At 35.7% G+C, this 72,089-nt stretch overlaps 1 protein-coding gene and 1 long non-coding RNA gene across 6 annotated transcripts; one reads left to right on the forward strand and one right to left on the reverse strand.

The window, feature by feature from the left end:
* The first annotated feature begins 3,767 nt into the window (after positions 1-3,767).
* LOC120304779 (TLR adapter interacting with SLC15A4 on the lysosome-like) lies at positions 3,768-12,850 on the forward strand. Of its 5 annotated transcripts, none has more exons than XM_039335726.1 (4): positions 3,768-5,690; positions 6,680-6,788; positions 11,019-11,155; positions 11,763-12,850. In XM_039335726.1, the coding sequence occupies exons 3-4, from the start codon at positions 11,121-11,123 to the stop codon at positions 12,637-12,639; spliced, it is 912 nt and encodes a 303-aa protein (XP_039191660.1). In that variant the 5' UTR covers positions 3,768-5,690; positions 6,680-6,788; positions 11,019-11,120; the 3' UTR covers positions 12,640-12,850. The 5 variants fall into 5 exon arrangements, with proteins under 5 accessions (XP_039191660.1, XP_039191661.1, XP_039191659.1 ...); XM_039335727.1 differs by having other exon boundaries at positions 11,093-11,155; XM_039335725.1 differs by having other exon boundaries at positions 3,768-6,788.
* Positions 7,547-11,786, reverse strand: LOC120304781. Its single transcript, XR_005555828.1, has 2 exons — positions 11,688-11,786; positions 7,547-7,869 (listed from the first exon to the last, which is right to left on the reverse strand). It is a non-coding gene; the product is annotated as an uncharacterized LOC120304781 (long non-coding RNA).
* Positions 12,851-72,089: the final 59,239 nt, after the last annotated feature.

Raw genomic sequence — 72,089 nt, forward strand, 5'->3', positions numbered from 1 at the left:
GACTTACTAAAATAATTAAGCCTATTATCTTTTTCTCTTCTTTCATGGGGGTATGAATGATACAACAAAAACCTGAAAACAATATCAGGAAAATATGAAAGCCAAAGAGATGGGAGCACAGGTGGGGTTTCACCTGTACTTCCAATGGAAGGACAACTTTCAGTGAGGGAACAGATTTTTAGAAGTAAATAACTTATTTAAAGAATGGTGCATCAAGAGAATTCCTAGACTTTAGGTCTTAGATTCCTAGACCACAATCTAAATTACCTACATGAAGGGCTTCTAGCAGAGGAGGGACTACACTTCATAAGAATTGGGAAGAATGTTTTTGGAAAATAATTGGTTCGGCTTAACCAAAGAGCTTTACACTAAATGTGGAAGGGGAAGGAGACCTATTTTTAGGACCTAATCCCATGCATAAACTCAAGACGACCAATTAAGTAGTGTGAAAGAAAAGGAACTCAGATATAAAACAGGAGATGTAGGAAACAAATTCAGGATCAGTCAAAAAGGACACAGATGTCCACATACTAATGTTCAAAGTATGAGGAACAAATGGCAATCTTGATATCCTAGTACATGAGGCAGATATGACATTGTTGCCATTATCAAAACTTGATGGGATGGAACTCATGACTGGAACGTACTGTTAGGAGGATTTAAATTTTTTAAAGGAAACAGACCTAACAAAAGAAGATGTGGAATTTCCTAATAATCTCACCTCTATAGAAATGAAAAAAAAGAAAGAAAACCAAGGAAGAAAACTTTATTGAATGCATTTGGAAAAAGGAATGACATTGCCGTAGGCATATACTACAGAACACCCAATCAAGTAGAAGAAATAGATGAAGTTTTTGCTAATCAATTAGTTAATATGTGCAGGGAATGCATTCCAGTAATAATGTGGGATTTTACCCTGACATCAACTGGAAGACAAACCAAGTGAGAGATCAAACAAAATCCTGATGAACCGGACAACTTTTTTATCCAAAAGGTAGGGATTACTAATAGGGATTAAATGTAAGAAAGGGTTAAAGTTGTAGGAACTTTGAGGGAAAGTGACCATGTCACTTTTAATTCAACACAATGCAGGCACAAGTAATGGAATAAAGTGAAATTAGTGTCTTACACTTTAAGAGAGATGACTTCAACAAACTTAGAACTTAGAAGGTATTCCATGGATGAAAATCTCTTTTTTTTTACAAATTTTATTTATAATACAGTTAAAAAAAACAAACATTGGATTTAACATGACATTCCAGTATATACATTCTTATCAGATTATTCCACTTTTTACAATCAATTCTTCAACTCTACATATACATCTAAGTTTTATATACAATACTTATTCTAAAATAACATATACTTCTATCTTAACATTCATCTTTAATCCCAACCGTCCTCTTCGAATTCTTCCAGCGGTAAAATTTATCCCAGGTTTCATAATAAACTGATCCACATTTGTCTTTTAATATCATTGTGAGCCTGTCCATTTCCGCACATGCTAATATTTTATGTATTAACTCTTCCTCTGTGGGAATTTCCTTGCTCTTCCATTTTCGCGCAAAAGCAAGCCTAGCTGCAGTCATGATGTGTAGCAGCAGGTAGATTGTTCCCTTGTCGTATTTTTCTGTCATTATTCCCAACAAGAAGAGTTCAGGTTTTAACTCTAAGTCCAGTGTTAATATATCCCTCAACCAGTTTTGTGTCCTGTTCCAATACTCACGAGTCTTTGGGCATTCCCACCACATATGGTAATATGATCGTATTGCTGTTTTACATTTCCAGCATAGGGGTGAGATGTTTGAACCCATTTTGGCTAGTCTTACGGGTAGAAAATGCCATCTATAAAACATCTTGTAAAGATTTTCCTTATATGAAGTAGCTAAGGTGAGTTTCCTATTTCTTTCCCATAGTTCTTGCCAAATATGCAGGTCGATACTGAAACCAAAACCATGGATGAAAATCTTAAAGAGGGAAACAACTCAAGATACTTGGGAAACTCTGAAAATGAGATTATAAAAGCCTAGTTTAACACAACGATATTATTGAGAAAAAGAAATAAAAGACTCCAGTTGAAGCCAGCATGGTTGCACAAAAAAACCCTCTCAGTTTATTAAACTGAGAGACAAAATGACAAGTATAAAAATAGAGGGACACATAACTAAAACAGAATACTACAAATAGCCTGAATTTGTAAAAATGAATTCAAGAAAGCTAAGGCTCAGAATGAACTAAGATTTGCAACAAATGCTAAAAATGATTTAAAAAGTTTCTTTCAATATGTAAAAAACAACAAAAAATCAAGGAAACAATTGGTCCATTAATGGGAGAAGATGGCTAATAGGTGATGGGTAGAAGTGAGAAAGCAGAACTGCTTAATTCATTCTTTGTATCACCAGGATCAGATGGATTCATTCTGGAGTTCTGAAGAAGCTGTGATCGTGGAACCACTGAACCAAATCTTTCAAAGTTCCTGGAGCACTGAGGAACTACTGGAGAACAGGAAAACAACTGATGTGTTACCAGTCTTCAAAAAGTGGAAAAAATGTATCCAGAAAACTACAGACCAATTAGCCTGACATCAATATATAGGAAAAACCTGGAAAAGATAATCAAGCAATGGATCTCTGAGCACATAGAAACAAGCAAATCTAATACTAAAAATCACTGTGGGTTTGTTAAAAAAATATCATGCCAGAAAAAGCTAATTGCCTTTGACAAGGTGACTACATTAGTGGATCAGGGAAATACTGGGAACATAGTTTACTTAGACTTCAGTTAGGCATTTGACAAAGTAGACCACAGCCTATGTCTTGGTAAGATAGAAAAATGTGGGATAGACAGCATCACCAACAGATGAATTTGGTGACAGAATTTAGAAAATAGACTAAAGATCTTGACAGACTTGAACATGGGTCCTATGCAACAAAATGAAGTTCAATGGCGAGAAAAGTAAGGTCTTTTATAAAAAACAAATGCCACAAATGCACAGGTGCAGAATAGTGGTATCTAGCTCAACAGCAGTGATTGTGAGGGGGTGTTCTAGAGAACAACCACTTAAATATGAGCCAGCAGTGTTCTGCAGCTGCCAAAGAAGCAATGCAGTCCTAGGCTGTACCAAGAAAGGGATAGTACATGAAGTAATAGTATCACTTTACATTGCATTGATAAGAGCATACTTGGAATACTGCATCCAGTTCTGACCACCATTATATAAAAGGTGTTGAGACTCTAGAAAGAGTGCAGAAAAGAGCAACAAAGGTGATTAGGGAACTAGAGGCTAAAACATACGAAGAACAAAGAATTGGGTATGTCTGGTTTAATAAAAAAAGAACTAAGAGTGATATAATAGCATGTTCCAATATCTACAGCAGGGGTGTCAAACTGCCGGCCCACGGGCCAGATGCATCACACAGAAGCCACACCCACCCCATTGCCGGCAATGGCAAAACTGTCCCGATACATTGCATGACATCACGTGATGTCGTGAGTTTGACATGTCTGATCTACAGTAAAGGGCTGCCACAAAGAAGAGGAAGTCAAACTATTTTTCAAAGCACCTGTAGGCAGGACAAGAAGCAATAGATAGAAACTAATCAAGGAGAAAACTAACCTAGAACTAAAGAGAAATTTCCTGATAGAACAATTAGTTTCCACTGATTAATTGTTTTGTCAGGAAATTTCTCCTTAGTTTTAGGTTGCCTCCAGACGGTGTGGGTGCTCCAACAATGAAGGTTTTCAAGAAGAGATTGGACAACCAAGTCTGAAATGGAACTATAATTTTCCTGCTTGAGCAGAGAGTTGGATTAGAAGATCTCCAAGGTTCCTTCTCATTCTGTTATTCTTTTATTTATAATGAAACATTTTAATTTGTGAAATTGTTTTATAAAACATAATTGCTAAAGCTACGTTTTATCTGACATATAAAATAAACCTTAATTAACCTTAATAAAGTAGTACATTTCTTGATCCAATTAAATCATTTACTTTTATTTAGGGAGAGGCTTCTACAAGTTTTTTATTTTAATGGTCATGGGATTGGAATGTTTAAAAATTCCTCACTAATAGCTTGGTTGATAGCTAAGTTTAAAAATTTGCTTAGGAGGACAACTTAAGTTAATAAACCTATTCTGTCAGTAGAAGCTTATATCTGAATAAACAGAACTTCAAAGGTCCTCTTCTTCACTGGCAACAAAACGTCTGGAAAAAATTTAATTGTCCATTGCAGTTCATTAGCAATAATCAAATACATACTTTGAGCAACTGATGTGTATAGCAGAATGGCTCTTACATAAGAGTTCAGTTGGGAACATTTCTCCCTGAGGGAAAATGGAATGAATTGTCATTGGCCAGTGCCTTAGTCTGGGAGAAAATGTTGAGTGAATAATAATAAGAATGGATAGATACAGATTCTAACAGAAGTCAAGGCAAAAGGCTACATTCAGTTGAATGTACATGCTAGTTGCCATTCAAGAATTCCCTCCACTATATTTTAAATAAAAATGAAAACCATGCCAATTAAGACTTTCAATATGATAATGTAACACATATATTTTAAGCTGGAAAACAAGTAGCTTTATTTATTCATTTAGTCAGTCATCTTATAAGGTACCATAATAACATAAGCAACTAGGTTAATGTGTAACATACTAAAATTATCAAATAGTGGCAAACAACAACACTCTATTACTCTACTGGAGAAAGAAAGATTGAAACTGGAGGAATAATATCACAATATCATTGCATATGTTGAAACCTCTATGTTGAGCAACAGCAGAGTTCAGCTATACAAACTTCAGCCAGGATGATACTATCCCACAGTAACTATTACGTTTTTTGACTTATATGCAGATTCTTTGACCAATTCAAATAACAGACTCAATATAATGATTATATGACCTCGTCCCAATTTTGAAAAACACTGAAAAGAAGCAACTGTGCAGTTATTTTTTTCATATTATCTGAATATGCTATAAAATTGGGATATTTTGTTTGGCTTCTATCAGAAAGCTGTTGCTGGTCCCTCAGAGGAAGATAAATTATTTTTTACTTATTTATTTATCAATCACAGTGATTCTGCATAAATCTAATCATGAATTGACTATTTCACATGACATTTATAAATAATGTTATTCAAAGTATGAAATTTAAAAAATTTAAAAAATGCAATAGCAGTTTCATCTAGTCATACCTGACATTTTTTATTTTAAGCCAACATTCTTTAAATGATGCTTTCTGTTGTGCCATCCTACAGAGTTTCTTGTTCCTAATCACTGGGGGTTAGAAATTTTAGTCAAGTTGTAAATACTTACCACACAACAATAAACTATTTTAATAACATACAGTTCCACAAAAAGGTTTCATATGAAAATGAAAAGAGGAAGAAAGAATTATACAGACTGACACAAGAGAGGGATTTGTACATTTCCTTTTTTAATACATTCAGGGGATTTCCATTTCACGAGCAATGCAGTCAGGAATTGGGTAGGGGAGGGGGGACAGGCATGTCAAAGAAATCTTTGCCCACATTAACGGAAACAAAAGTATTGCATATATGTGTGTGTGTGTCATATATGTAGATATATATATATATATATATGACATCCAAAGTGTTATACCACATTTCTGTTCATCATTATACAACTGGGAACTGATCTTGCCTTAAAGGAGAAGTTTAATTTTTATAGGTAAGTGAGGACTATTTATTTATTATATTTTTACAAATAAGGCAGTGAACATATCCAACACATCTTTCTTCGCCTATTTTCCAACAACAAAAACTCTGTGAGATGAGTTGGGCTGTGGGTGACTGGCCCAAGGTTACCCAACTGGCTTTCATGGCTAAAGCAGAACTTGAACTCACGGTCTCTTGCTTTCTAGCCTGGTGCCTTAACCACTAGACCAATCCTTCCACTGCAAATCCTGGTTTCTGCATAATTTAAATAAACAAATCCTAAATTTGTAAGGATTTTAAATACAGTCTAAAATAAAATAATTCAAGGAAATTAGTGACACATTCATGCATTGCATTAAGAAATGGATGCCAAAATGAAAAATCACATAATGATAACATGACTATGCCAAAAATGTGTTAACTGAACAAGTATGTGCAAAGACAAAACCAGCACAATGTGCTACATTTATATATAGCATAATAGGTTAAACGCATTTATTATCTGCTGCTAAAATATGCAGCAGATTATGCAGCAGAAATATGTAGCAGACACTACCTTCACTGTCTTTAGATGACAGTGACACTATAATTTTATCGTGAGACAACTAATGACAATTAATGACAATGCTAGACTCATTTTTATGGAATTTTCAGCTGGGATAGATTACTGAGACCTTTGTAGTAGCCTAGATAGATGATCTAAATTAGAAATTAGATGTGGGCAGTGCATTCCTGCTAGTTTTCCAGAGCCCCTTAATAGCTTTTGGTGCCATTGTTTCAGCATCTTTTTGGCAGTGTATTCTTGTCAGACCATGTTCTAAAGAAAATGCTGTGCAGTTATATTTGTTACGTAGGCTGTTGATCTTTGGTCCTACAATAATTTATCTTGTCACCATATTGTTTAATATGTATGTTAAACATTTTTGGAAACATCATGTGAGATATTGGCATTGCATGTCATCAGTATATTGATGACACCTAACATATTTGATTTTCTGAAAGACTCTCAAGACTTGGTTATGCTGTCAGGACATGGCCTTCCTGAAAAGCAGAGATTTGTCTCAGTGGTTCCATTAGTGAGGAAGCCATTTTTATCCTCCCTTTGCCTATGGTTAGTATTTTTATTTGTATGATTGTGGTTGTTTAGATTTTAATCTGTTTTTATATTGGCTGTTTTATCTATTGCTGTTTGCTGCCCAGGGTTGTCTTTGGGCTATATAAATTTGATAATGCATAAATAAAAGTCTTACTATCCAAATCAACATCTTGAACATTACTTAAACTCACTAATCAGGTGGATATAAACAAACTATAATTAAATTTAGACAAGACTGCCATTGATGAGTAAGAAAGCAGACTAGAACACTGAGGTTCAGCCAGTAGTGGGATTCAGCCAGTTCGCACTAGTTCAGCAGTACCAGTAGCTAATTTTTTGTTGCCCAGGCTCAGAATGGACTTCCGGAAGCAGCATCCACACAGAGAACCGGTTGTTCATGTATTTGAATCCCACCACTGGGTTTAACCTGTTTTGAATGGGTTTGCATCTGAATGAAAATGTAGATCCATATTTAGAGGGTTTTCTTTAAGGCTCAGTTGTTAATGAATTTATATATCACTTTTGTCTGAGCTTAATAATTTCACAGCAAGTTATCCATGCCTTGGTCACATTCTGTCTAGACTATTGCAACATGCTTGAGTGATAAGATAACTTGATTTTTTAAAGTTCATTTCACACAAACTTTATTGGAAATGGGATGTTTCTTTATGTATCATTTATTCCCTATTCAGTCATCCTAGTGTAGGAACTCACTAGCTATAAAGGTGCAGCTTTAGACAATGAATATAAATGTTTGGATATGCTTTCTGTGCAGAACATTCACCTTTTGACTATTGGACAAAATACAGCTGAAGTCTATCATGGCTGGTAGTTAAATATTCATTGTAGCCATTTATTTAATGGTTATTCAGTAAGAGCCAGGACTGTTTTTCAGTTTTATTTACTAGTAAAATAAAGTGAATGCCATTTTTCTGAAACCAATTGTTTTCTTCTCCAATAGCCTTGCATTTTATTTAGGATTTCCTTTAGGAAAGGCACACATATAGTGATATAAAGAAATAGTTGAAGCATAACATTCAGTTGCCAACAACAGGTCTGCTGAGATTTGTCTTCGGGTTCATCAGAAATCTGTAAGCTAAAAGAGATACATTCTTGAACAATATATTGTAAAAGTCTCTGCTGCTGAACTTGGTGACCCCTCTGGTCTCTTGATGTTTGCCTATAACGGGGTGTCAAACTCACAATGTCATGTGACATGTCGTGACGTATCATGACTTTTTTGCCATTGCCGGCAATAGAGTGGGTGCGGTTTCACTATGATGCATCCAGCCCGCGGGCCGGCAGTTTGATATCCCTGGCCTATAAACAGGCAATATGATATGATTGTGAAAGATATAACAGGATTCAACTTTTCCATCTCTCTTGTAACTTACTTGCATGTGCTTTTTTATTTTGCTCTTCTCTTTCCTTTTATATTTAAGCTCTTTACTGACTTCCATGGAAACATTTCAAATTTCCAAATTGGGCTTAAAAGATTATTTCCAGAACTTTGGAGAGCTGCTTCCAGTAAGGGTGCAAGCCTGCTTAAAATAACTCAGTGTTCTGTTACTCATCTGCTTTTAATGCTTCTCTTTCCCCTGCTCCAGATAATTATTCTTACTGCAGCAACTTCAATTTAGCCCTGACTTGATAGCCACTTTGCAAAGGCTTGTTAAAAAAAAAAAAGCATGATCCTACTGGATTACCAGTAGGTCACATATCTTATCTGTCAAGTGGATGTGCTGTTGCTGTTTTAAATCAGATGAATAAAAAAATAATAGTTTCCTTTCCACTGATTAATTGTTCTAACTGTCAAAAAGTTTCTCCTTAGTTCTAGGTTGCTTCTCTCCTTGATTACTTTCCATCCTTTGCTTCTTGTTCTGCCTTCAGGCGCTTTGGAGAATAGCTTGACTCCCTCTTCTTTGTGGCAGCCCCTGAGATATTGGAACACTGCTATCATGCCCCCCCCCCTCGTCCTTCTCTTCATTAAACTAGACATGCCCAATTCCAGCAACCATTCTTTATATGTTTTAGCCTCCAATCCCCTGATCATCTTTGTTGCTCTTCTCTGTACTCTTTCTAGAGTCTCAATATCTTTCTTACATCATGGTGACCAAAACTGGATGCAGTATTCCAAGTGTGGCCTTATCAAGGCATTGTAAAGTGGTATTAATACTTCATGTGATTAGCATATAAATATACCTTGTCACATTTGTACTGCTTTGCAAGAGCTGTGACTATTAAACCATCTATTCTTTATTGCTTAAAACAGTGATCCACCACCTTTGTAGCTTGGCAGCCTTGCTAGAGGGGGGGAGAAAGAAATGGGCTATATGAGCAGTGGGCTGGTAGGCTGGTGCACAGTTCAACACATGTGAGTGGCAGACTGGCATGCACATGTATGTGCACACAACTCAACTTGCACAAATTGAGCTGCACAAGCGTGTGCGTACATGCCAGCCTGACAGTTGCATCCCAGTTGCAAATAGGTTGTGGCCCAGAGGTTGGGGACGCATGGCTTAAAGGATCATTAAAACTGTCTATTTTGCATTTCAGTGCAAAATTGGACCAGAGATTTTTGTTAAAGCCCTTCAAAACATCTTAATAAAATCAAATGACCCAATAGCCCAAGAAGAAAAAAAAGGTCATGTACAATGAAAAGACTGCAACAGTCAACTATGTAGGACAAAAAGACCAGCCAAGTGCACCAAAATATCAAGTAGCTCCAGAAGACATGACAAAAACTTGTTAATCTCATAACATGAGGACAGACTCAAACACAGTTTCAACAGAGAAACTATTAGCTTCTTAGACCAAGCCAAATTAAAAAAAAATGCTAGGGAATTGCATTAATAGAGGGATAGAATCAAGATCACGTGAAGTATTAATAGCACTTTACAACGCCTTGGTAAGGCCACTTGGAATACTTCATCCAGTTTTGGTCACCATGATGTAAAAAAGATGTTGAGACTCTAGAAAGAGTACTGAGAAGAGCAACAAAGATGATTAGGAGACTGGAGGCTAAAACATATAAGAAACGGTTGCTGGAATTGGGTACGTCTAGTTTAATGAAGAGAAGGACTAGGGGTGACATGATAGCAGTGTTCCAATATCTCAGGAGCTGCCACAAAGAAGAGGGAGTCAAGCTATTCTCCAAAGCACCTGAAGGCAGGACAAGAAGCAATGGATGGAAAGTAATCAAGGAGAGAAGCAACCTAGAACTAAGGAGAAACTTTTTGACAGTTAGAACAATTAATCAGTGGAACAACCTGTCTCCAGAAGTTGTGAATGCTGCAACATTGGAAGTTTTTAAGAAGAGACTGTACTGCCATTTGTCTGAAATGGTATAGGGTTTCCTGTCTGAGCAGAGGGTTGGACTGAATGACCTCCAAACCTTCCAAAATAGTAATAGTAATAATAATAATAATAATAATAATAATAATAATAATAATAATAGTAGTAGTAGTAGTAATTGTTGTTTGTTGTTGTTGTTGTTGTTGTTGTTGTTGTTATTATTATTATTATTATTATTATTATTATTATTATTATTATTTCCTGGAAGCTTAAATTCAGACAAATCAGTCACCAGTAAATACATAGACATAAACCATAATTACAAATAATTTAAAAGAGACAATAAAAAACCTAGGATGCAAATAAAAAGATTACAACATATCCCCCTTCATCAGCCCACATTCCAGTGGTGGGATTCAGTCAGTTCGCACCACTTCAGCAGAACCGGTAGCTAATTTTTTGTTGCCCAGGCCCAGAATGGACTTCCGGAAGCTGCATCCACACAGAGAACCATTTATTCACATATTTGAATCCCATCAGTACCACATTCAGATAATGGACCAGCACCAGGCAAACAATTGTGCAGAAAATAATACCCTGATCAAAGAAATCACCAAGGAGAAATTACATCTGTACCAAAACTGACAGGGCAAGCTACTGCATATAGACAGGCAGCAAATCACATACTCACTGATATGTCAGCTAGTTGGGCTATAGATATTCTTTTCTTTTACAACTTATTTTAGGTGCATAATTACTATTAAAGAAACACTTGATTAATTTATGTTTTCTATGTTTGGGTCAAATTATTGCAAAGTATTTATTATTTTTCAAATAATTTTAAGAACCTTTACTAATATTTTAAACGTAACTTTTAAATGTTAACTAAACTATTACTGTTCAGATGTGCTAATAATTATATATTGCTTAAAAAATACATTTTCCCCCCAGAAATTATTGTCTTTCAAAGCAGCCTATATTCAAATATAAGCAATTCAAAATAGAGGAAAAACCCTTTTTTGCAGATTCAAAATTAGAAAAACAGAATATGGAATGGAAAAAAAGGAAGATAAAACAATTTTATTAAGGTAAAAAAAATATGATTTGCATCATATCATTCTTAGGTATTTGGTATTCTTTTGCTGGGGTTTTTTGAAATGCTATTTTTGGCCCTTATTTCTTTTTATTAGGCCAAAGTCTGTGATTAAAATTACTGTAGCTGATAATTGTAGCACAGTAATGCTACCCTTGTACTTTCCAAATTAGCAAAAGTAGAAGTCTTTGTCTAGTGTGAGTGGCTCAGCAAATTCCCCACAGCTGTTCCTTGTCTCATTAATGGAAAGGACCAGATTGGTCTTCCATTGTCATGGTCTTCATACTGAGAAACAAAGAGTGTGGCTACCCTAATAGAATTTGGCTCTTGATTTATCAATAAACTCTTACATGTATACACCGGTAATATGTTACTTGGCTGGAATGGCTGTTTTATCTTAAGTTTCATAAGCTTTGAAACAGGGATTATGATTAATTAAGAATGAATTTAGATACCATACTTATTTCAAGGTCAGCACATTATATTTGATCAAATACCATGCCAAATATTTCAGCCAGTAAACTCACAGTCAGCTCTGATTTCTTATTAGTAATATTTTGCATGTTCTGATAATCTTTTTTTCTTCTCCCCTCTCACCAAAGAATGTTGTCTGAAGGATATCTTTGTAAAATCCCTTATCATGAGCTCTTGAATTACACGCTCTATGGAACAGAAACAGAAGAGGCAATACATGAATTGAAGTCATTAAATGGTGTCACTTATGAATCAACAGACAACATGCAAAGTAGAAGTTTATTTTGCAATTATAGATCCATGGACACATTTATGATCTCTGTTTCTTCCAAAAAACACAAAAATAATAAACAAAAGAAAGACACATTGAAACAAACTATTCAGTATCCAATATTTGAAAGGCAAACATCTGAACCTGTGGAAATCTGTGTGGGATCATCCATAAGCAAAGACACTTACCTTGTTCCTTCTTCTTGTAAAAGCATTTGTAAGAACTACAATGACCTGCATATCGCTGGTGATCAAGTGCTGCCAATGAATTCAATTAAAAGAGATGCTATTTATGACAGTGGGATATGCCCATTCTTGGAATCGTCAGAGATTCCATTGGCAATAGATTCAATTCCAATATTGCCTGTTGAGGTCCCGCGGAAACCGTCCCAAAGGAATTCATCATGCTGCATCATGGCCAGCATCATGCACCATCAGCAGCCTCTCTCAAATTCAATTCTGAATAATTATTTGGAAGAGAAAGTGCTAGAGCTTTATAAACAATATATCATGGATGTGATGGGCAGCAGCATATCTCCCACTCAAATCTTGACTTCAGAGTTCATAATGACAAATGTAGATCAAATCAGCATGAAACTATCCCAAGAGATGAACATGAAGACCACCGAAGCCAAAGATATGGTTATTAACTGTCTTCTGCAATTAGCTAGTGGAAAGGTGTCAAGTGAAATGAGCACTCCCAGTCTCCACATTTCCCAGTTCAGCACTAAATAAAGTTCACTCTATCTTGAAAGGTAGAAATCAGTTTAATTTCTGAGTTATAAAACTACTAAATATTGGTCACTCCCAAACCTAGTGAAAGCTTCCTTTTGTGTATGGGAGCATCATTTGGCTGTACAGATAATTTATATAATGTAAATCCATTATGTCTAATAACAATAAAGATAACTATGAATTTTTCTCTTAATAAATCATTTTTAAATGATATGTTTCATTTCCTGTCTTTTTTTCCTCTTTGTCAGAACACTATATTTCAGTTTTCAACATACTTGGAAATATATTTTCATACTTCTTACCTCTGATTTGCCATACTAAATTCTCCTAGAAGCTATTTATAGATTAAAAAAATGATCCACAATTCTAATATGTCAGCTTATAGAACAGTTTAAGAATGTATAGATCAGTGGTTCTCAACCTTTTTAATGCCGTGACCCCGAACCGGTCGTAAGTCAAGGACTACCCAACTGGTCGTAAGTCGAGGACTACCCAACCGGTCATAGGTCGAGGACTTTCCCTGCCCGGAAGTGCCACGCATGCGTGGTGCTGCCCCCTGCGCCGGCCGAGGCATAGCTAGCAAGGGGCAGCGACGGCGCAGGTCGACCAATGGCTGGGCCACCAGCTGGCCCAGCCCAAGGGAGGTAAGGCACCCGCCGGGCCCCACACACATCAACAACCCTCCCTGAGCCCGCCGGCTTCCCACCTCCCACCCCTGGCCCTCTTTTACTTACATTTTTAGTAGTTGCTCAGCAGGGAGGGGTAGAAACTTCCAGACAGCTCACCTTCGCTGCAGACAATTTGCAGCACCGTTTGCAAAATGGGACTTTTGGCGGGCTCAGCAGGGCAGAGACAGCCTGGACAATTCCTATTCAAGAGAGTCTATTCTATTGGTTTTCAAAAGCCAATAGAATAAAAGGGAGTAGCACAGCTAAGGAAAAGGGGAAAACAATGGCGGACTGCGATTTTTGGCGACCCCCGTGAAATGGTTGTTTGACCCCAAATGGGGTCGCAACCCACAGGTTAAGAACCACTGGTATAGATAGACCTTGGTTTATGATAATTCACCCAGTGACCATTCAAAGTTATGACAGTGCTAAATGTCACTTGATCAAAATTTGGAAGCCTAGAAGATTACCTGCACTTAAAGCTGCAGGAATACCACTACCCAGTGCTTTTTTAAAAAGACATTTTATTGGTTTTTTAACATTCTTAAACAAAAAATACTCAAGACCCACTGTGATGGTTAGGTGGTCAAACATTCAAAAGTGAAAATATATATAAACAACACAACTCAATAAATTTCACTATCCCCCCTCTATTCCCCTCAGTTAACATAATATATTTAAATATTCCATTTCTATTTTAAATTTCTATCACTATTAAACCTCTTATAACTTTATCACTTTACAAATACAATAGTTTAAATTTAAATCAAAAAATTATCGATTCTAATTCTTAATCTCTCACATCCCTCATTTTATACCAAACTCATTTATTTCTTGTTAGAGAATTTTAATTTCTCTATTGGTGAAAAATAAATCAGAAGCTCTCACAGTTGACTGCATTGAGCTGATTCAAATAACTTTATATTTATATAAAAATATTTACAATACTATTCTTCTTTACAGCAACATAGCTTAATGAAGACTTCTTACAGAGACAGACCAGAGACAAACCTGAGACTGGAAATCCAGCTCCTAACTCAATACTCTTTTTGCACAGACTCAGTAGCACTTTCTTCACATTGGCTGACTGAGTTACCACATGACTCTTCCTGCTCATGAATATTCCAACACTCCTCCCTTCATGACAGGAAGAGACATCAGACCTATTGACTTAATACATTCTTTAATTGTGAAAAACCTTGTGCCACTAACCTGGCCTTATACTGTATATCATTATTTGGCAATACCTTTTTCTTATATACCCACTTACAACCACAGCTTTGGTTCCCTGTGGCAAAGTCACTGATTTAAATACTTCATGGTCTCCCATGGATTTCATCTCTTTATCCATGGCCTCCTTCCATCTTTCTTGTTCAGCTTTTGGTAATGCCAACACCTCTTTATAACATTTTGGCTCATATCACACATTGCAAACCTTTACCTTGCTGGCAGAATACCTGTCAGGCGGAATTCCTTTATTACATCACTCTGACCTACGTGGTATTAACTGCTCCTGTGTCTCAAGTCTTTCTGGCTTCATGTCTTGTTCAGCTTCTCCTCCCTGAACATTGACATCTTCAATAATTTTTCCATCATTAGATGAGTTATTGTCACTAAACAGATCACCGTCATTAAGTGAGACATACCCAGAATTTGCATTAATTCTGTCCCAATTTTGTTCTGCAAAATTAGCAGACCTTGAAATTACAATTCTTTTACTTCCATCGCTAAAGTGATATCCTTTTGACCCTGGCTCATAGCCCACAAACCTGAGCTTTCTTGCCTTTTGCTGTCCCTTTCTTCTGATTGCTTTTGGAATATGTACCCAAAAATTCTCAAATGTGCCAGTGATGGCTTTCTCCCAAATAGAATGGCATATGGAGTATTATTAATGGAGGAACTCCACAGCCTGTTAACTATATAATTGGCAGTCAATATGGCTTCTCCCCAATATGACCTGCTCAAACCAGAATCCTCCAATAACGAATCTTTCATTGTTTGCAAAACACCATTCCTTCTTTCAGCTACACCATTCTCTGCTGCTGTGTAAGGATTTGTACGTCTGTGTCTTATCCCCAACTGCCCCCACCATTGTTGGAATTTAGTTGACATAAATTCAGTACCTCTGTCAGTTTGCAACTGACACACTTGTTGTCTGTACCTTCTCTCTACAAAACTTACCCATTGTTTGAATTGTTGTAGCACCTCTGTCTTTGCTCTAAGCAAGTAGCAAAATGAATACCTGCTATAATCATCAACAATTACCAGTGCATATTTTGCTCCTCCCAAACTGGCTTGCATAGGTCCCACCAGATCTGCATGGACCAGCTCTAGAACTCTTTTTGTTTGTCTTGTGCTACATGTTACTAACTGGGAATGCCTTTGACTTTGATGCTTTGCATACTGCACAGTCCAAATATGTTTTGCATCCCTTCAAATTTAGCCCTTCTGCAAAATCTTGCATTTGCTGCAAAACTTTAAAGCTTGCATGGCCAAGTCTTCTATGTAGAACACATGAATCATGCTCTGCAACATTCTTAAATATATGGGAACATTGAACCTTTTGTCCCTGCAATACATATAGATTATCTTCCTTTATGCCTTCTGCACAAATATTCCCATTCCTTTTGATGAGACACTTCCCATTTACAAAAATGACCTCAAAACCTTGTTTGTCTAAATTAGACACACTTAACAAATTATGTTCCATCTCAGGTACACAAAGTACATTGGTAAACTTTGATTCCAAATATGGAATTTTTACATCGCCTCTTCCAATGACTTTTGCTTTGTGGCCATTTGCCAAAGCCACAGCTTCTTGTGCTACTGGAACAAACCTGAAAAATAATTCAGAATCATTAACAATTGTTTGACTTGCCCCACTATCTATTAGCCACTTGTCTCTGTTGTTGCTATAGCAAACTTTTGCAACACCAAAATGTTCTTTTTGCAAAACAGTCCTTTTTCCTTGCACAAGTGTGTTTTTCTGCAAATTGTTCCTCTGCAAACAGTTTCTTTGCAGATGGTTGTTTGCTCCACAAATGTAGCAAGTCTTTTCCCACTGAGCAGCTCTTTGCTTGCAAAATCTCTCCTTTGTTGCAATTTGGTCTGGGTCCGATCTGTGGCTGCTTCTAAAATGGCGCTTTATTTCTTCATTAAGCAAACATGCCTTTAAAGCCTCAAAATTTAAGTCTTGCTCTTCTTTACATTCAAATATTGCAGAAACTGTGTCCCAGATTTTATCTAAACTGTTCAACACCAATACAACCTTCTGGGACTCAGGGAATTTAATCCCACGTTGTTCTAAGTCCAAAAATAAACTTTGCATTTTATTTAAATGCTGTTCCACAGATTCACCTGGTTGCAAACAGGCCCTGTAAAGTTTTCTTGACAACTGCACTATATTGCATGCAAAAATATTCACGTGCACAGCTCTCAACTTCAACCAAATTTCCTTTGCAGTCTTTAAATTTGCAACATTTAGAAATTGTTCATCATCTAAATTCAAGATGAGATAAGCCATTGCTTGATCATGACTTTTCTGATCAACAGCTGCAAATACTTGTGGCGGATTTTCTACAATATACCACAGCTCTTTAGCTTTCAGCAAATATTCCATTTTTGCAGCCCATATAATGTAATTCTTCTGGCCCAAATGAGCCACACAGCTTTCCTTAAATTCCATTGCAGCCATTCTGCTAATTCTGCCTTGTTCTTACACTTTCTAAACACAGGCAATTTCTTCCAGCTTTAAATTACAATGCAGTCCTTAATAAGCTCTGGGCCCATAACCTGTTAGAGAATTTTAATTTCTCTATTGGTGAAAAATAAATCAGAAGCTCTCACAGTTGACTGCATTTAGCTGATTCAAATAACTTTATATTTATATAAAAATATTTACAATACCATTCTTCTTTACAGCAACATAGCTTAATGAAGACTTCTTACAGAGACAGACCAGAGACAAACCTTGAGACTGGAAATCCAGCTCCTAACTCAATACTCTTTTGCACAGACTCAGTAGCACTTTCTTCACATTGGCTGACTGAGTTACCACATGACTCTTCCTGTTCATGAATATTCCAATATTTCTTCTTCCACTATACAATAGATATCTTAACAGCAATAAAATATTGATCAGCCCTATATATATGTAATCCCAAAGTTAATCCATCTCTTTAAAATAACAAAATAATACTAAACCTTGATTCATTCATATTCATTAAACAAAGTTCAAATTTTCTCCAGCTTATCATGCCTTATCATGTCTTTGTTGTCATACAAAAATCTATCCTAGTAATTTAAAACATTCCATAAATTATTAAAAGCATCTCAATCTAAGCAGTCATCATTTTTGCAATTCCAGTATATAATAAATTTCATATATTTCCCAAATGCTACCTAGGTACAATCCAATACATTCTTAATCTATTTAAAATATCTACTCTAATAATCATGCTCCTATATGCATATATATATAGTTGCTTCTAACTCTGAATCTTAGTCCTTAAAACAATCCATAAATCCAGTATTGCCTTTTATTCCATTACACAATTTTAAATTTCTCTTTTAACTCTAATTCTAGGTTTTTTCCTGTACCAAGTAGGTTTCCATAAACATGCTTCCCTTTCAATCAATAAGTCTATTTTTGTTGCTTGGAATGGCCTTTGAAGAAATAAAAGTCCCATCCTCTGCATCAGACGTCTGTTTTTCTCCTCTTTAAAATATCGTTGCTTTATAATTTCAAATCTCAGTCCTTGCTTCTTCTGTTCTTCAAAGTTACAGATGAAAGGCTTGTAAGGTAAAATAAGCTCCTCTTTTATCTCAGTTGGTTCCTCTTCTAATGTAATTTGGTTTGTAGAATAGTCAAGTGTAGTCTGGTCATCATTTGCATGTTTGAAGTGAAGTTTCTAGATCTTAGTTCTGAAGTGGATTCTTTCAGTATAGTACAAATTTCTGAGTGGCCTCATATATCTTTTCCAATATAAGCTTATAATTTAATTGTGAATTCAAATTCTCCATTTTGATAGTAGTTAGTAATAGTTTTTTGTTTATTTATTTGTTTTGTTTGTGGAGGCTGTATTTGGTAAGAGTTAATCTATATCCACCCCCACAATTCCCACAGCTCAGTTTATCTTTTTCCGAAAAAAAAAAAAAAAACAGCATGAAGGTCAGGTCTGGTTTTACTTCAAAGAAATAACCAAAAGATGCAATATTAAATTTTCACCAATAGATGTCCTCAGTAAGTTGAAGAAGAATCTTTTCCAAACAACATTGCTTTGTTTCTATCTTTAAAAGTATAGTGTGAAAGAAGAAATAATCTTCCAACACCAAATAGTACAGTCCTTAGCAGAACAAAAAAGAGAGAAATTTCTGTATCCCAAAAAGTATGAAAATAAAATTTAATCTTATGAAATGCTTTCTTTCCCAAAAATATCAAAGCTGCTTTCTCTAGCCAGGGAATTAATTCCAATGAAGCTCTTACAGGCAGAAAACAAAGTCAAGTAGAGAGAGCAACAAGGAAAAATCTCACCCAGATTCACCACGGGGGCTCTTAATGCTTAGATGTTCTTGACTTGCGGTCTGAAGCAGCAGGGTGATTGGCCATTTTACTGGCCGATCTTCTTCTCTATCAGCCCTCAGGGATCTCCCGGACAGCTGGAGGAGCCGCTGCTCCTCCTCAGCTGAGCCAAAGCCTCTTCGACGGAAGTCGCACCCTCCAGGGCGACTTTCGACCCATATAAGAGTCGACCGGCGGAGGGAAGGCTAGCCGTCAAGGAGACGAGTTTCTCCATGCGGCTAGAGTCGCCACGAACCGGAACCGGAAGTCTATCCAGTTTTTTTTTTTTTTTTTGGGTCATAGAACTCACTGGAACAGAGTTCCGGCATCTTTTTTTGACAGTTATTCCAAGTTTTAAAAGTAACTTTTGAAAATTTGATGTTTGGTCCACATGGACTTGAATCGCCCTGTCGAGTGTAGCAGGTTGGCGGCAAAATCATTAAAACGGTACATGCAGGCTGCTTGTGTGTCTAGTCCAATGCATGCGTACTTCGTCTGGCTGCTCACTGTTGCTCACTGAGTGCTTACTGCAGGCGATGACTGTTATGTTTCATTACACAACTGACGTGTGTGTGTGTACAGTGATTGACTATATGCAAAAGGTAAATAAAAGATTAACAAGATGTGAGTTCTGGCACCTTTTTTCTTACAAAAAAACCACTGTTACTACCTATGTTTCCCCCATGCCCTTTTGGTCCCCTGCCACCTTGTGCTGTACTATCCCAGCTGATCTTTGTCATACTCTTGCTCTCACTGCTGATAAGGCATGGGTGCCCTTACTGTTGGGCTGGGCTTTGGCTTCATGCTGTGAAAAAGAAGGCAAAAGTACCCCAGACCCATAGCATACCAAAAGCCCCTTTGCAAAGAGCTTGTAGGTGAGGCAGGCTTTGCATTCCCCAAAAATAAAAAAAACAAAAAGCTCAAAGCAGCAAAGGCAAAGAGCCTTTTTGGCGTGATATGATTCTGTGGCTGTTTTTGGCTTTCTTTCTTTCTTTCTTTCTTTCTTTCTTTCTTTCTTTCTTTCTTTCTTTCTTTCTTTCTTTCTTTCTTTCTTTCTTTCTTTCTTTTTAGCCTCGCCCAGGAACATTTTCTGCAAAGCGGCATTTTTGCATGCTGTGCTCCAGGAGCTTTTTAATACAGGGGTGTTTGGCATGCTGTAACTCTTTTGACCTTCTTTTGACTCCCCCCCCCACAGCTGAAGTCCAGCCCAGTCTGGCCTAGCAGCCAGCTGGTTATTTTCATCAGCAATGGGAGCAGGAAAACAGCAAAGTTGAACTGCGGCCACAAAGAGCAGGATAGCAGGGATTTTGGAGTGTGGAGGTGGCGAGGGGAATTGTGGCTGGTACTCAGCTGGGGTGTTTGTGATTCCCAGAGGGTGGTAAGCAGTTGTGGGACAGCTTGCTGCCATGCAACACAGGGCAGCCAAGAGGGCAGAGCCAGGGGGAAGGGATTACTCCCAAACCTTAATGAGGTTTGGGAGGTAAGAGGGACCAAGACCAGAATGGCTTGGATTTGGGTGGGTATTTGCTTAATGACTCACAATTCTCAGTGGATTTCTTTGGCAACTTTATCCAGATGCTTGAGAAATGGTGCTGAATAAAATGGAAACCAAAACTTTGGGAGGCTAATGCTCTTGTTCACAGTATATTTTTCTTTAAAACCTTTAAGATATGGGAAAGTTTAAAGGGCGAACAGGTTTGTATGCAGTTGTGTATGGATATGGGATAAAGAAGAATGAGTTGCAGTTACAGTATTGGACATGTATAATGAATGAATCTACACTTTCTTTTGTTTTTCTTATCTCATACTTTTATTTGGATTATTATATCTTATATCTATTTATATAAAACACTGTTTACATCATAAAGAAATAGTATGATAGGAATACTTCTTTTCTTTAATTCTTAGCAGATGGCAAGTGATATAAGATCTTTCTTTTTCTCTTTGCACCGAGTGAGATCATAATATGATGCTTATAGAAGCTATGCACAAATTTTTACAATGAGCATCCCATACTTTTGATGTTTCAATATGGAAAGTTCACTTTAAGAATTATTTAGAATGTGTTTATTCTTTAAGTTTCTTCATAGCTGGAGTCTGCTGGAGACTTATGCTGAATCTAAAATAGATACATATTTTTCAGAACATATACATTTTAAGGCCTTAAATAGTTTTACAAGTATCTACATTATTTAGTTAAGGATGTTAAATAGCAACTTGTATCAAAAATAATTCTTTTGATAGAAAAGATAAGGCTAAAGATCTAAGCATGCCTAACTCCAATAAAAATAAAGTCCTTTGGTGAACTTTACTCAGGCAAACTCCAGGTGAAATTTCAGTTATATTGATTTTATACTGAATAGCTTATCATTAATATATCATAGAAATATAATAGAATAACAGAGTTAGAAAGGATCTTGGAGATCTTGTATTCCAACCCCCTGTTCAAGCAGGAGACCCGACAGATAAATGGCTGGCCAATCTTTTCTTAAAAATCTCCAATGACCGAGCACCCACAACTTCTGGAGGCAAGCTGTTTCATTGTTTAAATGTTGTGACTAGATTCCAAATAACTGAATGAGATTTAAATGTGGAATTATTCATTAAATTGAGTTGATGCTATTAATTATATGCAGAAACCTGTTCTACTTGAAGAGTATATTGTGTTAAAAGTAGGAACAAAATTACCTTATAATGGCTTTATTTTCCCCCAGTGATATTTGTGTAAATCACAGTGAATTTCAGCCCAACTTCTATTAAATACATTACAAGAGTCATTACACATTCATTCCTTTAAAGAAACTGTTTTTAAAGACTAATAGCAATTGCAAGAATGTAGGCCATATTTAGATTATTTCCATTTAAATTCTGATTATCATAAGGCATGAATGTAAATGTTTTCAGTGTCCTTGAGACTTCAGTTTGGATTACAAGAAAATGATTTATCTATTTCTTCTATAAAGATTCAAATGACCTCTGAGCTCATCTGTTTAGTTCTGACTGTGATGGGCCACCAGGGATTGTGTATAATTGCTCTTCATTTCACTAATAGGAATCAGGGAGCTAACTTGCAAAGAAGCATGGAATGCTATGGGTACAGAACATAACCAGTGTCTTAAAACAGGTGTGAGAATTCACAATCTGCAGCCTAACTCTGGCCCACAAACTTTTACAGATCTCCAAGGCAGAACTGACATTAGATTATGTAACTTTTAAGAAACAGGGCTGGTTTGATTTTACTAAAATCCCACCCCCCTATCCCTCTCCCTTGAAGGATATTCTTTAGGTCATCCCTATCTAGCTAAGGCTAATTTCTGCCACTTTAAATTTTCAACAAACCTCCAAAATAAACCTGTTACACAGTTGGAGACTATGAGGAACTGAAATTGTTTCTCAAATCAGTGTCTAGCCTGGACTTCCAGTACTGGCATCCACATGGACAGATACCAGGTTTTGGTACCCAACCCAAGGTATGGGTACCATTTGCTGGTACTGGGGCTGCTAAAAGAATTTACTAGGAAGGATTCACAGGCTTTGTGACATATCTAAATAGACAGAAAATAAATATAAGCCCCAAATTTTCTCACATGGGCCAGACTCACCTCCTTAACCCTAGCATTGTTACTTTAAAAAGTAGATCTTCAGGTTTTTGTTTGAACACAAGGAGAAATCACTTAAGGTCTTCTCCACTCAATATGGGATTTTTGGAAGTGATGAAGATCAGATTTGTGTGTCTTCACCATTACTTTTACACATATGCCTTAATATTCTCTTTGGCTCATTCTAGATAACCCTTATAATTAATTTCAACTATGACACACCTTTGCCGGCTTTCATATTAGCAGTTGTTTCAAAACTTTAAAAAGCATTGATAAAATTAAAAATTATGCTGCTTTTACAACCCTTTCCATTTATTCTTCTTTATTAATTCAGCTTTTAAATTTGCAAACCTTATAGCAGGGTTTGTCTCTTTTTTGGAAACTTTAATTCTGCAGAAAGTGTATTAAAAGTATAATATAGAAACAAATATACATGATAATATCATATCTGAATAAGATATTCCCATAAGTAAATTATTATAAAATTTAAATTAATGTAAAAATAAAGATAATGCCTGAGTAGCTTGATTGATTGATTATATGCCATCAAGTCCTAGTAACCATATAGATTTTCTTCAAGATGATCTTACCCTGATTTGTTCTTTCATGTCTCACAATGATGCACTCATAACCTCTGTAACTGAGTCCCTCCACCTAGCTGCATGTCGACTTCTTCTCTTTCCTTTAACTTTTCTCTTCATTACTGCCTTTTCCAAACAGGTGAGTATTCTCATAATACGTCTGAACTAAGATAATTTGAGCCTGGTTATTTGTGCTTTAAGTAAGAAACTGGGGTTGATTTGTTCACTGATCCATTGGTTTGTTTTCTTCACAGTCCACAATATTCTCAGGAATCTTCCCCAATACTAAATGTCAAAAGCATCAATGCTCTTCCTACCCTACTTTTTAAAAGTCCAATTTTTACTTCCATTGACTGAGGTGATTTTTTCTATTAAGAGTTTCCATTTTATTTTCTTTTAATAAGAAAGTTTCTATTCTAAGAAGAAGGTGGACATGTCTTTGATTATCATTTGACATTGCACCACAGGGATCTCTATTCTATGCATGTGTATGTTCACACTTGGATGACAACCTCAAAGACAGTGTGCTATAATTGTCAAGTATAATCAAGTATAGTTAGCTTGAAAAAGATAAACAACCTTTTGAGTATTACAGTAAAGTCTTATTAGCAGTGCAGTGTAGTTTATGATATTGTGAACAGTGAAAATAGATAGATCCCCTCTCTATTTTTCTTCATCTTACACAGTATATCATTAGAATATAAATATATATATTTAAAAATAAACTAAATGAATTAGTTTAATACTCTGTTAGATAATATCATAGAATATGCATGAAACTGTGGCAAAGGAGTGTTAGATGTTGCTCATAATGGGCAACTATTGCTTTCATGTTTGTAGTATAGTGATCTAAAGGGGTTATTGAGCTGATTTAGAACTAAAAACCATTACATATTAAAGATCTTTTAATATCTAGATCAGTGGTTCTCAACCTTTCTAATGCCGCGACCCCATAATACAGTTCCCCATGTTTTGGTGACCCCCCAACCACTTATACATCACCGGGTGCCAGGGGCGTGGCCAAAGAAAAGGGGGGATAAAATAGCGGACAGCCTTGTTTGGCGACCCCTGTGAAATGGTCGTTTGACCCCAAATGGGGTCCCGACCCACAGGTTGAGAACCACTGATCTAGATGGACAGCATTTCTATTAGTGTATATTTAATGCTTGTGTATATTGACATGATTTTGGCTATAGAGTTGTGTAGATAAGGTAAGTTTTATTTTTAGGTTGGATTCAAACCCTATCTTTCAACTCTATTGTTTTAAAATCATGTTGCACCAAAAGCCGATCTATACACATTATATTTCTGAAACTGGGGCTAAAATTCTTAATGGCACTTCTGTGTGCCATCAATGCCATTTAGAGAAGACCTTCTAGGGAGTTGCTAAAATAGGGAAAATAACTGCATGTTACATTTTTTCTATGAATTTTAATATTCAGTAAAAACACACATGCAGAGCTTTGATTCTACCATCACAGCTGCCCTTGTAACCCTTTCACTTGCCCATGGTACAAAGTGGAGGGTTGATGGGATCCTTTAGCAGTTTTCAGTTCCTTTCAATTAAGTTTTTTTTTAAAAAAAATTAGATATAGTAGTTCAGGTGCATGAGAAGAGGAACAACCTATTTCCTCATATCTATTTAACATCTGCAAAAACTTCCAGTTCTCTTCCTGTTTTTGTATAAGGAACTGTATGACTACAGTGTATTACAGAAGTGTAAGAAACACTTGTTTGATTGTACACTCTCATTATCCTAAAGAAAATTCTGAATCAGCACCCTCTGTTCAGAATCTTGTTCTTCTGCATAAATTCTGTTTCTGTTTGACTATAGCATCTCTCAGATTTAGATACTGTACAGGGATGAAGTCCATTGTTATTCTCAGACATAAATATAATCCATTTAGCAACATTTTTTTTCCTTATGCACTAGAGTCATTTAGATTTCTCCAGATTTTAGCCCCTAGTCAAGGGCAATGTTTTTTCCTGCTGTGTTGTTACCTATGAAACATACATGACAGTGCTACATAAAAAATTCAGAGGAATTTTAACAAAAGTTGCTGCTAGGAAAGAGGTTTTTAAAAAAGCAAGAATTGACCACAGCATTTGAGTAGCAATAACTGAAGAATATTTCTTTGCCACAAATGCCTGCTACAGTTTTCAGCTATCCTGAGTTTCATTCTCCTGTATTGTTGGTTGCTTAGATATTTATTGTTTTATACAAGAGTATGGCTGTTTCATTGGTATTAATATCACTGGAAATATAAAATCCACATTGAAAGTGTAGCTTATAATTTCTTCCTTTTCTTTGTTTCCTGAGGATGCCAGAATATAGGTGGCATGTAATTTATTTCTCAAATTACCATATTCCTTCAAATGCTGCTATGATTTAGCTCTTGTGTCACCAAACTACCTCCAAGATAGTAAGTAAAATGTTATAGTCCCAGTTAGCAGTATACTATTATACTGTTGTTAGTTTAGACAGAATTGCAATGATAATTAATTGATGCCAATAATATTGTTTTATTTTGATTAATATATTGTATGTTTTATTAATCTCCATTGAGTTATGTGAGGCAATGTGAGGCAAAACAAGTTTTTAATCTGATTGTGTTGATTCCAGGTAGATAACTATTTCTTCTTTTCTATTTCTATTTTCTATTCTATCTTAAAATCTTTTTGTAATCTCTATTCCATCTTTTATTTCTTTTTTCCCTTTTTTGTAGATTAAATGGAACCAAAATCTATGTAGAATTGGACAGCAAAGTATCTTATTATCCAAGAAGCACACATATCAATTTTGCCACAGTTCTTCAGAATAGAAAAAAATGGTGGATAAAGAAAAATGCTAGAAAATCATGGTTTTTCTTCTTCAGCATTGTCTCCATTCTGCTTGAGGTATCTTGAAAAGAAATTAGAAATCTGGGCTATGCTTGCTGAGGAAAGGCACTACCTGGCTCATGTGTGGAGTTATCCATCATGCTTTAGCAGGGACCCAAACTTTTTCACGTATCTCTCTTTCACCGACGATAGAAATATTGCTGAAATATTCTGCTTCAAATATTAGTTCAAGGCAGTCCAGAGAGATGAAAGAGCTCATCTTTTTTTTTCATAAGGACTTCACTCTAGTTAGAGCTGCAGTGACTCAGTTGTAGAAGTGTGAGCAAAGAGAGCCTCACTTGCAGTTCATTTATTTCATATGTTAAAATTCATTTAAACATCTCCCATATTTCTCAAAGCATAGGTGAGCAACATAGAAAGTCTTCACAGCAAGGTTTAGCCTCTCAAGGGAATGTCATGTAGTAGTGATTGGCACTTAACTGTGCATGCACACATAATACTGTTCTCTCTACTCTCAACTCATTTTTTTAAATACTAGAAAGTGCAAATCTCTTTCTTCTTCCTGAGTGTTGAAATTGCATTGCTTCTTCTTCCTTCCTTCCTTCCATCCAAGTGACCCTGGAAAGAACTCTTCAGCACTGAAGGTGGGCATGAAAATGCCATGAAATTGAAATTGGGAGGAAAAAAACACCAGAAAGTTTTTCTGAGACAAAGCTTCTGTTACAGTTGAGGAACTTATAATTTTGACATTTGTCATATGATGATTGCTAATTTAAAAGAATTACTCTTTAAAAGAAGAATTCATTTATTAATTTACAGTACATAGACAGTTTAAAGCCTCCACTTTAACGGAAACTACTTCTCAAAAAGTCTTCCCCATTTACTTCCTCACTGCCCCAATGGCAGCTGGAGCATGTCACTATAATTGCTTTTCTCTGCTATGGCTCCCAACACATCATCTTCATTTCATCTCTACCTAGGATGGCCATCTCATGCCTTATTTTGGAGTTTGAGCACTTGAACATGTCATTTGAACATCTTTGAAATGATGGGCCTTTATATTGATAGTGTGACATCAGTTTTGCCTGATCTATTACTAGTATGGCTACTCACTGCTTTCTAAATACAAGAGTAGATATCATCAGCCCCCACCCCCTGCACACTGCAAGTGGGGCAGGTTTTCCAGTTTTGACTCAACATTGCTGGTTTTTTTTAATCCAAATCATTGTAAGCCATTCAGAGTAGATGCTCCCAGTGCTTTTTTTTTCATTCTAAAAACTGTTCCAGCTCCAAAGGGCTGCAAGGCCTGGCATATCCCATCCCTCACCAGCACTGGTGGGCTGATAGGTTCTCTGTTGGTCAGCAAATGCTGTCGTTTTTTTTTTTTTTTTTTGCAGTTTCTAACAGTGATGGCCTGTTAAGGCAGTGAATTATTCTTAACCCTAGAAGCTCATTTTCCATTAGCTTTCCATGTCCCCCCAAACGGCCTTTACATTTTACCCCATGTGGGTTTTTAAGTCGCTTTCCTTGTTTTCCACTCCTTGCCCAGAGTCTTGCAAAGTTTTCCTTCTCTTTGGTTCCCCCCTCCACTTCCCATTCCTTGCTTTACATCTTTTTAATTTGCAATGTAGAAATGTCACTTTGTTTCTGTGAAGCTGAATCAGTTCTTCCTTGCACTCTTATTTCTCAGGGCATATGCAAAATTTTAAAACAGTGTAAATCCTTTAAAAAAGTGCCTCAGAATAATCAGATCTATATACTAATCACATTTTCCTGCCTAATTATTAAAGCAGCCAACTTTATTGTCAAGTTTTTGTGGGAAAGGAGGGGTTATGGGGGGATTTTTTGGGATGGCTTTCCTGGTGATCTCCCATTCATGAGTACACAAAATGATTTTGCTTTTCTGCAGAAAATAAAATGAAATGTAGTGGCCATGCCTGCTGAGACAGTCAGAATACTGTCCCAAGCTGAAGATGAGTTTTGAAAAAAAAAACTGGCTTTTTAAATGATTCAAACAGAGCTTCTTAATGAGCACAGCTGGGCATGAAAAGCATTTCTTTCTATGGGTTTTTTCTAGCACTACTACAAACTATGTCTATGTAGTCAAACTCATCCTCACGGGCATACAGTTAACAGTGATTTTGAAAATAGTTTTTGTCATCTATAGGTTTCATAAGAGCCACACAGCAGGAGAAAAAAATGTAATCCTTTTTCAAATGTGATGCACCATGTTGTATCATGGTGGCTGTTAGAAAACCTCCATGAATTCCTTGATGTTTGCTGCTTGCAGTAAGCAATTTATGCATCATTAGATTTTGCAATAACAGTTTTTTGTGGCTTTCTTTTCAACAAGAAAAGCAATTTTCTTAGCATCATATCTAAGTAAATGTGCTATTACTCATATGCCTCTGTCAGTGTATTTGTCTTATTTGTTGTCTAATGTCCCAGGTGAAAACTGTTTATGATTTATTTTGTAATTTTCAGGATGCCTATTCAAAATACTATTTTGCCTATTGTTTACCATCAATTAAAAATTATCACTGTTGAAAAATGGATATAAAATCTTGAATTCTTTTTAATGGTTGATAAAGTATATATACAGCTTTTTCTTTTTTAAATATAATTTTTCTATCTAGAATGTGCCTTTTATATTATTATGGACTTTGCTTCTCTACTTGTCACCTAAACATCATAGAACTCAATTACCTTCATATTAGTAATGTGACATGGTAAGAATACAAAATAATTACCAATAAAGGCTTATCTTCAAAACTCCCAGACAGCAGCATGAAGATGGCCCAACTATCATTTTGTATGAATAGTTTTCACAGTGTGGCTTTTCTCTTCCTTCCTCTTCCCTAACTTGCAGCTTAGAAAGCTTAAGATGATAGTTTTTCCAATTTTAAAATAGTGTTTTCCCTCTTTTAAGAACACAGTTTTATTTAGAATCTACTATGAATCCTTTACAATGTAGTTCTTGATACGGACAGGGATGGAATCCCTGTTCCTAATGACCACTTGAGGTTACTTGTGAATGGTTTCCTGGCTTAGACTACAGGAAAGACCAGAAATCCAGCTTTTGCATATACATGTAGCCATGTAAAGCTTTCAAAACACTTGAACGGTAACACACAGACTTCTTATGATATAAATTTAGTCCTGTTTGAAACGTTATTACAATTGTATTTAAAACTAAGATAAACACTCTCTTGAGAGAGCACTATTTTTTTTTTTTTATTAAAAGTTTTATAAATTTTACAAGAAAAACAAGAACAATACAGAACAAAAAACAACATATACAAAAGAAAAAAAGTTAAACAATACATATATATATAAAAAAAAAAAACCCCCACCCCACACCCCTCCCAAAAACCCTCCCTTCCCCCCCCCTGAGCTTCCCAGAGCAGAATATAGGCTTGAGAAATAAAAAAAAATAAAAATTAAATTAAAAACTTTATGTTTATATATATAAAAAAGATATCTATAATATATATAAAAATAAAACTTATAAAAAAGCTATATGATATTTTTGTATACCCAATCTAAATTGTATAAATTTTATCCATTTGTCCCAGATAGCAAAAAACTTCTCTTGCGTTTGTTGCTTTAAGAAAGCCGAAATCTTTGCCATTTCCGCCAGATAAGCTACTTTAAAAAACCATTCCTGCAATGTAGGCAAAGATTCCTTCTTCCAATATTGTCCAACTAACAGCCTCGCGGCTGTGATCAAATTTAACATCAATACAACCTCCTTTGTATCACAATCTGTAACAATACCTAACAAAAATAATTGCGGAGTAAATTTTACCCTCCTTCTAAAAATTCTCTGGATATTCCACCATATTTTGATCCAAAATGCTTTTATCTCTCTGCATGACCACCAAATATGATAATAGGAAGCCTCCTTATAACCACATCTCCAGCATTTAGGTTGCACGTCAGGGTACATGTAAGACATTTTTTGTGGATCAAGGTGCCATCTATAAAACATTTTATAAAAATTCTCCCTTAAATTCTGTGCTTGAGTAAATTTGACATTTCTCACCCAAATAGTTTCCCAGGTGTCCAATGAAACTGGCTCACCAAAGTTCTGCGCCCATCTAATCATACAATCTTTAATTAGTTCCGTTTCTGAGTCCAATTCAACTAAAACCCCCATAAATTCTCTTAATGTGGGTTTGTCTTTGATCCTTCAGTTGCTTAATAAGATTTTCATCTTCTCTAAGAAAACCCACCTTACAATCCATCTTCCATCTATCTAGTAGTTGCCTATATTGGAACCAAGAATAAGTAAAATTTTCTTGTGCTAATTCTTCCCGTGATTTTAATTGCCAGTTTTGTCCATCCCATTTAAGTAACTGTCTATAAGACACCATATCCATTTTAACCCCTCTTTTTATTCCTTCTATCGCATGCCAAGGTATAGCCCATAATGGTACTTTAAAATCACTTTTATAATATTTTCTCCAGATCCTAAGTAAAGAAATTCTTAAAATATGAGATTTAAAAGCCCAATCTATTTTTTTATTAAATATTAAATAGGCATGCCACCCATAAAGTAAATCCCATCCCTCTAGATAAAGTATCTCAGAGTTTGTCAAATTTACCCAGTCACTAATTAATGTTAAAACCACCGCATCATAATATAATTTCAAATTTGGTACCTTGAGTCCACCCCTCTCACGGAAGTCTTGCATAATTTTGAACTTAACCCTTGGTTTTTTCCCTGCCCAAATAAATTTATTGAGACCCTTCTGCCACTCATTTAAATTAATCTCATTTTTCAAAATTGGTAACATTTGAAACAAAAAAAGAAACTTGGGTAGAATATTCATTTTTATCACTGCAATTCTTCCCATGAGGGATAATTGCAACTTTTCCCAATTTTTCAAGTCTTTCTGTACCCTGACCCACAACCTTTCATAATTATTTAATTAAATAATTTTGCATTAGAAACAGACAGCATCACCCCCAAATATTTTACCTTATTAACAATCTCAAAACCCGTCGAGTTAACCAAAATCTGCTTCTCCTGACTCGACATATTTTTAGGTAAAATTTTAGTCTTATTTACATTAATCTTAAAACCCGAGACCAAACCATAATGGTGAATCAACTGTAATAAGTTTACTACAGAATAATCAGGTTGCGACAAAGTAACAACCAAGTCATCCGCAAAAGCTCTCAACTTATATTCTTTTTTATTAACATATATTCCTTTAATTTCCTGAGAGTCTCGAATTTTGATCAATAATATTTCCAATGTTAAAACAAACAACAATGGCGATAAAGGACACCCCTGTCTAGTACCTTTCTCTATTGTAAAAACCTCCGACAAACCTCCATTAACAATAAGTTGTGCTGTTTGTTTTTGATATATTACCTTAAGAGCTTGTAATATATTTTCACCAAAATTCATTTCTTCCATTACTCTTAGCATAAAATGCCAATTCAATTGGTCAAATGCTTTTTCAGCATCTAAAAATATGAGCCCTGCAGAAACTTGGTTGTTCTTATCTAAGTATTCTAATAAATTAATAATTTGTCTAACATTGTTTTTCATATACCTTCCTGTTATAAACCCTGATTGATCTTTATGCACAAGATGATGCACCACCCTCATAAGCCTATTTACCAAAATTTTTACAAATATCTTATAATCCACGTTTAAAAGAGATATAGGCCTATAATTTTTTGGTAAAGTAAGATCTTGATCCTCCTTTGGAATCAATGATATAAAAGCACTACGCCATGAAGGAGGAATCTCTAAACCCTGTAAGATACCATTAAAAAGATCATTTAATGGTTGAATCATCTCCTCCATTAAGGCTTTATAATAAACAGCTGTTAACCCATCCGTACCCGGTGCTTTCCCTAATTTCAATTGTTGAATTGCTGAGGCAATTTCCTCCTTAGTAATTAAACCATTAATTTCATATTTCTGATCCTCAGTCAGTTTAGGAAAACTTGCCTCAGCTAAATATTTATTTATATCTAACAGTTGTACATTAGTAGATTTGTATAGGTTTTGATAATAATCCAAAAAAGATTTTTTAATTAATTCCTTCTGAGAAACTAGTTTACCCTTATAATTTATTTTCTCTATTATTCTCTGTCTCTGTTTCTTTCTTAATTGATAAGCCAACCATCTCCCCGGCTTATTAGCATTACAAAATGTATTTTGTTTCATAAATAATAAATTGGTTGCAGCTTGATCTGCTATCAACATATTAAATTGTGACCTTAATAACTTTACAGATTCTTTAGTACTTTCATCAGAAGGATTTAGAATCAAAGCCCTTTCTTTTAGTTTAATTTCATCTTCAAGTTCTCTACGTTTCTGAATCTGATTTCGCTTATAAAAATTATTCATTTTTATCAAAACACCGCGCATAAATGCTTTACCTGCATCCCATACCATTGACATTGAAGTCCCCTTGTACATATTCAAAGCAAAATAGTCCTTTAAACACTCCTTTAGTTTTTGAACATTCTTCTCTTGTCTAAACAAATTTTCATTAACTCTCCAGGATCTTCTTTCCTCTTTCTCTTGAATCAACTCCATCCAAACTGGACTATGATCCGTCAGTGATCTAGGAAAAATCTTTACATTCTTTACTTTATTATACAAATCCGTGGTAATCAAGAAAAAGTCAATTCTTGAAAAAGATTGGTGTCTGTCAGAAAAAAAAGTAAAGTCTCTCTCCTCTTGATTACGTTCCCGCCAATAGTCCCTTAATTCCCAGTCTTCTTTCATATCAAAAAAGGCTTTAGGTAGCCTTGCTTGTTTAAGAAAAGGAGAGGAACCTTTCTTATCCCTTTGTGTGTCTAAGACACCATTCCAATCACCCATTAATACCACTGATCTATAATCAAGCAAAGTTATTTTTTGGTGTAACTGTTTATAAAATTGTTCCTGTTGTTGATTTGGAGCATAAAGTCCAACTATAAGTACTTTCTTTCCATAAATACCAAGTTCAATCATCACATATCTCCCCTGGGGATCTGATTCTACCAGACAAGCTGGCAGGTTTTGTTTAACATATATAACAACTCCCCCTTTCTTCCCAGGTGCAGGAGATATAAAATGAGATCCCAAACGAGCATTAACTAAATATTTCTGATCTTTAAGTAGAATATGAGTTTCCTGTAAACAAATAACATCATTGGTATGTTGCTTCAAATAATAAAAGATTTTTTTCCGTTTCTGAGGAGAATTCAATCCATTAACATTCCAGGTCAAAAACTTGGCCATCTCCCTTGGCACGCAGCCTGGAGAAGACACCATCAAACTCTGACAGAGCTGCGTGTGTTGCATAACTCTTGGGTCTTGCTCCTCCCACCGGCGGTGATGCACTTCCAGGAGAATTCTCTTTGGGCTCTTTTTTACGTTGCTCTTTCTCTTTACGCTTATAGGCTGCACGAGTCATCCTCTGCTCTTTAGCCTCTGTTTGGCGTTGCTTTGCCACTTCTATCATCCCTGCGGAAACCAAATCTAGTGCCTCAGATTGCTGCTCAGGTTCCTTAGCACTCAAAGATTTCCGACCAGATGAAGTTGAGCCTGCACTCAGGACCGAAGTATAGAAATCTCTAGCTTTGTCAACTGTGTTCAATCTGTAACGTGTCCCAGCATGGCTCAAAACGATACCCATCGGAATTTCCCATCTGAATGGCATCGATCTAGCTTTAAGCTCATTGGTTAAAAAAGCAAAGTCTTTCCTACTTCTTAAAATTTTAGATGGGATTTCCTTTAGAATGATGACATCTTGGGCGGCAATCTGAAATCTTTTGTTGTAAAAAGCTTGTATAATCTCATTCCGCAGGGACTTCTTTGTAAAGTAAATCACCACATCTCTGGGCAAATTCTTCTGCTTAGCAATCCAGGAGTTGAGTCTATAAATTTTTTCCACTTCTCTCTGTAATTCTCCTTTATCCATATCCAAAGCCAGCGCCAGATCACTAAGAACCACCTCCATCAAATCTTGATTCATATCTTCCTTGAGGCCTCTAATCCTCAGAGCATACTCCATCTGTCTGTACTGAAACATCAAAATATCTTCTTGTGAGGAGTCCACCTTCCTTTCCACGTCTTGAATTTTGTCATCTAAAGAGTCAACTTTGTCTTCCACTTCCTCAAGCCTTGCATCGAGCTTAACCACCACAGTAGCCAAACCTGAAACAGCTATTGTCGTAATTCATTATTATTTTCTTGCAATTTAGACTTTATCCCCGATCAGATTTAATTTTGATTTAATCTGTGAAACAAATTGAGTCATTTCCTCTCTCATTTGAACTACAATCTCTCCCATTATGCCTCTAACCTCTTGCCCAGGTAGAGGAGGGGAGGGTGGTGGCTGAGCCGGTGGTGCAATTTAGATTTGTTGTGTTAACTGTGTGGAAGTTATAGGAGAAGAAATAAATTGGGTATTGAGGAAGGCTGCTGCTGCCTTTTTGAAGCCATTAAAAAAGCACAATTGTCACTTCCTTTTCCCCTCCAGCCAAAAAGGGAGGAGGAAAAAAAGAAAAAAAGAATTTTTAAAAAGAGACAAACTATAATCAAAAGTCCAAAATAATAAATCAAAATAATAAGTAAAAAGAGCAAACAATTCAAGAAAAAAAATTCTAAGCCAAAAGCAAAAAAAAAGCAAAAAATCCTTAAAAAGGGAAAGTAAAACAAAAGAGAAAGGAAAAAAAAACTCTCCGACACTTTCAAAACGCCATCTTAAGTTTTTCACTAGTAAAAAGAAAAGGAGGAAAAATATAGTAAAAATCAAATAAAAAAAATAAACACCTAAAATATAAGAAAAAGTCCTTTAAACTGCTCCGTCCGTTTAAAAATTACTCACCAAAATGCTGTAAACACGGAGATAGAAGCGGCGGTTTCTTTTGCTTCCAAGGAAGCAAAAACAGCTGGGAGGCGGAGATCAGCAAGAGCTCCGAGGGAACACTCCTTTCACCCCCTCTAGAAATAAATCCAGAGGGGGTTCAGGGGTTCTACCTCTACTCTTGCGTTCTCTATCCCTTCCCTTTGCCCGGAAGGGATAGAGAGAGCACTATTTTTTTCATTGCACGGAATATCAATAGATACCCAGAAAAAACCATTTTCTGGTGGGTTAAAATGTGATCAGTTAGGCAACTTGATGATTATGAGGATTAATCACATCCATTTGGTGTCAACTGATAGTAACCCTCTATAGACTTTCCCCATGAAAATCCAGGAACGCCAAGCTTTCGCCGTCACCTGCCGGCATCATCAGGGCTGAGCCGCCAGGATATGAGAGAGTCATTTTATAGGCAGGTCGAGGTCTGCACTCGGCTCCTCGATCTCGTCACCGGACCCAATTGGTTGAATTGTGCTCCAGTGGTTCGTTTCCTTCTGTCCTTCCTAGCTGTGTGTGTATCTTCATCTACCTTCTTTTCTTTGGATTCTAGGGTAAGTGGAGTAAACTCCTCGTCTCTCCAGTTGTCTCTATCCCTCAATCCATTCCCCCTTCCGGGTTCAAGTGGTAATTTACATTTGTCCTTTTCTTTTCCCAAATCACGTTTCACCCAGTCACTTTCTCTATGAGTATCTTTCCTTTCGTCTTTAACACCGCTCCCTCGTGTCCAACTGTCATCATTATATGGCGAGAATTTTGGCGCCATATAATATACAAGTAGCACATAGATCCAGCCAAACGCTACGGGCAGCCATCATGCACCCCAAGGACCTGCTCCCCAACATGGAGAGATCGGCAGCCATATATAAGATTGACTGTATGGACTGCCCGTGCAACTATGTTGGGGAAACTTCCAAACGAGTGAAGACTAGGGTCCACGAACACAGACTAGCTGTGAAAAGGGGTGAACAGCACTCCCAGATATGGACTCATATGGCGGAGTTGGGTCACCGCTTTAATTTTAACGAGGTAGATGTCTTGGCAAGTGACAGTACAAAGGGAGGCCGATTGCTTAAGGAAGCATGGCTGTCCAACAGCAGCTCTATCAATCGGCACATTGACCTCTGTCCGGCACATTTGGCACTTAGATTATGGAGCGTGACCAATCACCCATCTCGCTACTGCTGGCCTGACAGCAAACCTAACGAGAGAGCCATAGGGGATGTGCCAACCCCCCAGTCAGCTCGATGCAATCCAGGAAAGGAGGGGCAAAGATCGAGAATCCCCACTACCCCCGCAATGTTAACACGCTTACAAAAAGCTAAGAGAGCGATAGGAATTAAAGCCCAGAATCCCTGCACCATGAACATCGGAGATATCCCAGTTGGTGTGCAAGGGGACACGATAGATAAGGATGGGTAGAGTTGTCAAACCTGACACCTCACCGGCGCTCAGAAAGAAACAAGGTGATCGATTCAAGGGGGAAGAAGCGATCCCCCCACTCTGCACCATCAGCCGATTTAAAAACATATGGAGCGTGGGACGGCGCCGAGTATAACAGCAAGCCAGCGGACGATCCGGAAAGTAAGGAGAAGAACGGGCCCAGATGGAGAGGTGCGTGAGAGGGCGGAGCTAATGAGATCAGCCTGCTGCGCCTCGTACCGGCAACACCTATGCACTCCAAAGACTCCCGTCATACACACACAGGAGCGAGAGGCGTCGGAACGAAGAGGAGAGTAAGGAAGGAGCGTTACGACGCTCAGGAAGATCGTAACTCCACCCCCCCCAAACCAAGACCTCGGACTATAGCACACATGACAAGAGCGCAGAGGACAAAAAGGAGGGGAAGGGTGTAGTAACCAAAGATAATTACAATTATGAGACCACCCCCACAGAAAAACAACCTATCGAGTCACCCCACCCAGTCTGGAACACTGTGCATGATCATCTTGATGACAGTTGGGTACGAGAGAGGGGCGTTAAGGACGAAAGGAAAGATACCCATAGAGAAAGTGACTGGGTGAAATGTGATTGGGGAAAAGAAAAGGACAAATGTAAATTACCACTCGAACCCGAAAGGGGGAATGGATTGAGGGATAGAGACAATCGGAGAGATGAGGAGTTCACATCACCTACCTTAGAATTCAAAGAAAAGAAGGTAGATGAAGACATACACGCAGCTAGGAAGGACAGAAAGAAACGAACCACCAGAGCACAATCTAACCAATTGGGCCCGGTGACGAGATTGAGGAGCCGAGTGCAGACCTCGATCTGCCTATAAAATGACTCTCTCACATCCTGGCGGCTCAGCCCTGATGATGCCGGCAGGTGACGGCGAAAGCTTGGCGTTTTTAAATTAAACTTTTATAGTTTTAATTAATACCTTGGTGTTCATTAAATTTTCGATATGAATATTCCCAGGATTCATATTTTTAGTGTTATTAACCATATATATATATATATATATATATATATATATATATATATATATATATATATATATATATATGCTTTTAGTATTATCATGTAATCATATTTTATATTTTATAATTCTGTTCTGATGGCTATTTCAAGTACCTGCAAATATTCACTCAGTCCTACCTATCCCATCTAGACAGGTAGATTGGCAGTTCTTTTCCTACTAGCCATCAGTGCTTGGTTAGACAGGAAACAAAGTAGGAATATTATACTAACTTCTTTCCTTAATTTGCTACTCATTGAAATTATAAGAACAGCACTAGTTATCAACCTTGTAGTGTGATGAACAGGGCTCAGCACTTTGGCCAGGAAATGTTATACTGCTATGCTTTTCCACTGGCTGAAAAACTAGTGGAGATGCCTTTAATGTAACCATCTGAATGTCACCTAAATATGGATTCCATTCTTACTGTAAAAAAACCTAATAGACAAATTAGCAATACCAGGGGCCCCCAACCTCCGGGCCATGGCCTTCTACTGGGCCATGAGATGTTGCAACCAGGCTATGGAAATGGTGGGTAAGACAGTGCCCACTTGCCTGTGTATCCCCACTTGTATTAGCAACGAGCAAATGCATGCATGCATGCACACACACTCCAAGACCTGTAGGACTGGGTTAGGGACAAATGGAACGGTGTATGCACACACTTGCCGGCCTCTCACATGGAACCATCTGGAAAGGTTGGAGAACTTTGAGCTAGACTATAGAAAAATCAAGGTATAACAAACACTCTCTTGAGAGAGCACTATTTTTTTCATTGCACGGAATATCAATAGATACCCAGAAAAAAACATTTTCTGATGGGTTAAAATGTGATCAGTTAGGCAACTTGATGATTATGAGGATTACATCCCATCCATTTGGTGTCAACTGATAGTGACCCCCTATAGACTTTCCCCCCATGTGATAAAAGTGATGTGGCCTGAGACAGGGTTATAATAGCCCAAGCAATGAATTATTTCATACTGTTTCCTATTTACTGGATAGAAGTAGAATCTTGTAAAGGGGAAAGCTCCAGACATATTTCCTTTGTCACCATCCCCACTTCCTACCATCACTTCTGTAGATACAGCTGAAAATTGTTATGAATCACATTTGTAAATCTTACCACAGTTTGGATTGAAGAAATAATGTGCTCCTAAAACTATGTAAGAGTATCATGAATACGACTCTGGGTGACATGGGTGGTGTATAAATTGAATAATAAATAAATAAAAATAAAAGAGAATTCAAAATAATTCATTTAGTAATAGTTATATTTTTAAGCAATCCTGTAAAACATATTAATTAATCATAATAGTTAATATAATTTAATAACAGAAAATACAAAATGGATTATTTTAACATGCCTTAACAACCTGTAATGGAACTGTTTCCTAACATAGGCAGTTTGGCAAATTAAGGAAAACCTGATAGTGAAGTTAAGTTCCATCCCTTCTCAGCCAGCAGTTGCATCTTACCTAGTCTATGTCACAAGGCTGTTATAAAGATAAAAGATTAGAAGACTGAGATTTTTAGAACAATGGTACAGTAGGATGAAAAGATAGTAAATCAACATTCCATTGTTATTGTTATGTAGGAGAAAGCTTTGCTATCCAAACACTTAGCACTGACAACCCAAACTCCACAAGGTTCAATATATCCCAGTTTTAGATTATCTAGGGGAGGAGGGAGGAAGAGAGCACTTTACATCATTGCAATATCCGGCTTCTATCACTGGATGTCACTGTACTACCAATATATATTATGCTTCAAGCTATTTTACAGTCACTGATTTGGGGAATATTGGAAAGGTTTATTTAAGGTATATGCAGATGGATTATACAGGGTTAGTGGCATTAGTAAATAGGAAGATGGCAAATTGTCAAGGACAGATCAGAAGGAAGTATTATGCTTTGTAATGCATAAAGGAGCCTTACATGTTAAGCTATTTATTCTGATCTTTGGAATATACAATAAGGAACATATTTAAAAAAAATGTAATTTGCTTCTATTCTGCCCCCAGGCTCTTTCTTTTTGTGTTAAGTACAAGTGAATAAAATCCTACTTTTCCAAACAACTCTCAATTTCGTGAGCAAAATATTTATTACTTTGGGTGGACTTCTTTTTCATTTTGTTTTTCAACTTCCTAACTGACATTGCCCTTTTGATGCACTTTCAAGTGGGCAAATGCTGTGACCTTGCTGCTCCAGTGTTGTGCACTCTGATATTACCTCAACAGAGATGCTACAAAGAACAGACCATGTCCTTCTTATTTATCAAGGTTAAGCACAAGACAAAATTAACTGTTAAGCAAGGGCTCTGGGGCATAACATTCACATTTGAAAGTCAACATAACTTAAATTAAAGCCAGTGGTTTTTTGTCTTTTGGGGATGAGAAAGTAAATATGACTCTGACTTAGGCAACTTATGTTCCCAGACAGAGGATAAGATTTTTATGTGAATAGTTGCTATGTTTAATAATTTTGGTGGGTCACTATAGGCACAGCTAGTGGCTGGGTTAAAGCTCTATTGACCTGTCCTTGAGTAAGCACAAAAACATGTTGGCCTCAAATTTATTTTCCCAATTGTTTAGCCTTATTTTTTTCAGTCATCATGAGAATTGGTGACTGGTGGTGTCCTGATTGTTCTAACGGAGAAAAAGTCAAAGAAAGCAATTGGTGGATTCTCTGTCTTTATTTCTCTTCCTACGATACAACAGCTGTCACAGGAAAATATCAACCTATCAGTTTGCCTAACATAAGTGGGCAAAGACAGGAAGCGTAGGTAGATGTTTGGAATGGCACAATTTTTTTTTACCTGTAAAGGTGCCTTCTCTTCTTCTGAATATATATATATATATATGCTGAAATAGCTCAGAAATAGCCTGATTAACAATGGTTGTGGAGCAGTGTCACTGAGTGGAGCAGGAGAAAGCAACTGGTAATAAACAAGGTCTATCCTCCACTTATACTGCAAAGGGATGCTAGTGATTGTAGAAAGTGACTGTGTCTGGCAGCACTTGGAAGAAGCCCATGAAATATACAAAATGGTGTTACCTTTCCATGTTAGCTGAACTAGCAGTGTATAGCTGGCAGAATGTGGTCCTCATTTCTGGCTTATATTAACCTGTGCAGAAGTAACTATAGACATAACAGTTTTTTTTTCAAAAGAGAATCAATAAAAGAGAATATTTGTAGCTCAAGGTTGAAATGAGGGGTCCTTGGTGGTTTTGGAAGTTGGTTGTTTCCTTGCATGCATTTCAGATGTAGTTTGGGTAATGGAATGTCTGCAAGAAATCAAGCTTAGAGAGCACCAGGGACCCCTTGTGTCAAAAGAGTGCTAAGTTCTTGTATATAAGGAACCCATGAATTAGGTTGTACATTATCAGATAGGAGCACAGTGGCTCATGTGGTTGGAATGCTGGCTTGACATGCAGCAAACCTGTGTTCAAGATCCAAGTGCTGCTGTGGGACAGGGTGAGCTCCTGTCCTTTGCTCCAGCTCCTGCAGGAGCCCCCCAACAGGGCATTCCCTGGATAATGGTGATGTCACTGGCTAATCATTTCAACCTGGAAGCACCTTGGTGCTTCTGATACAAGTGGAATGCAATGCAACAAAGATGATTAGGGGACTAAAAGCTAAAACATATGAAGAAAGGTTGGAAGAATTGGGCACGCCTAGTTTAATGAAAAGAAGGACTGTGACATAACAGCAGAGTTCCAGTATCTAAGGGGCTGCCATAAAGAAAAGGGGGGTCAACTTATTCTCCAAAGCACCTGAAGACAAAACAAGAAGCAATGGCTGGGAAGTAATCAAGGAGAGAACCAACCTAGAACTAAGGAGAAATTTCCTGAAAATTAGAACAATTAATCAATGGAATGACTTGCCTCCAGAAGTTGCCTCCAACACTCGAAGAAAAAAATTGGAGAAACTATTTGTCTGAAATGGTATAGGTTTCTTGCTTTAGCAGTGGGTTGGACTTGAAGACCTCCAAGGTCCCTTCCAACTCATTCTGTCATTCTGTTATTCATATCAAATTAGTTACCAAGGTGTGCTGGCATTAGGGTGAAGTGAGGATGAGATCTCATAATATGTAAACTTTTTTTTATAATAAGAAGGTTTTACAGTCATCAGCCTTAGAAATAGTCACAGAATATGGAACAAAGAGTTTCATATTCATATTCAGGAAATGTCAATTAACTTCATTTTCTTTAAAAAAAACCATAACACCTTTACAGTATACCTTCTAGTAAGAGAAAAAGCCTCTTTGTATTCAAGAAGTTTATAGGACTTCTGTAAACTAACATGTTTCAGGTAGTGGATGATGCTATTGCTGTAGTACTGCTGGTAAATCCTGTGCCTTCCATAATATTTCCAATCACTGCATTCAGCCTTTTTTCCAGTTCTGCTAACTTAGGATGTTCAGAACTCTTCAGTTGGTGCTTAATTAATTGACCAACAATCTGAAGACTGTAAGTTTGTTAGTCAGTAACTTTAACATATAATTTCCTATTGTTATTCATTTATTTATTGGGGATACTGATGGGGAGCAATGTGAGGAAAAGCATTCAAAAAATTCTGCAGTCTGTAATAGGGAAATTTAGTAATTTCTGCTTCCTCTAAATCTCCATTTCACTCCCATACACTGTACCAAAAGCAAGGAAAATTGCTTCCCATAGAAACACCTAAGTCAGCTTCAGTTTTTTTTTCAGATTTTTCCAGTTTCCCACAGGACATAGAGAGGATTAATCTCTCTCCCCCCCCCCTTTTTAAAGCACCCTCCAATTTTTAGAGAGGAGACTATGCTGTTGATTCATGCGATATCTACAAAGCACCAGCTGTACTAGTTGCTGGTGCATTTCTAAGCTGAATTTAAAGGATTGGTTTTAATCTTTGGAAAATGATGTAGTGCTGAGTAGCTTGAAAGACCACATTTAATTACACCTGCCTGCAACTGAAGATGGGAAACATCTTGCTTTCAAGTTGGAATTAGAGCTAGCTTTGGAATGCAGGTTCAGGACTGGGCTCATATGTGCATGTGCAAAAAGCTTCCAGTTGCTATGCAAAATTGCTTTTACCATACAACTATAGCAACCACTTTGGCAAAGTAAAAAGTGCCTTGAGGACAAAAATGTGGGTGTAAAGTTCTCATTCTTATTGCTACTCTTGACGACTCATTTTAAATAGGAATCTTAAGAGAAGACTTCATGAAAGCTTAATACAGCTTTAAAACATAAGCTATAATATTAAGTGCAAACTTAATACTGCAAAAACAAAAACATGCAGATAAAGAATAGATATATAAAAAGCAAGAGAGTTAGTGTTATAATACCTAAGTAGAAAAAGGAAAGGGGGCTATGTTACTCCTCTAATGAGACTAGGACTGAGAAGAGCAGTTTCACGTTTTCATTCAATCAAAGAAGTTCATTGGGTTTTATGCACACTCTCCAGCTTCCCAACTTAACCTGTGTCACTAAGTTGTTATGGGACTAAAATTGGACAAAAATGTATATATACAGACCAGGAGTTAATCTGAAAGAGATTGGATAAAAATCCAATATACAAAACAAGAAGCTAACTATTAAAATGAATTGACTGTATTTCAGATGATATATACATAAGTACTGTAGTGAAACAAGTGTCAATTTTTAACCATTTTTTACCTTTTAAACCTTCTTCTTGACTGAGGACACCAGACAGCCAAGAACTATCATCTTGTAGGACTTTTCAGGCCATTTTAACCTTACATGTAAATTGAGCTTCAGCCAACTTTCTTGTGTTCTGAAGACCTTCCAACATTATGACCATAGAGACATCAATTGAAAATTATATAGTAGAGATAAAGAAGAAAGATGAAATAAAATATTTAGTTATTTTTAATCAGATATCATTTGATTGTACTTCTTTCCAGTGCAAATAATACAGTCAATTAAATAATTTAATATTGTTCATCAGCCAAAGAGCTCTTCAGGAAAAAATGCTATTATATACAATAAAGTCAATAATATCAACTAGAAGATAAAGCAGATAGGTTGGGAGGCATTTATGAAGGCAAGAATGAGGCACCGACTTTCAGTGTTACCCTAAAGCGTGAGTTGGATTCACATACAGTTCAGGTCCATTTTGCATTATCTTAAAGAATGGCGTAGAAGAAGGATTTCAAGATTTTTTTCCATGGAAACCTGGGGGGGGGGTCTTTTAAAACTTGATGGGATTCTTTGAGACTAAGGAAGGGAAGGGAAGAGAAGGGAAGGAAAGGGAAGAGAAGGGAATGAAAGGAAAGACTGTACAATTTGTGTACGATGGTATGAGGACTTCTGCTTTGGGCAGGGGGTTGTACTACAAGACCTCCTAGATCCCTTTCAACCCTATGATTCTATGAATACAAAGACAGGTCAAGGTCAAAGGCAAGGCTAGGCTCATATGGGTGCTTATTGTAAGTTTTATAAGATACAACAGAAAAGACTTGTCTTTTTGTGAAAAAATATCACAGCCGCCATTTTGTGGATCAGGTTTCAGATTTTTTTTTTAAATTAACAGATTCCATAATTTGAAATCTCTGGAATAGGGAACATCCCTGGAAAGGGAACAACAGTCTGATTTAAATTAACAATAATTGTCAATAGGATCAAAAAAGATAGCTAATCAAGACTGAATAAATAAGCACTTTAATTAAATAGTTGTAACTATTTTTGTCATAAACTTAGATACCTATACTTAGATACCTATACTTTGATCCTTCTAAAATATGCAGGTAGTTATTTCAATTAGCAGTGAATTATATGATTTTTTATGCAGTGGGCAAAGGTACCATTCATTCATTTTCTCTATAGCATAGCAGTTGGATAGAAAAATCTAAAAACATTTCTAAAGGAATATATAGTAACATCTGCGTCATTTAGAATGCCATGAAGAGAAAGTGTTATAGATTAAAAGAATAGAATCCTTTGGATAAAAAAAATACATATACTAAACACTTAGGAACACATAGAAAGGTTTCAAAACTATATATGAGGAAGAAAAGGAATGGTGGGGAAATGCAGGGCATACATTTTAAATGCCAACGGAACATTAATCTTCTTTCCTTTTCATTCTCATCCTTATACAAAAATGTCTGTCAATAGTTGTTGAATTTAGTTCTTGTCTCCATACTCTCATGGTAACAGAATAGATTAAAAAAAGAAATTTTTCCAAAAAGTATCTTCAGATTTTGATGATCTTACAAATTGTCACCTTAGGGGCCTGAAGAATCTAGAAAATAGGAGACAGACTTCATTGAGTGATTTAAAATGAGGGGTATTTAAAACATAATTTGGTCGATATCTGAAGGCAAACTGACATTCTATGTATTTTCTGAAGTAAATGCTGATCCTGATTTAAAACTTATCCAAATTTGCAATCCATCTTTTTGCTTTAAAACACTAAAACACATATTGAAATCTTGTCTTGGGTGATGCATATTTAATGACAAAATAAATGCAACTTCTATTTGAAACTCAATTGATTTTTAAAATAATATGATTTGGAAAAGACTTAAAACATTTTATGTAGAACAGATTTGAACTGAAAACTGATTTATTGTTCATATTTAATAACCAACGTTATTTGAAGTGGGCATACTTGCACATAAGTAATTTTTTTCAGTACTCAAGTCTGAATAAAAGATTGGGGCTGGAATAAACATTACTATATTGTGTGGTCTTTGATCTATCTTTCCAATAGCACATTTCTTTTCAATTTGATAAACATATGCTTATAAAAATTTCATGTTTCCTTCGTTAATTACTCTTTTAAATCCATGTTTTTTTTAACCGCTACTTTCTTCTGAATTGTCTTGATATCAATACCACCATTTCCCCCCTGCTCTTTCATGTAATCAAATCCTCTTCTTTCATCTGGTTCCCCTTGTACATTTAAATATTGCCCCTTTTTAAAAGTCTATCCTTTGCTCCATCCTATGCTCCAACTGCCATCTAATTTCTTTCAAGCCCATTCCTCAGCATTTATCTTCTAATTGTGCTCTTGACCCTTTCTATTTTGGCTTGTACCCTGAATACCCTGAAACAGTTTTAATAGTAATAAAAACCCTATATCTTCCTAATCTAATCACTGTTAACCTTTCTGTTGCCTTCAATAAATCAGATCATTTCCTTTTCATAACTCATTATCTTTTTCCCAAATGTTTCTATTTCCTTCTGTCCAGTAGCACTTACAATAGTTCATCTTTTTACTGAGATCTCTAAGAGTCTCCATTGTTTTCCTACTTATGTAGGATACAATGTAGACCTCTTGCATCCAAATTTACACTGTTTCCTCATATGCTGGATGCTTCATGATATTCTCAAATATTAAATATTGCTATTATTTTCTCTTCTATTATTGTTGAATGAATACACTACCAGTTATCATTTTGATTAGGCACAAAAGGTTAATTTCTCTCTGTACCTATATTCAATCATAATAAAGTCATATTTTTTCACACTATAATATTAAAAAAAATTAAAGGTGGTAAAAGGCAAAGGTAAAGATGGTTCACACTTTGCTCATTCATTACTTTGACCACTTCAAAATTTTCCTTTCTTGATTTTCCTTTTTCAATTTCACCAACTAATGCCCACATAATTGTAGTTGTAGGTTTTTCTTTCAATATGATCTGGCTTTCAGATCCAAACTCCAAACCTTTTCATATCTTAATCTCCTTCTTACATATAATTATAAACTTTGTAGTGAAGGTTCTATCACCAACTTTCTTAAGATGTTCTTCTGCCTAAAACTCATACCTCCTTTTTCTCTTATATTTGGAAGTGCTAGTATGGCTATTGTGCCCTAACCAAATACTAAGTTGGTTTCTTGTGTTATAGTAACCATTTAAACTATCAGCTTAATTTCTTTCTTTATCAATTGCCCTATGTTATAAACCATGCTCTTTTATAAAGTTCCAAATGCACATACATTATTAAAAAAACATTTCTGGCTTTTAAATCAAAGTATATATTTGGAAGAAAACATTTTCTTCTGTCATAACTGAAATATATGATCTCATTTTGCTTATCCTTTGTACAGTAAATTATTTTTCTTAGGCAATCATTGACCTATGCAGCTTCTTACATAAAGCACACACTTTATTAGTAATTTAAACCATTTTTAAGGTTTAAGATGCAGAAATCAATAACTTCTGATTTATTCAAGTGGTCAGGAAATGATTGTGAATCACAGTAATAAGATTCTGGACTTGTTGGTCCCATACCTAGTTATAAAATCATATTTAACGTCTGATTTTAAAATCCTCAACTTAACACACTATTAAGAGAATATGGATGAAAATCAGGAAAAGATCCTTTCCATGTTGAAAGCAATACATGAAATCATTCTTTCAGCTTGTGACAAAATAAGATGCAACATAAAAGAACAAAATGCCAGCTTAGATATACAAACCCAAATTTTGACTACAACTAAAGAACTAACAATGCAGAAGATAACAGAAGAAGTGGAACAATCAAATACGAACACACAGGACTCAATTGATCAACAAATACAGTTAATGGAAAATCCAGAAAAGGAAGTGACAACACTGAAAATGGAAAAGGCTTTCTATATAAATCAGAAGAAATTTGAGGAGAAAGAAGAAGAACAGATTGAATGGAAGATAAACATATCAGGCAATTATGGGGAATTGGAATAATAGGGAGATGATCTAATGAATACAAATGGGCTAGCCCTTCCAAAAAATGACAACTAAATGGTCTCTCTTATTTCAAATAATATATATAATAATAGAGGGAGATCTATTTGATGATTTAAAAGCATTGACATGGAAGACTAGTTGGCAAAGGAAGAAAACCAGAATAAGGCTGAAGAAAATTGGGGTTTTGATTTATTAGAGGGGATTTCATATTACTAATCAGAGGATTAAAAGGAGAAATTGAAGTAAGGGGAATTTTGGTCATTAAATTTAAAATATAGTTGAAAATAAGGATTTTAATATTTAAAAATTAGACCCAAAAGAAAAAAATTATGAATAGTTTGATTAACCCAGAAAATATATATAATGGTTTTGATTTATTAAAGGGGATACTGTATTATTAATTAGATGATTTAATATGGTGAGAAATAGATAACTTTTAGGAAATAGAACAAGGCTATACTCAAATAGATAAGATGTGTATTTTGAATATTAGATTCTGTTATGAACTGAGATAAGAGAAACTTTGGTTACCTAAAGCCTGGAAATTATAAATATCAATATTAAATTTTAATATTGATCAGAAACTAAAAATTGGGAAAAAATCAATAACAGGACATTGATTGTCTATAAGATTGAATGTAAAAGTAATTAAGATACGTATAAGCTAAAAATGTATTGATAAATGTAATAATGATGTTTTTACTTAGTTAATATAATAAGAACTGCATTAGCTTAAATACAAGATAATAGATATTAAGGGAAAAAGAGAGGAAATATTTGATGTTGTAACTTGTGATTTGTACAAAGATTTTTGTATGTTATTGAATTATTGATTAACCCAGCCACCACATTGCTTTTTAAATACCTAAATGTAAAATTAGAAAATTAATAAAATATTATTAAGGAAAAAAAGATGCTGGACTTGTTGGCATATCTTTTATAATTTTATGATGGAGCCAGGCCTTTTTTTCTCATAGAATGCCCAGAACGGAGTTCTACCATCTTTTTTTGGATGGAACCTTGTAGAGTGAGCAAGGCCGGTTGTATGACATGTGTGAGTTCCGGCACCTTTTTTTTTTTTTGAAAAAAAGCACTGGATGGAACTAAACTGACTATACCACAAAAGAAGGTATAATGAATGCAGGCTAGAAAAGCAGGTATAGCTCATCTGGGATGTGGAGGCAAGGTGAAGAAACAATCAAAGGCTAATAAATTAAATAGAATAAAAACAGAAAGTGAAAAAAAGACTAGCAAAATCAGTAGCATAAAAACAGGGACAGAGTTGGACCTTGGAGGAAAATAGGTAGTGGGAAATACAGAAGAAACTTTAAAGTGTTTCCAAATTATTGAGCTTAACCAGTGTAGAACAAGTCATCACAGAAGAGAAAAACAGACAGAACTTAATTTAGCCTCCATCAAAATATTCATACTGCTGTGCAATCTGTTAAATTTTAAGCAACATCTGGTAGAAGTGTTTACCCAATTCCTCTTTTTTCCTTCATTGGGAAAGGAATCAGGAAAAACAGGTTAAAGAACAAACTCCCTGAAACTAGAAAAGGAAGCATAAATGAAACTCATAATACCATCATCATTATTTCCAGCCAGATTTTTATTGCCACATAATCAGACTACAAAAGTGGGATGGTGCAGATTTTCTTTCTTTTTCTCTTGATAAAAATGCAAACTTAAATAGGTCAGCTAAACTAGTGGCTGTCTGAAAACATTTATTTTTCTTTAAATCCTTCCACTTTTACTAAACCAATTAGGCTCACAATGTTAGCTCTGTGATAGCTCCACATTACTACTGGTATATTGATTTGATCATAACCAAGTTGCCCATCCCTACTCAGTAGGAGTGGAAAATAGGACATAAACAAGATCATTGGAAAGCCAATAAAGTTTATTTTAACGGCTTATTCATCCAGAACTCTTCTCTTCCAACTTGGAGTACAGATGAGACAATATATTTGAGAAGCCTTTTCTTTGTGAACATCAAACTAGATCCTGGCAGTAGGACAATGAAGCTGATTTTTCCTTGCATGCCAGAAGAGCGTGCAAGCTGAGGCACAGGCAGGAATAAGACCATAAAAACTTTGCTGGATTTTGAGTTCTTTGTTGAACAGCATCCTGTTTCCTATAATGGCCAATCAGCTACTCAATGGGAAACAGGACTAATGAGCAATATCTTTTATCCAGGTGCCTCTGCTTCTAAAGGTAAAATGTAGCCATTAAGACTCACAGGCACTAACAGTATGTACTTTGTTCGTTTGTTTGTTTATGGCTGCCCATCTCAAACAAGTGACTCTGGGAAGTGAAAAGTCATAAAATCAATTAAAAACCAAAATACATCACAATTTTAAAAATTAAATATATACTGCAGCTGAAAATAAAATATGACATAGATCTTTTTTTTAAAAAATATTCTTTTATTTCTTTTAAAAGAATGACAGAAAATGGGGGGGGGGGGAAATCCCACAGAGATAAAAATCCATGCATTGTCAAAAAAAGAAAAAAAAAGAATAAATCTTCACACATTGAAAATGGTTTTTAGATGAAAAATCAAATAAAAAAGAAAAAGTATATAATAAATCATTTTAGCTGTAAATAGTTATAGCTACCCATATGGTTATTTAATTATTATTCAAATATATACAGTATATATTTCAAATACATTTATATAATTGTATACTATCATAGTTTTTAATCTACTTTAGGTTATATAAATGAGCTCCCATATTCCATTATATTTGACAATACAAAGTTTGTATCTATAAGAATCTGCTCATAGGTGGCAAATGCCATCAGGTCTTCAGTCCATTGAATTAAATTTATTCTTTCAATGCTGCAAAATCAGTCTTAAGTTATGATGAGCCCCCCCTCCCCCCAAAAAATCAATTTAAGCTGTCTGGCTGTTAAGTTCCAAGTACTAGCTTGGAAAGAATGTTGTTGTCCTCAAAATTAACTTCTATTGCATAATTATATTCATAATCCAGTACTTTTACCCATAATTTGATAACTGTAAGCCATTGTAAAAACATGTGTTTTATTACATCTCCTATAAAATGTTGCTTTTGATAGGTTTTCCCATATAAACATCACAAAGTCCAATAAATTCTAAATATTATTTGTTCTTGTATAAATAATAATTTGAGGTCCATTGACAGGTTTGCTACAGAGGTTTAAACACTTTCCCATTGTCTAGAGCCTAGGCAATATAGGAACCTCTATTCCCATTCACTGCCTAACATCTGCATATTTAATTGATTTACTGATTCCAGATACTTATAGAAACTAAGAATAGTCCCTCCCCCTTTTGTTTTAAAGGATTTAACAAGCGTTCTCAAGTGTCTCAGAAACTGAAAATGTTGCTGGTCCAAACAATGTTGTCAACATATGTAACTGTAAATATTTCCATTGCATTATACTTGGTAGGTGATATTTGTCTCTTAAACAGAGTAAAAATTCATCTTCATCAATATTCCCACTTCCATTAAATTTTCCCAGTTGAATTAGATTTCCCTGTAAAGTCAACTTAGCATTATGTCCCATAGTTTTCTAATTGATGTAATTGTTTCTGCAGATATTAGAGTTTCACTGTACTAAGATCCTAATACTGTTCATCCAATCATAGATGTTATGATTCCAAAGTTGCCCAAATTGGAAAATTAACATTCCTTGTTGACTGTCAGTATCTAATATTTCACAATAGTAAGCATGATGATATAGATCCATAAAATTTCTAAAAAAGAATAGATTTTATTTTTAAGTCTATTTCCAGATATATATTTATTTTATATAAATAAATCTGAAAATAATATTCATTTTGAATATTCTTCTTTTTCCAAAGGGTAAGATGTAATAACTCTCATCTGTCAATATCGAAAGAAATCTATCTCTATATTTTATTTATTTGTATTCCACCCTTATTATTTTTACAAATAACTCTAGGCAGTGAACATATCCAACATATCCTCCTCCTATTTTCTGCAGAACAACAACCCTGTGAGGTGGGTTAGGCTGAGAGAAAATGGCTGGCCCAAAGCGCATGTCACTAACTTAGTTATGCCCTTTGATAGACCCATACTTAGATATTTAATGGAATTGGCACAATTAAGAAATTGATATTACCTAACTGGATGGGTAACTAGATTTTCAGGAACCAACTTCAATTTGGATCAGTTATTAAACTATCCTGCTATTTTACCTAAGGCATCTAGGAATAGCCAACACTCCAGAAGACAGGCTTAAGATACAGGAGGATCTTGTCAAACTTGAACATTGGGTACTATCTAACAAAATGAAATTCAATGGCAAAAAAGTAAGGTTCTACATTTAGGCAAGAAAAACTAAATGCACAGGTATAGTATAGATGGTACCTTGCTCAATAGTAGCAACTGTGAGAGGGATCTTGAAGTCCTAGTGGACAATCACTTAAATATGGGCCCTCAGTGTGCTGCAGCTGCCAAAAAAGCCAACACAGTGCTAGGCTGCTTTAACAGAGGGATAGAATCAAGATCATGTGAAGTGTTAATACCACTTTCCAATGCTTTGGTAAGGCCACACTTAGAATACTGCATCCAGTTTTGGTCACCACGATGTAAAAAAAGATGTTGAGACTCTAGAAAGAGTACAGAGAAGAGCAAACATATAAGAAACAGTTGCTGGAATTGGGTATGTCTAGTCTAATGAAGAGAAGGATGAGGGGTGATATGATAGCAGTGTTCCAATATCTCAGGGGCTGCCACAAAGAAGAGGGAGTCAAGCTATTTTCCAAAGCACCTGAAGGCAGGACAAGAAACAATGGATGGAAACTAACCAAAGAGAGAAGCAACCTAGAACCAAGGAGAAATTTCCTGACAGAACAATTAACCAGTGGAACAATCTGTCTCAGAAGCTGTGACTGCTCCAACATTGGAAGTTTTTAAGAAGAGACTAGACAGCCATTTGTCTGAAATGGTATAGGGTTTCCTGCCTGAGCAGGGGGTTGGACTGAATGACCTCCAAGGTCCCTTCCAACTACTACTACTTCTTCTTCTTCTTCTTCTTCTTCTTCTTCTTCTTCTTCTTCTTCTTCTTCTTCTTCTTCTTCTTCTTCTTCTTCTTCTTCTTCTTATTATTATTATTATTATTATTATTATTATTATTATTGATCATCGCACAGTCAGTCAGATGTTCAGACTGGATTTGGCATTTTGTCTACCTATTATTATTATTATTATTATTATTATTATTATTATTATTATTATTATTATTATTATTATTTTACATCAACACTGGGACAATAGCATGAGGTTTAGAAATAAATAAAAGAAGGTCATCTGCAAGTAAAACCAATTTGATTTCTTCTTAGTTCCACCATTGTAAGACTAGCGTACACTGGCAGAGCTAAGAAGAAATTGTGCTTATTTTGATTCATTGCAATCCTTTCCTTCCAGCCAGTGTAAATCAGTGCTGATTTATGCTGACTACATAGGAAAAGACTGCAATGGAAGCAAAAGTGAGAGGATTTTTTCTTAGCTCTGCCAGCATAAGACTAGCGTTAAGCTAGCACTGGCAGAGCCAAGAAGAAATTGTACAATTTACACTGGCTGGGAAGAAAAGGATTGCAAGAGAGCAAAATAAGCACAATTTCTTCTTAGCTTTGCTGGTGTAAGATTAGCATAAAGCTAATGCTGGTGGGGCTAAGAAGAAATCATACTAATTTACACTGGCTGGAGAGGAAAGGATTGCAACAGAAGCAAAAGTGACAGGATTTCTTCTCAATTGTGCCACACGGACCAGCCAGGAAGCGCCCTTTCCTACTCCAACTTCCTGAACCCTGCATACTTTCAAAATATAACTGTGTAATTGTCATGGGGTGGGGTATGAAGGAGGTCCATAGGGCTTTGGGGAACCCAAGGAGCAGGAGGAAGAACATGGTATATCTCAGAGGATGGGGGAGGCCTCCCATGGTTTCCTCTACCCCCGAGTCACTCCATGCTCTAATAATGACCTGTGCATTATTTAACGAATGCCCTGGAGAAAGAAGGCACAGGAAGGTCATTAAATATGTGCTTCATTTAACATAGTTCTCAAATTCCTGAATGGGCAGGTTCCATTACTTTCATAAATTGAGAACTGCTATAATTTATTCCAATTGACCCTCCTTTATTTATCAATTGCCTATTGACCCCCAGCCATTTACTGACACCTTTGGGCTCCCAGCCATTTATCAACTTGATGGTCAATATTAGCCACTTTTCAGAAGCCATTGTTAATTTAATCAAGGATTGTTGGTCTGAAGTCAGTTCCTTCTGTCCAGTTCACATGTATCCAAGAATGCTTCAATCTCATTAAAAAAAACCATAAAGTTTTGTTATAATATGACTTTTTACACCCCAAGAAGCAATCAAATAAAATCTTTAAATAAAAATATATTCATTTTTGAAAATCAATGATTTTCCAAATTGTTGAGATATTTTTTTGTTATTTCTTGAAGATTGTCAGAGCAGAACAGAAAATTTTTAAATAGTTATCTCTACACATTCTTTTTATAACTATAGACAGTGAAGGGACAGGATGTTTTTTTAAACAGGTTATCAGAAAATATTTACAGACAAAACATTACATGGGGCCTTTCTTTTGTATTTCCTCAGAATGAATTTCACTTCCCTGATTCCTAAAGAAATACCAGTCAAGTAGAAGCAAGTCTGATTTTTAACAGCCAGAACTTACTTACGCTTCTCATTCTCATTGCAGACATATACAGTAATATTCGCACTAGATGCTTGGGGTTTCCTTCAACTGTGTTAAAGCCTGAATTATAAATGATTTAAAAATGATTTAGAAAAATGCTTTAGAATGCGAACTTATCAGTTCATATATAGTGTTGTGTAAATTAATTTACACTAAAAGCTTAGCATAAATATCAGATGCCCACTGTTCATTCTTTCTTTTCCAACTCCAACAACTTGGTTTAGTGTGCATTTTTGTTGTTCCTCATTGCTACACTTTTTTTTTCATAATGACATTCCCTCATTGTTTTCTGTTTTCTTCAGTTTTAAACTGCTGTAAACTTTGTAATATTGCTGAAATTTAATTACAAATCAGAGTTCAAAAGGCTAATGTTTTCAGTTGTACCAGTAGCAATGTGTTTAGTGATAGACAACACATGACTCATACTTTTGAGACTCAGCAGTAATGTAATCTTATTCAGAGCTTTGTAAAAGCGTCTGTCCAAGGCTACTGAAGGTCACTATCACCTCTGCTAATGATTTCCCCAACTGTAACTGTGCTAATGAGTTTTCTGTAAGTGGCTTAAATACTGACTGTGTTTCAGCTCTACACTTGAGTTTTCTCATTGACAGATTATGCCTGAATATAATGTGTATGAAAGACACACAAGGTTCAGTGTGCTGTGAAGTTTTACTATGTTTACCTACAGCTGATAAAGATTCACAGAAAATATTACTTTACTGGAATGTATTTGTCTACAACTCTAAAACCTCCTTATGCCCAGTTTTGACTCTAGTGACCTTTGTTCCTTTTCAGATGTTAAACTAAACACATGGAGGATAAGAGAATGATTGGCAGGCTCAACTTAGGATGGCTGGCAGCGTATGGATATATGAGCAAAGTACAAATAAGAAACTCCATCTTTTTGCCAGAAAGAGACATAGCCTCTTCAAGAAAAATCAACAGAGAACGTTTACAGCAAGAACCCAAATGCTGCTAGGCTATGAAAGAACTTTTGCAGATGTGGAAGTCAGAAATAGTATTTGTATCACAATATTTTTTTGAATTTGCAATTCCAACAATTATATTTCAGTTTTTATACATAGCACTGTGTGCTTTTGTTTTGCAGTGATCAAACTCTATGAGCTATTGCTCATATTGAAAATAATATGACCATCTGACCCTCCCAGTGCTAGCCTACTATGGATCTACCTCCATTTCATTGAGCTTCCTGATATTTGTTCTTGTCAGGTACATTTCCCCATTATCCTTTTAAAGGCCTGTTTGATTCTTAGGAGCAATTCTACCACCTTATCAGCTGGTAGATAGACTGTTGTTAATCAAGGATTTAATTTTTTTCAGAAGAATCCTAAACTCATGAGTATCCTGTCTTAACAGCTGATAGGAGCTGCAAATGTAGTACAAGAGAGATCTCTGTTTCATGGGGCAAACCCATTAATTAATAGGTAGCTATTTTTAAATATGCATTTGATGCTCTTTTGAATAAGGGCATAAGGGTAAAAAAAGTTGTTTTTAAAAGTAGTTTGATGCCTTTGGCTATGGCATGCAATACAGGAGCAACTCCCAACATGTTAAGCAGCTGAAGGAAACGGAACTACAGAGAGAGTCTCCTCTTGCAGCTTACACCCCTTCACTTTGGTACAGTATATGTAGGCTAGGACAAACACACTCTCTTTTGATCTCATAGTCTGTTTTATAAAATTAGATATTAATTAATTTAAATGAATTTTCTTGGAGGATATTTATTTATTTAGTGTATGTGATGCTACAATTAGCCAGGAGACTACAATGTTAGTACATAGTAGTTATTTGGCTGCCGAAGAGTGCTAGTCCATTTAGTTCATACTCACACACTTATCCATGGAGCATCATAGGGGGCAAACTAGCTACACACCAAAAAGATGAGCAGTGTCCTGTGGCATCATCCAGGGTCTTCTCTCACTACTGATGTCATCCCATCCAGGCAGCTCCAGCACCAGCAGAGGTCCGACAGTCTTTATGAAATGCCACACATTTCCTTCTGAAGTGGTATCTATTTATCTACTTCAGTGGTGGGATTCAAATATGGGAAAAACTGGTTCTGTGTGTGGATGCTGCTTCTGGAAGTCCATTCTGGGCCAGGGCAATAAAAAACTAGTTACCGGTTCTGCCGAAGTGGTGCGAACTGGCTGAATCCCACTTGCATGTAGTGTGATTTTGAACTGCTAGGTGGGTAGAAGCTGAGGCAAGTGATGGGAGCTCACTTTGCACATGATGCTAGGACTCAAACTCCTGGGGCAGAGACCATCTCCATTGTCTTTAAGCCACTGATCCACTGTGCCTCTCCTCTTGGAGGTCCATGAATTTGATAGAATTCTAAAAAGAGATTATGTGCTGCATTTATACTGTTATATTCTCACATTTCAAATAAGTCATGACTTGTACAGTGTATTTGTATTTCTAGTCAAGTACAACATAACTGCAAAGGTTTAATCTGTTCTTAGAATTTAGTTTAGAATCTGCTGATATTATAAAGAAATTAGGATCATAACACATTAAGCCATATTATTATTTGGTTGGATTAATTTATTGTGAAAAAATAGACATTGTTTATTTGATTCTTTTACATTTTTATATTTTATCTTTCATAGAAATTGAATAAAAATGAAAAATATATAGTTTTTTGTTTAAGGACTTTTCTCCTATTAAGTAATGTGCTAACACCTGATTTTTAGCTAAATGTAATTTGCTAAAAAATCTAGAACAATCAGTGGGGGGAGGCACAAACAGTACTACAGCAAAACGTTGTTTAACTAGATTAATTGTTGGAGGGGATTCCATTTATGAAAGTTAAATATCAATATATAATTGAACTTTATGTCATTACTGAATTACATTATATTAATCAGTGTAGAAATGTGGTTTGCTACATATGAAAACACTGGAAGTAAGTTATACCGAGGTCTAATGATAAAATGAAGGCTTTTATTATATAATTAGTATTTAATATAATTAATAAAAATGATGTTTAATTATCTTAGTAATGAGGCCAAATTGGAAAAGATCAATAGCAGACCAGCCAGAAATCTGTAGGTGAGACAACCCAAACACTACTTTCTTAACCTTCTAAACTGTGAACTTTATTTACCAGATACTGCTACCTGGTCTTGGGTGAATAATGCTTGTTTAAAAGCAGCAGCCTTCTAAAATAATTAATTGAACAAAGATGGATAGGACTGTACTGTTTGACATTGAGTTGAAGGTTCCAATTAGAGGAATGGAATGGCAAGATAAGAGTGGGATCTGTGTTGTATAAGAGGGTGTCTGCTACCTCTTGAAACCTGTTGAAATAATACCTGACCGAAGGGTGCAGAACAGCTGTCATACAATTCTAGCATGCGGTACAAAATGTGGCAATGGAGGTATATCGAGGTATGTATTGAGTTTGAACTCAATTGTACAGCAAACGAGACTGCCAACATTTGCAGATCAAAATCCATCATGAGCAGCAGACAACTTTTCCATGATTTCTTTGATCATATATGAAAATATCTGGGAAAAGAAGTAGGATACATATCCTCAATTTTAAAATATGGAAAACGTTTTATTATAAATAGTTTAGCTTGAAATAAAAAATAGATATTTGCAAATAGTAAACTGTATTATTTTGCAAGTTAAAATGCAATTCTCAGTTTTCTTTAAATGCTTCTTTTATTCATCTATTTTGACCAAAAATAGAAATCTCCCTTTAAAAACCAAGCTTCACAATATTCTAGAATTTTCTTATTATTCTGGAAGTAACCTTTGTATATATTTGGGTATGTGAATTTACAGTATTGTTCTTCTGACTAACTTCTGATCTATACATCATTACAATCATTCAAATGTTCTAGGAATGTCAATGTGACATTGAAGTAGCATTATGTTAAATTGCTTTCAACACCCACTAATCAGCTTTAATTTTTGCTGAATGTTTTCTTTTCTCTCTCCTTCCTACTTTCTTTAGTCTTAAACTGACAAATAGATTAGCACCATTTCATTTGAGCACTCCCTTTTAGGACTTGGCAAAATTCACTCCACATTTCACTAGTCAGCAACCTTGACTGAACATCCTTCATTATTTACTTACTTTTGTTTTGCTGATATCAGTTTTTTTTCCTTAACATATGATGCAGAAGACATCTCCTCCTTTCCTGTATTCCAATACTTCTTTGAGACCATGGTGGGAGAATGTGGGAGTCAGGTGGAATCTTCTTGATTTTGAAAGCATCAGGCTATTTTGTCCTTGCTACCATTTATATCCATTTGCTATGGGTGAATTGTCTCACTCTCTCCAAATTAGCCTGAAAACTGGTTCATAGTATGGCCCATAACTGAATAGAATAGAGCTGGAAGGGACCTTGGAGGTCTTCTACTCCAGCCCCCCACTTAAGCAGGAGAACCTATACCATCTCAGACAAGTGACTATCTAGCCTCTTCTTAAAAATCTCCAGTGATGGAGCACCCACAATTTCTGGAGGCAAGCTGTTCCACTGGTTAATTGTCCTTACTGTCAGGAAGTTTCTCCTTAATTCTAGGTTGCTTCTCTCTTTGTTCAGTTTCCAAACATTGTTTCTTGTCCTGCCCTCTAGTGCAGGGGTTCTCAACCTTGGCAACTTTAAGACTTGTGGACTTCAACTCCCAGAATTCCTCAGCCAGAAGCAGCTGGCTGAGGAATTCTGGGAGTTGAAGTCCACAAGTCTTAAAGTTGCCAAGGTTGAGAACCCCTGCTCTAGTGCTTTGGACAATAACGTGACCCCCTCATCTTTGTGGCAGCCCCTCAAATATTGGAATACTGCTATCATGTCACCCCTGTTTCTTCTTCTCTTTAGACTAGCAAAACCCAAGTCCGACAGCCGTTCTTTGTATGTTTTAGTCTTCTGACCTTTGAACATCTTAGTTGCTCTTTTCTGAATTTTTTTCCAAACTCTCAATATCTTTTTTTATGATATGGTGACCAAAATTGGCTGCAGTATTCCAGGTATGGTATTACTAGGGTTTTATAAAGCAGTACTAATACTTCACATGATCTTGATTCTATGCCTCTGTTTATGCAACCCAGGATTGTATTAGCTTTTTTGGCTGCTGCTGCATACTGCTGGCTCATGGTCAAATGATTGTCCCCTAGGACTCCAAAGTCTCTCTCACAGTTACTGTTTTTAAGACAGGTCTCACCCAGTCTGTACTTGTACCTTTGATTTTTCCTGCCGGTGATTTATATTCGTCAAAGTCGGATAAGTTTTCTCTTACCATTTTCTTGTTTATTTTAACTTTTATTTCTAGTTTGTATTTTGCAGTGGTTTTTTTGGGTATGTTGGGCTATGGTTTCCTTTTTTCTTGTTGTTAATATATTGGAAGAAACTTTTTATTATTATCCTTGCTTTCTGTTGCAAATCTTTGTTCATTCTGAGTCTTTGTTTCCTGACTTCATCTTTGCATGTTCTGGCTGTCTGCTGATAATTGGCCTTAGTTATGTGATCCTCTTTCCATTTTTTGTGTTTCTTTTTTTGTCTTTCAGTTTGTCAGAGAGATCTTTGTGCAGCCATGCTGGTTTCCTCTTGAGAACACTAAGTATAATTGTCACTAAATTTCTAGAAATTAAGTTAAAATAAGTACTCATAGAACAGAGATACACAGCCTGAGGCCTCAGGTGGCTGCATCCAAGCACGGAAAATGGTGGTTCTATCATCTCAATTGAAGCTCATCTTTTAGAAATGCTGCAGTGCCAACACATATACAGAACATGAAAGGTTTGGAATGCTAATCATACTCAGACTAGATGATCCTCAGCTCTGAAAAGGCAAAGCGGATAATATTCACCCTTATAAAAAATCAATGAGTGGATAATATTTTAGTATTGATGAAAACATTATGTGACATATAATATGTCCTTTGTGTTTTTCAGAGACCACCTGCCAGCTAAATCCTTTAGCTACTGAATTTTTCTGATTAATCAGAAACGTAGCTCAAGTCTACTGCTTTATAGTGTGGTACAATTTCCAGGTTACTTGCTTTCAGAAAGTAATGCAGCTACATATAAAGACTCCTAACTGCATATCTGATCCACTTTGACAGCTTGAACCCATTTAAATAGACCCCTAACCTATCTGAAGTTGTTATTCCTTCACCACAGGAACTTCTGTTTTTATTTCCACTTTCCACTTTCCATTTCATATCCTTCACCAAAAACTTTACTGACTGTAGGTAACTATGCCAGATACCATACAAATATTTTATAGACAGATTGCATATATAGTGAGTGCATGAATGTGTGTATGTTTCTGTGTGTGTTTGTGTGAATAAAGGAAAATTGCAAATATTATGAAAAATTATGTATAACAACAGTTGTAAATTATTTTTAAAATAATTTAAACAATTTCTTAACCCTAATCCTAACCTTCTTCTTGTCATCTTTTGCTTTTTTAACGAAACTAAGTACCACCACTATCAGAAACAATATAATGATTAAAAACATTAGGAATACTTATTTCCATTGATGATCCCATGTAATTTTTTAAAGCCATATATGTAGGACTGGAAAGTGATTCATGAATAAAAAATGTCAATATATCTGGCTAAATCTGATGATTTCTCTTTTTTTTCTCATAAGATAATTCCATATTCTTCAAACAATCACAAGCTCTGATACACTAAAAAAAATCAAAAAATAAAAATCCCAGTAACACAGTGAATTTAAAATAATGTATTTGTAATGACCCACTTCAACTGCTCTCCCAAGAATTTGAACTCTTGAGGCAAGAGTTGGGGATCAGTAATAGTGGGGGATCAAGACCAGGTCTGAGGTAAAAGTTTGTTAACACCATATAGTCACCCAGGCCATAAAACCCCTCCCACCAAAGCTGCTCGGGGATTTGAATTGTATCCAATCAGCTGGCGTCTTGGGGTGATTAGCGGTTGCTCTTGGCATGTGATTTACTGGCATCCGGCTCATTGCAATCATCTTTGGAGAGCTATCATACCCCTCCCCATGGCAATCAGGAAAAGGAAACAGAACTGGTGAACAAATACAAACATGCAAGTAATGCTGGGCTCCTCCCTCCTCCAACAGAATGGCAGGTCCCAAAAATGGAGGGATAAAAGGAAGGTAAGTAAAATAGGGAACCGTTTGGGACCTGACAGTATTCTTGGGACATAGTCAAGAGTAATATTTGTTTTTCATTAAAAAAAAAATTGCAACACCATACCAAATAAGGCAAGCTAAATCTTTTAGCCATAACAAAGCATTATGATTTTGATCCTTGGCTCAACAAAGCTTAGTATTAGATAGATCCTCTTTTTAATTCCACTAGTTACTCATGTTTCTTACTGCTGAGTAACCACTGAAATATGTTTGGGTTTGCAGTTTTAAGTGGGAGGATATCAGGCACTATAACAGTAATATAGGTAGAATAATTGATAAATCAATGTTTCCTAGCCATTACAAATAAATCCAAGCCAAATTTCTGTTCAGCCAGATAGCAAAAAGTATATATCCTTCAAAGCACTGAACAGTGTTTGATCCCTTTTCAATTTATATGTGAAAAGGAAAAGAATGTAAAGATTCAAATCAAAGGTTATAACCACAGATGTTATAAAAGCTAGAAACTCTCAGCCAAAAGAACTCAAAATGCTTATTATTCCTTCATTTATAGTTACATTTCTCTCTTTTTAAAAATAAAGTGCTTAATATAGCAATATAACAGAACTTGGTTAAGAAGCTAAACATCAATAAATAAAAGCACAGCTTAGTGCTGATTTACAAATAACTGTATATTTGCTGAGAAAGAAGGTGAACTATAATTTGGGGTAGGAAAGTCCACATACAGTACATGATAAAGCCAAAGCCACTGAGAAAATTCCTCAGGTGTCACTACCTGAACTGTGCTGCTGAAAGCAATGTAACATGCAAGATGAGTACATAGTTGTCCTAAAGTAACTTCCAGTACTTGATCCTAAAACATAATCAGCTATTTGAATTGTATTTGAAATTAACTGGAACACTAATGTGGCCAAAGGATGACATGACTCCAACACTTTGTATCAGTCAATATTCTAGAAATCAATATTCTATCATCCTGTAGCTGATAATTCTAGCTGGTTCCCAGGACCAGACCCCTAAAGATCCTGTTACAATTGTCAATTTCACATGAAGATTTTCCATTTAAAATCTCAGTCAAATATAAACATACCTAGAATGGTGGCTGCCATATACCCCTTAGTTTAATATGGCTAACATTCTTAGCCATAGTCAGTACTTAATTATCTGATAACAAAAGTGGTTTCCAGGAAAATTTTGAAGCTAGCTACTGGATATTTTGCCATAACATTCTGCACATAGATTTCACAGTTTTCTATTCAAAAGTACGTCTGTTATACAAATTTAATTTCATTTTCTTCACTGTCCTCCAATCCACCTGCTGAATTGTTGTTGTAAGTTATTGTAAGTCGAGGACTACTTGTATAGTATATCGAGAATGCTGTATGGCTTCTATCAATGGTTTCATCTAATAGGGCAATTTTCTGGATGATTACCTCATTTGGGGAGCTATAATGTGCACTATAATGGATGGGTCTGGAACTGATTTTTTTTTTCTTTTGCAGTGGGAATTTTTACCAATTTTAGAACTTACTGTATGACTTACTTCCTGAAAATGATTAGAAACCATACTGCTAATTTTCCAGCAATGATGTCTTATAGGATTCACCAGATGATACAACACTGGTTTGCCAGTGCCTACCTCTAATGTAGACTTTGAACACTGCAAGGAGAAATCTCAAATATCATGGCTCAATGGTTTGAACATGAATATCCTGTGAATAATGTTATGTGCTGAAACTGACAAACAAGAAAAATCTGGAACAGGGAACAGAGAACAGGAAACAAATTCTGGTGAGTTTCGTGGCTAGTTAGACACCTCTGTTTGAACAGGATGGTGCCTCTGACAGAGATTGCAATTGGATGAAGGATCTTGACTGGCAAAATCTCTCTGGACTAAGAAAGCACATGAGATAACCTATCTGTACTTTGTACAGCTGATCCTTGTGAGTGGATTGTAAGAACAATCTTCTGGTTTTAATTGGCTGGAATTCCATTTTAGCTCACAGTCATAACACAGCCTTTTTTATGGATAAAAAACTTGGCTGAACCACATATCTTAATTACCTTAATTACCTTTGAAATTATTAAGCAGCAGTTAGAGTGCAGTACTGCAGGCCACTTTAGCTGACTGTGTTCAGCAGGTCAGTGATTCAAATCTCACCGGCTCAAGGTTGACTCAGCCTGCCATCCTTCCGGGGTAGGTAAAATGAGGACCCAGATTGTTGGGGACAATGTAAATATATATACACATTGCTTACTGGTGTACACCGCTTAGAGAGTGCTTGCACTTAAAGCGGTATATGTCTCATAAATAAATAAATAAATAAAATTTTGGAACAACTCTAAACTCTAAATGAGTTTTCTTCCCCTTTGTGAAGGATGTGTAACATATGACTTTAAAGATTTAGAAAAATAGTATTTTTTTAAATAATCAGAAAAAGGAAGCTCAAAAAGATGATTTTCGAAAGTTAAGATGGAGAATTTGTAATTAAATATAATAATCTTATCCATAAGAAAGTTTGATTATTTTGATTTGCTGGAAAGATAACACGATTAGAAGGGATTTTGAATGTTGGGCACTAGAGGGAACAAGAAAAAAAATAAAGATTACTTAAAGGAGAAGAACATTCAGATGAGACACATTGATACAAAATGGAACAAAATATTTTAGCAGTGAATGCTTTAATGGAGATTTGAGACTCATGAGCTAAGAAATTAATTTTAATAAAGAATAACTAAAGAAGAACAAGTTATACTGGAGAAAACTGAAATTGATTTAAATGTGGATTTAAATATGACAAGCTATAAGAATGATATGTAAAAAGATGACACATTGGGTGTACAAACAAAACTGATCAATGTTTTGTTATTTAAAAAAGACATTGAAGTATAAATTCAGAAGAGTGATTTGGATAATTGTTGTAACTAGATTTACAAAAGAGATCTGTTAAAGTTCTGCTGAGAGGAGACAAAGATAAGATAAAAAAAATCAGCCTTGAGGACATTAAGGTATTAAGCCTAAAGTTTTTAAAAAGTGCAAGGAAGGGATACAGAGTCAGCTTATTTAATCAAGGGTAAAATAGTTATGTTGTTGTTTCTGGTAGGACTTAATGATTTTTGCTAATGAGGAATGAATGATGAGGCTTTAAAATTTTGTTAATAGTTAAACTGACATTAACAAATTCAGAGAGAACCTAGGAAAGATCCCATGGATGAAAATCCTAAAGGGGAAAACAAGCCAAGAAGCATAGGAAACCCTGAAAAAAATACAATCACAAAAGCCCAGTCCAGCATAATACCACTGAAAAAGAAAAACAAGAAATTCAAAAAGAAACCAGCCTGGCTGCACAAAAATCTCTCTGACAAACTGAAAGAAAAAAGGACAAATACAAAAAATAGAAAGAAGGTCACATAACTAAGGCCAATTATCAGCAGACAGCCAGAACCTGCAAAGATGAAGTCAGGAAACAAAGGCTCAGAACGAACAAAGACTTGCATCAGAAATCAAGGATAATAATAAAAAGTTTCTTCCAATATATTAACAACAAGAAAAAAGAAAACCATAGCCCAACATATCAAAAAAACCACCGCAAAAGACAAACTAGAAATAAAAGTTAAAATAAACAAGAAAATGGTAAGAGAAAACTTATCCGACTTTGACGAATATAAATCACCGGGATCCGACAGATTATATCCCAGAGTTCTGAAGAAGTTGGCAGATGTTATCTCAGAACCATTGCACCATATCTTTCAAAAATCCTGGAGCACCAGGGAAATACCTGAGGATTGGAAAAGGGCTGATGTGGTTGCCATCTTCAAGAGGAAAAAAAAAAACAGACCCAGGAAACTACAGCCCAATCAGTCTAACATCAATATTTGGGAAGATACTGAAAAAGATAATCAAAAAACAGATCTGTGAACAACTAGAAGCAAACAAAGTTATAACCAGTAGCCAGTATGGGTTTGTCAAAAACAAATCATGCCAAACCAATTTTATTTCATTCTTCGATAAAGTGACTAAACTAATAGACCAGCGAGTAGTCCTCAATGGCACTACATCTACACGGAGAGAAGTAAGCAGTGGGGTACCACAACGTTCCACCTTAGGCCCAGGACTCTTCAATATGTTCATCAATGACCTAGATGAGGGAATTGAATGGGAACTCATCAAATTTGCAGAAAACACCAAACTGGTAGAAGACAAACTCAGAATCCAAAAAGCTCTTTACAAACTTGAACAATGGGCCTTATCCAACAAAATGAGTTTCAATGTGGAGAAAAGCAAAGTTTTACATTTAGGCACGAAAAATCAAAGTTACAAGTATAGACTGGGTGAGACCTGGCTTAAAAACTGTAACTGTGAGAGAGATTTTGGAGTCCTAGGGGACAATCACTTGACCATGAGCCAACAGTATGTAGCAGCAGCCAAAAAAGCTAATACAATCCTGGGTTGCATAAACAGAGGCATAGAATCAAGATCATGTGAAGTATTAGTACCACTTTATAAAACCCTAGTAAGACCACACCTGGAATACTGCAGTCAATCTTGGCCACCATACTACAAAAAACATGTTGACACTTTGGAAAAAGTTCAGAGAAGAACAACTAAAATGATCAAAGTCTGGGGACTTAAACATATGAAGAATGGCTGCAGGACTTGGGTTTGGCTAATCTAAAGAAAAGAAGAAACAAGGGCGACATGATAGCAGTATTCCAGTATTTGAGGGGCTGCCACAAATATTCTCCAAAGCACCAGAGGGCAGGACAAGAAACAATGGTTGGAAACTGAATAACGAGAGAAGCAACCTGGAATTAAGGAGAAACTTCCTGACAGTGAGGACAATTAACCAGTGGAACAGTTGCCTCCAGAAATCATGGGTGTTCCATCACTGGAGATTTTTAAGAAGACACTAGACATCCATCCATCCTTCTCTTTATATATTTTTATAGTTATTAATTTTTACTTTTAAAATTATAATCTTAATAAAATCATTTGAAAAAACAAAAGGAAAGAAAAAGTCACAGCCCAACAAAAATGCTCTTTTCATCTTAGCAAAGAATTATCTTGCCAAATTTTGCTGCATATTTTTAGTCTTGTTGAAATAAGTAATAACTAAGTTAGTGCTTAGTTGCTCTTACATTATTGCATTTTTGTACATAGCAGAAACCTCTTCTCCCTTCACCCCCCCTGTTTTCCCTTTCCTCTCCATTTCTTCCTCTCTTGAAAATAATTTTTCCTCATCGTCCTTTCTGGCCATGCATTTTGTTCAATTTCTTCTATGTGGATGTGAATAGTTATTATTTAGTTATAATACATATTTCTCTATTGTCAAATGTTTCATTATTATTGTTCTGTATTAAAGGGACCCTGGCATGTAAAGTACTGCTTATGTTCTGCTAGCATAGAAGCAATACTGCTATTAAGATATCATCTGTGATGTTTAGTACAAGTAATGAAAATAAAGAATGTTATATATTGTAAACATTTTAAAAGCACAACTATTCATTAGTGAAGCACTTAACATTTTGTCTCTGTCAGCAGAGCATTATTTTTCTTCACTTAGCCAAATTACCTGTTGAGTTTTTGGGTGAAACAGACATTTTCTTAAAAAATAGATTTTTGATTGTGCTATTTTGATCGAATAAAAATAACTACAACAGATTTTACAAAAGCCCCATTTAACTTTGAAGAAGGGAGATATTTGTAAAAAAGGTGAAACTTTCTGAGAACAATTTTGTTGCATCCAGAATGTTTATATTGAAAAAGCATAAAAATTACAATTTGGTTTATGTTTTCTTCTTTGAGTCCCCAAAGTTCTGACTAATTCAAAGTTCCCATTTTTACCTAAACCATTTGAATACCTAATGGGACTTAAGAAGTGTTTGATAAAACTCACTACTTAGTTTCATAATTTGAAAATGTATAATATTAATCTCTTTCCTTTTCTTTCTTATGGTAAAAAAACCCCAAAAATCAGTAGGGATAAAGTAAATAGTTGCTCTTCTTCCTTTTTGCTGTGTCAGTGTTCTCAGCACAATAAAAATGTTTTTTGTGTGGGTGACTGTTGGGCATAACATGTTTGTGTGTGATAGTGTCTGTCTGTCTATCTAGTTGGAGAGTGTCCATTTTTATTTACAATTTTTGGAGGAAAATGTGTGGTGAAATGGTTTGGATAGTATAGGATATGAACTTGAGAAATGGACTGAAAAATGGAGAGACAAAGGGAGAAGTTGAAAAGAGAAACTAACTTTGATGCAGTGGAGTATAGCAGTCATTGAATTTAACCTGCATCTGAACTTGATGTATCTGTCCTTCATTTCATCTAGTTCAGAAAAATAGATACAAGAGTAACCAAGAAAATAGAAGAATTTGAAAATATGGTCTGCAAAGTCTTGAAGAAATGTTATGATTTAAATCTTGAGTTAATTCTTGAGAATCCGTGACCATGGTCCGTGGCCACAAAAGGTATTTAAAAGGAGTCTGTGTTGAAGAAAAGATTGAGAACTACTGGCCTAGACTGAGAGGTAGGTAAGATGCATTTATGGATCGATGAGCAGATGGGTGGATGGATAGATAAAAGATGGAATGCTGACAAGATAGGTATAGTTCTCATTCACTTACTTTATGAAATGTCACAGCTTTGACCTATCACAGCAAGTTGACATTGAAAGAGGTCTAGTGAGATGTAAAAGTAAAGTAATAGTATTCAAGACATATGAAAAACAAGCATTTTCCCTTCATGTTTCACATGTGCTCTCTTTCATCATCTTCTAAAATAACTGTTATAGATGTTGCAATATTTCTCTTGATCCATTTGATTGACCTTTTCCACACCTTTAACATTTCTTTGATTTCCTTCTTGCAATTTAGTGATAAAAATGTATGTCTTATTTCAATTGTTTTGTAATAAGTTATGCACAATGTTCTAATTTCACAGATTAACTGATGTTGTCTTTAATTTCTTTTTTTGTAACTTCGATGAACTATCTGTTAGTATTTGTTGTTGTTGTTAATTGCGAAGTCGTGTTTGACCCATCGCGACCCCATGGACAACGTTCTTCCAGGTCTTCCTGTCCTCTACCATCTTCTGGAGTCCATTTAAGTTCACACCTACTGCTTCAGTGACTCCATCCAGCCATCTCATTCTCTGTCGTCCCTTTCTTCTATTGCCCTGGGCAAATGCAGCAGGATTAATGGTAGCTACTCCCTCAGTTGCTGCAAAGAGGATTGCCCTGTTAGTTGACCTATTTTTATTTTACTTATTGACAAAAAAGGATGAGAAACTCTTCATTTGGAGAACAAAAGCAGAAGACCCAGTTCCATAACTGCTTTTACAGCAGTTCCCTCTCCTCAAATCAGATATCTTTAAAAAGAATCTGCTATCCAATAATATTCCATTAGTTAAAAATAACTGATTATGCTTTTATGTTTAAAAAGTTTTGTTCTGCAATAGATAAGGAAATAATCTGCAAATTCCTGGCTAACCATATTTTTATTTGTGTTACACAATAAACTATTTTGCTCTTTGTAGTATATATCATATAAATGTAGCTAGATACACATTTGTTTATATTTGTTCATATTTGTATGAATCTATTAAGTATTTGTGCAGAGACATAGGTACAGGGAAAAAACATTTCATGCCTACCTATATCCTGTCTACAAATGTTAAATAATTAGTGTTGTAGCTGCAAAGCTTATATATTCCTTGCCAATGACATCTTCAAGGTCTCTGTGCTGCCTACTGCTTGACCTTGGTTTAAAACACACACAGAATAGAAACCTTGAAACCAAGATGAACAAGATTCATTCTGACAGAAACCAGATGCAGCAAAACAGGACACACAAACACACACACACACACTTTTTGTTGCTTTTTAAACACCTCTACTATTTTTTTTACCAGTTCTTGTACTGTGGAAGTACAGACTGACCTATATAGTACAATGCCTGTTTTACTATTCTAATTGTAAGCTTGAAAAGGAAGTAAATACATACATACTGCATCTGACAGAAAAAACAATATGTCTTCATTTCATCCTGAAGCTAATTAATTGAAATAATTTGTACTTGAAAAAAACAAAATGTTCTAGACAATAACATTTTGAATAAGTGATTATATAAGTGAAGTACAATCAGATCTCTCTCACACACATACACAAAAACCACTGATGACTGAAGTTTTGTCTTGTTATGTCTATGTTACAACTCTTTATTAAAACAGCCACAATTTAATGTAACAGTTCAATATTTCTTTTTATGCTTAAGTATCAGCAAAATTACAAAAATTTGCCTGAGCTTTTAATCAGGACTTTTATTTTGAATTTCACATCCTTAGAAACTTACTAGAACTGAATGAATAGTTATCCTAGCAATTAGAGGGAGATAAAATAATGATCCCCTTTATGGATTACTGCCTTGTCGTGGCGAAGGGGCTTGTGTAACTCAATGAAGCTATAAGCTATGCTGTGCAGGGCCACCCAAGACGGACAGGTCATAGCAGAGAGTTCTGACAAAATGTGATCCACTGGAAAAGGAAATGGCAAACCACTCCAGTATCTTTGCCATGAAAACCCCATGGACAGTACTAAAAGGCAAAAAGATATGACGCTGGAAGATGAGCCCCTCAGGTCGGAAGGTGTCCAATATGCTACTGGGGAAGAGCAGAGGGCTAGTACTAGTAGCGCCAGAAAGAATGAAGCGACTGGGCCAAAGCCGAAAGGACGCTCAGCTGTGGATATATCTGGTGGTGAAAGGAAAGTCCGATGCTGTAAAGATTTTTTCTCCATAGGAACCTGGAATGTAAGATCCATGAATCAAGGCAAGCTAGACTTAGTCAAAAAAGAGATGACAAGACTGAACATCGACATCTTAGGAATCAGCGAACTAAAATGGACAGGGATGGGTGAATTTAACTCAGATGACCATCAGGTATATACTGTGGGCAAGAATCCCTCAGAAGAAATGGAGTAGCCTTCATAGTCAATAAAAGAATAGGAAAAGCAATACTGGGATACAATCCCCAAAATGACAGAATGATCTCAATTGGAATCCAAAGCAAACCATTCAATATCACAATAATCCAAATCTATGCCCCAACCACTGGTGCTGAAGAGGATGAAATTGACCGGTTCTATGAAGCCCTACAGCACCTTATAGAATTAACACCAAAAAATGATGTCCTTATCATCATGGGAGATTGGAATGCTAAGGTAGGAAGCCAAAAGATAACCAGAATAACAGGCAAGTTTGGCCTTGGAGTACAAAATGAAGCAGGGCACAGGCTGATAGACTTTTGTCAAGAGAATACGATGGTCATAACAAACACTCTTTTCCAACAACCCAAGAGACGGCTCTACACATGGACATCACCAGACGGTCAACATAGAAATCAGATTGACTATGTGCTCTGCAGCCAAAGATGGAGAAGCTCTATACAGTCAGTAAAAACAAGACCAGGAGCTGACTGTGGCTCAGATCATGAGCTTCTCGTTGCAAAATTTAGGCTCAAATTAAAAAAAGGAAACAAAATGAAAATCAATTTGGGGTGATGTTTAAGAAGCTGGATTGGCACCAGGCAATTTCAGGTTTCAGCCATAGGACACTGTTAAATCCAATAGCATTACTAAGAACTGAAATCAAAATAAACAAAATAAAGAGAACTTTTGGAAAAAGGAGGCTAGGTTAATGAAAATTATCAGCAGAGAATGACAAAGGTCACCTTAAATGTGGAATTGTTTTTATTTATGACAATTTTTTAAATATTCATAAATGTATGCAGCCACTGCAATTGCAATGGATCCCTTTGCTAAACAGAGTACCACAAGTATAGTTGATAAGGATCCTTTTTTAAAAACGAAAATTGACAGGATTATCAGTTCAAATATGGGATAAATTCTTTAATTATTTTACATCCAAGCAGCCACTTCCTGACTGCTCCTAAACACAAGCAAAGATAATGCAATATGCCTATCAGCCAGAAACAGAACTAAAAATATTTTCTTTCCTTCTAGATATTTTACGATCCTTCTGCTTGAGCAGAAATATTAGAGGAGTAAAGATGAGAAAGCTGAAGTTGTTAAAATTTAGAGGTATAATGGAAAATATGAAAATGTTAGTAAAAAGAGAAGATTAAAATAAAAAATGTATAGTAATAAACAACACTGATAATGTCTAGCATTTAATAAACAACAGCTTTGTAATTTTCCACGTATGTTATTAAACTATTGAATTTCAATATGTTCATTGCATTTGTGTAAAATATGTTTTATTAAAATTATCTCCATTCCATGAAAAATACTGCATCATTGCAGCTCTCATGATGTTAACTGAATGCTAGGTTTGAGTGACTAATTTTTTCACAATTGCTCACTGGTTTCTTAGCTAAAGAATAATTTGACTGGATACCTTTCTAATCCAAGTACAATCAGAGTTGCTGCATCATAAACACAAGAGCTATTTTGTGATATTTTCCATTTAAATATAATTGCAGACTTAATAGTGATTCTGCAATGTTTGAATAATTGTAATTGATCAAACTAATACTGTCATTTTTAATGAATTCTTTCCCTCCCAGGACACCAATTAAATATGTCATAGTTTTATGGCTTTCTCCCCATCATATTCTTACTGATACTGAATATCTATCATACTATATCATATTCATCTCCTATACAGTTATTATATATAAAAAGTTTAATGATTAATCATAATCCTATACATATTATCAAAAGTAGGTAATGTGACAGTTATTTTGCTCTAGAAATTAATAGAGCTTTTCTGCTGTTTTCAAAGAATTGAGAGAAATTCAGGCAAGCAATGTGACATTGTAAGGCACATGCTGAAGAATTCTAGATTTAATGCTAAAAATAAAAATATTGTTGCATCAGACATTGATTAAGATGTGAATTGTCTAATTTAGTTCATTAGTTCATGTTTTAGTCAAGGCTTCATCTTGAACAAAGAATCACAGTTTGGATCAATTTTGTTAGTGAATAAATAAACAAGTGTAATGTTTTTGACTCATTTATTTAATTAGGTTACCTTTATTTAGTTTTAGAACACAAGTCCTAAAGAGAACATATTAAGTCACATTTATGCAGCAATATTGAACATTCAAAAGGGTTCTGTCATGGAAAAACCCAATGAAAGAAACAAGAGAAAGCAACACAAAGCAATTTTTTTACTTTAAGATTCAGAGGTTTATTTCAGCAACAATTTGGAACACACACATAAACATCACTTATGTTAAAAACCCATTGCAATGAGGTCCAATGATATAGCAGTTCCAATAAGGGCAGCTATAGGACAATGGCCAATCAATC

Source organism: Crotalus tigris, unplaced genomic scaffold, assembly GCF_016545835.1.
Source record: "Crotalus tigris isolate CLP2741 ecotype Arizona unplaced genomic scaffold, ASM1654583v1 scf7180000017658.5313226, whole genome shotgun sequence".
Classification (NCBI taxonomy): domain Eukaryota; kingdom Metazoa; phylum Chordata; class Lepidosauria; order Squamata; family Viperidae; genus Crotalus; species Crotalus tigris.

What these genes read in the sequence shown, in the direction of transcription:
- LOC120304779 (XM_039335725.1), top strand. Translation starts at nt 11,121, where the DNA reads ATGGAAAAAAAGGAAGATAAAACAATTTTATTAAG. An exon ending in GATAAAACAATTTTATTAAG is followed by an intron (nt 11,156 to 11,762) that starts GTAAAAAAAATA and finishes CTCTCACCAAAG; the next exon opens with AATGTTGTCTGAAGGATATC.